Consider the following 71,537-nt stretch of genomic DNA (forward strand, 5'->3'; position numbering starts at 1 on the left):
GGAGGGCGTTGTTACTAGGAAGACTGACCTTTCAAATGAAGTGGTTGTCCTTGAGGAAGACAATCAGTGTGTCCCAATTTTTCCACAGAGCAAGACTTAGCAGTTAGTATGCATAAATCTTGCAATAATTCTTTTTTCAATTTCATTTTTGGATTTTCTGACCTGTAACTGAAGACATTTCACCATCATCTGCTAATTATTCACTTTTTGTCCAACTCCAAGCACCTCTTCCATTCTCATTTTACACTGCAGAGCAATACAATCCATCAACAACACACCTGAGTGATTTTAGTTTGCATGTTGACATTTTGGAGTGTACTTCATTTTGTCATTTTTCCAGTGTGCACATACGACATACCCAAAACATAGTTAAAATTAGTCTGATGGGACACAGTTAATAAATCCCTACCTGATGCAGTGCTTTGCTCCAGCTGACTTTACCTTTGACCTCCCCAGCCAAAAATATATATTCACTCTGCCTCTGATTTGTCTGCATGAAAGGAAATCAAACTAGAAGAAATCATAGAGCGTTTCATTTTGATTTGTTTAAACTGTGATGACATGTCATTTCAAAATTTGTATCTCTTGGTGTTTTCCTATGGATCATCTAAATGTATGAAACCAGAGACAGTGCAGCGTGTTGCATCTTCTACAGTCTATGAAGTCCACCAGCAGCCTAAAAAGAACATAAGGCCTGGCAGGCTATTAGAGTCTTAACCTGGGGAGGAAGCGAGAGTGACTCCCATTTCGCTTCAGATAAATGCGATTGAATTTCACACAAGCACTTATGTGGAGCGTGGATGGATGGGATTGCATTTGAGTGCAAAAACACATGTCCCATAAGTACCATGTAATCAACTTGAATCCACGACAGGCGCCGTTTTTCAATAATGGAATTCACGGTTGTGTCTCACTTAAGTGGAAATAAGAACTAAGTCAGTTTCTGCATCTTTTTTTTTTTCTAACTTTGCTGCATAGTGTACCACAATGTACAGAGTATGATTTCACTTAATGTGTTTAGGAATTATGCAATCCCTTGAACAAATTTGATTGGGAGTTCCTTAGAAATGCAGGAGTTGGCAGTTTTTACAGATTCCAGCACAATGGCAAAAGAAAAGAGTCTCATAATAAATAGATTATTACATCTATATGCTGCAAATTGATAGGCCTCACTCTTTTATTGCCAAAATACAACAATACCGATACAAGTAACATTGTCAAAACTAAATTGTCTTGACTTGCTCAGCAGTCTAAAAGTGTTCGCTTTAATAACCTGCAAAAACTAATTGAAAACCTATAGGAAGAGCGGAGTTAATTTTGCTCCTCGGAGATCAATAAAGTTGATCTTACCTTATCTTACCTCGAGTCAGCTTAATTAGGTGAACAGTGGGAGCTGAAGAGAAGTGATGTCAGATATCCACGGCTGGCTGAACTCTGCAGGTTGCTGTGATTGATGAGTATTCTACTGTGGGACCATTAAAAAGAAGCACACATTTTGTATGCACACACATCAAAGGTGATCTCTCTTTGGATTCTCTGAATCTCTGAGCCGAAATCTGCCATCATTATTATGGAAGTTAATTTAGCAGTCCGAAAACAGGTGACGTTTCTTGCTGGCCCACAGGTTGAAGAGGGTGACCTTTGGGAGGAAGGTCACACCAGCGTGAAGACCAATTTAAGACATTTTGGTTGGAGAAATAGGATGGGAAACACCTCACTCAGCATAAAATCGAGCGCTCCCTCGAGCATTTATGAGTGTGAAGCATTTCTGGAAAAAGATTTGTGTAAAATGAAAAAACATGCTTATCGAAATGTTGGACACTTTCCATCTTTGTTTGATTCCCTGTGTGTTTGACAATCTGTAAAGGGTTGATTCTATGGCCTCTGGAGGTGAATGGTGTCTCGTCTTTGCTGCTTGAAGCACTGACAATTTGTCGATGGTCACCAGTTTTCATAGAGACTGTTTCTTCAGTAGAAAGTAGTTCCAATGAAAACTCTTCTCTGTGAGGTCTTCCAAAAAAAAAGTGGGACATTGTTAGTGGAAAGACACATTGCTGGTCTTTCAAAAAAATGTAATTCACCTACATTGTATTAGGATGAAGGCAGAGATCTCAGAGATCTCAAAACCTTCATCCCTTATCCATATGTCAAGATGATGGGGATACATGACCTTCCAGACCTTCACAAATCTGAACGATTTATGTTTGGCAGTCTTACTGTTAAACATTGGAAGTCTCATAAATTTGATGAGCGGTTATTTATTGGCACCCAGATGATGAGTTGTGGAGAGCCACAGACACATTAGAGCAAAGTATAGATTTTGGCATCGATATGTACAATATCCCTTCCTCACATATGAAAAAGAACATTTGTGTGAGAATGTTGTCTCAAACATCATGACACCATTGCAGGGGCCCTAAGGTCTTGTTTGGGATTTGAAATCTCATACCTGGTGTATATAAATATATGCAATGCAGTGTTTTTCCCACAATTCATAGCACAATTGTGGGACCTACTTTAGTAGGTTTGCACCTTTTTATATTTGCCACTTGAATCATGCAAACAAAAACCTAATCTCAGTCAATATCCTCACCTTCATGCAGATTGAACTGTTGTTATGAAGTACCAGCAGTGAGCCTTCAGGTGTGAGGGAACAGGAGCAGATGGGCAGGGTTTATCAGTACGGAGAGGAGTTCAGGGACATTGTTGCTGATAGACAGGGATTTTGGATGTTTGAAAGGGACCGAGCTGTCCAGTGAGTAAAGACAGAGGAGGACACTAAGATATAATGTGCGAAGACAGTGAATATTTTCATAGGTTGATGATCTCATCTCTGTGTTTTGACTGCAGCTTGTCCTTCTCACCTTGTCCTTATTACGAGAAAAACAACCTTCAGTTAGTTTACCGTCTGTGCTACGTACGTTTAAAGAGGTTCATGTTTGTATGTGCTGTACATGCATTCATTGACATATACTATAGGAGAGGCAATGTATATGTATTGGTCTAGAATACAAGGTTAGTAAGTCACTCACAGTCAATGTTTTGCTTATGTTGCCAGCACTGTCAATCAAATCTTATCAAACCACACCTGCACAGTCCTGATGAAGCGGACTAGCTGATGTTTTGAGAGTTTATCTATTAATGCCTTAATAATTTCACTATTATTGTTGCCTCATTTAGTCATGACTATTTAACGATTTGTTGAAATGCTTAACATTTCAAACCAAGTTTGCAGAGGCTTTAATCTTGGATAATAACTGTGCTGTTGTAAGTCAGGTTTATGAGAAATTGTAAATGCGGCGTACTTGTGTAACTGTTCTCTTGTTTCTTTCTCTCTCCGTCTGTCTTCAGCCATGGGAGTGCTCATGTCAAAGAAGCAGGTGGAGAAGGTGCAGAAATGCAACGCTGTTGTGTCTGCCTTCCAGGCGGGCATTAAGGACCGTCCTGCCCCGGCCAAACAGGCAGAAGAAGACGTGGAGGAATGTGAAGGCCCCGCCAAACTGTCAGCCAGTCCTGACGAGAAGAACACAGAGGAGGCAGAGCGAGAGGAAACGGACAATGGCGCAGGTCCGTCGACCTCCCAGCAGGCCTCAGCACCAGCCAGGGATGAGTGCAAGATCAACCAAGAAGCTTGGTCGAGGTTACGGGATGGGAAAGGAGTGGAGCCTGAAGATCTTGACAAGAGCCATCAGCTCACGCCGCCAGCGTTTGTGCGACCCAAAAGGGAAGCCGATGATGACCAGCCTGTAGAGGTGGAGCTGGAAAAGAAAGAGCAGGTATTAAATAATGGCCTAAATAGAGCGGTGGCTTGTGATCTTAGTATGTGTCATTGAGAATTCATGACCAGGGCGTTATTTGAATCAGAAATATATAAATATATATGTATAAATATAAATCCCCAAGTCCTAGGATTAAAGAGATGTCTGAGAGATGTCAAAGAATTTCCATGGCAACAGCAGCATATTATCTCTATTCCTCCCTCAAGTTAGGCATTATGATAAAGCAGCTCAGCCCGGCTGTAAAGGGACTCTTAAGCTTTATCTAAACATCCTTGTTGAAGGTGAGAAAATATGAGTTTGAAGTAGTTTTTTTGCAAGGTTTTTTATTTCCACACTGGCTGTGAGATGTGTTGTTGTTGTGCGCAAGAGCTCTTCACAGCGTGCATCTTGTGGGCGGCCTGCTTTGGCTGGCTCAGAGAGGTGACCATATCCAGGGTGACGCTGACTAACAGGGGATGGAGTTCACAGGAGCACTGACACCATCAGGTTTTTCTAGTTTGCAAAGAGTAAACATTGCCTGGCAACTTGCTGTTCTGCCGATGCTGCACTTTAAAGGGTAATTCCGATATTTTTAAACCTGGGCACTATTTCTACATGTTACAGGTACAAAAAGGTTTGGAATTGGCCCAGTAGATCTCCTCAGACGGCAGCCGCAAAACAGTCCATCAAAAGTACGACCACTAAAAGTGCTTGTTTTTCAGGCTCAGATTGTTGTTATATGAAGTGTCTGACAACATTATGGAAAGGACCTCTGCAGAGATAGACCTTTTTGTTAAAAAAGTAAGATCCTTTTTGTTTAACCAGAAACAGGAGTCTCGCTCTGAAATCTCACAAGATGTGAGTTGTTGCAGGAAGACGACGGTTAAAACGTGAGTCATGAAGTCATCTTTTACAAAAAGGTCTTACGTCAGTGTGTTGATGTTAAAAATTGGATGTTCCCCATCTTGATATTAAAACAAACAAACCTGAAATCCTTACATTATCCTGTGTTGAGTTGAGTGGTCTATTTATTTAATGGATTTTATTACATTCTTATTTTTCTATAGCCCATCTTAATATCTTTTCCTCTTTTGACATGCAGTGAGCTTTACACTAGCACTACCCTCAGGCCAACATGTCAACTGTGCACGCAAGACACCTCACACATCAACAGGCAACACACTGCAAAGAAAATTGCTGAGCACAATCATGCTCCCAAGCGGATGAATCCTCTGGATCTTATTGACCAGTACAGTCTTTAGGACAAGAATTCATTCTTTCTATGTCAAACTGAGTTTAGGAGCAGCTTAAGTCAGCATGCTGTTTGTTACACCCAAAACACATTTAGTACTGTGTGGCGTAATGAAAATTGAAGCCTTTAATTGTTAGTCTTGATTTTTAGATAAATTGCTGCATCTTAGAAGCTGATGGCTTTCTCCACCCGTTATAGTCCCAGTTGAAAGCCTCAATCCCATTTTGACAGGGACAATGATGTGGAAAGCTTTGTTGATGTAAATGGAGTCATCAGGTCACAAGAGGTGGGTCATACTGTAACTATAAGATAAGCTGTGACGGAGGAAATTTGACAAGGTCTCATCTGTTATGTGTCTACAGCCCTGAAGCCGGTGCTGTGGCACTGAAATAGAGATAAAAGAAAAAACAGCAAGTATGGAAAACTGACAATGTCTTTGTGGGGTTAACCAGTCAAGCATTCTGCAGTCATTTTCCCTGGCTTGACAGCTGAGGGTATCCTGGCTGTAAATGGAGTCTACAGGGATGTTGGAGAAAGACAGACAATGAACACAATAGACAAAGGCACAGATATCAGTCCTCATGTCAAAGGTGATGCTGTCTTAATTATGTAACACAACACAAACTACTAAACATTACACAATACCCGCACCACCATCAAGCCACACTCCTACCACTGATGGACTGACGCCTAATCTTTCCTCCTGTTATTCAGAGCTTTGATAGACAGGAGATAAAGCAGTGATTGTTTGTGTGTGTGTGTGTGTGTGTGTGTGTGTGTGTGTGTGTGTAATCCTCAAGTCTGCCTAATTAAGATGACTGATCAAGTCTGCAACAGAAATCTTTTAACCTGACTGACCCGCTGTGTTTTCTTACGTCAGCCACCGAGTGATGAGATGTGCGATGTGTGTGAAGTGTGGACGGCCGACGACCTGTACCCCTGCAGGATCTGCACCCGGGTGTTCCACGATGGCTGCCTGAGGGAGCTGGGCTACCTGCGCGCCGAGGCCCTGCAGGAGATGAGAGATACAGCCCACACTGTTACTGGCTGGAGCTGCTACTATTGTGTAAGTCTCTGCACAGCTCACTGCCACCATCACTTGCTGGACCACAAAAGTGCAGTTTGCATAAATGCAGATGCATGGACATTATACCAGAAAATAAGCCATGTAGGTTTCAGCATTAACATTTGTTCCATTGGCCTGTGGGTTATTAAAGAATTATGGAGGATTATTTATTTTTTTTGTCACCATTTCATTCTGTTTCCCACTCAAGACAATGAGACGACTACCTTGCTGGGAGCATTTGCGGCCACATGTATCCAAGATCAGCAGCAGACCTTATTTTACTTTACCCTGTTAATTTGTATAAATACAGCATCTTCTTGTGTGAATCCATGAAAACATTTAGCATCATGATTCGGCTTCTTGGGGCATCTGAATGCCACAGAGAAAAAAGTGTATGCCGTCAACTCACTTTAAGAATGCTAAGATGGTCCTACAGATAGGACATTCCAAAGTGGCATTATATTTATTGATGAAGGCTAGCTAGCCAGTTATACTCATAATGACAAACTGCTGTTAAGTGATATCGACAGCTCTTTACTGCAGCTGCTTGAGCTAACGTTCACAGAGTGACTGTGCTGGGTCACAGCCCACAGTCCTGGAGGTCCAGATTCAGAGATTTTAAGCGTTAAAACTATGACATGATGTGTGTAAAAGTTTCACTGGGAGATTCCGACAATGTGTCGACATATTAGTAATGATACAGAGAGGTGTTTCTTCTTCAACAAATTCAAACCACCTTTGGCCAAGCATGAAAGTGCAGACGTGGACGTGTAGAGAGCATGTTGACCCTGCAGCCAACAGCCTGTTTTCATGCAGACATTTTGAAATGTCATGGCAGGGAAAGCACAGGTGGAGCTAGTATTGCCAATGATGGCTCCTTTCAGTGTCAGTGATAGTGAGTAAGCCACAGTAATTAGCTACGGCTGAGTGCATTTCACTTGCTGCAGCTTGTTAAGACACTGTTGATTATATGTTATATTTCAAAAATAAAATTAAAATGAAAAAAACATGGATCACCTTGTTGTGACAGGTGACTGGCTGGCATACGCTGTGTGCATGTTCCAGTGTTTGTGGAAAGTCATGTATCAAGGGTGGGCTAGAGGCAACAATATGATATAGCCCATTATGTAGGCTAACGAAAGTATTGTATGTTTCTCAGCACTGGTGAAATGAGGACAGTGAGCTCTTTGACGAGGCTTTCTAGGAGGCAATTGTTATTGTTGAGTTGCCGCACATGTTCCATGCGTGACAGCAGCTATTGTACTGCACAACTGTAATGCTGAAACAAATTCAACAGCGTTTCATAAAACAATAAAACAAACGCCCAGCTTCTCATCGGGAATTCAAGGCCACTGCCAAAGCTGATGCCTCTTTAGTGATCATCCCTGTTCGAGGCTGTTTTAATTCAAGCATAAACAGCTGAAGAGTGCTTTTGCTGGAGGACCCTTCAGAGTGGAGTGGGGGCTTCGCTGTCTTTCGCCAGCCCTGTGAAGTGAAATCACCTGCCAAAGTTGCGCTTAGAGCTGGATGTTTTCACACAATCTGAGAGGGCACACTGAAAGGTCCTCTGTCTTTGGCTGACTCCTTCAGTGTGTGAGGAATGTGAGTGGAAGGAGACTATTCAGTGAGACAGACAGAGAGAGAGAGAGAGAGAGAGAGAGAGGAATGTTTTATTTAAACTGTGAATTTCCAGTCCTCATAGCTAAAGAAACCAACATTTTTGTCAGCACATGTCAGTCAGCTGTTACAAATCCCCCCTTCTGTCGCATCTGACATTTAATTTCACACACAGGCACTGGAGACTGCGGCTGGCAGATGGACTGAGGTTCCTTGAAAGTGGATTTATAGTCAGCCTTCAAAGCAGACTGCTGCATGTATGGCTCAATGGCAGCCAATCAGACACAGGAAGGGTTCATGAACCCTGACTGCTTTTTTATGCTTGGTGCTAGTGCGTGAGGCTCCTAAGAGCTAATATCCTGTGGTCAGTCAAAGTTGAGGAGTCCCTGTTGAAGAGTGCATTCAATATAGCAGACATACTGGCTGTGTAAATGACATGGAGGAAGATAATCCACCATGATGAATGTACGCCCAATAATCTTTTTTTAGTTTTGGTTCGTCTCATCAACTTTCACAGTTTAGCTGCAAGATGATTTCTGGGAAGCTAGTATACATATTTATCGGAGCGTTTCCACTGAAAACATCTGCTTCTGCTGCAGATGGAAACAAGCTTAATGAGAATTTGAAAAAACAATGAGCTAAAAGTGACTGAGGAGTGGAACTGCAGGGTTGGGTGCTAATTCTCTAATTTTATGGCATACTCTAGTAGTTGTCACCTTTCACATGACACAGTCATCCGATTCATTGCTCACTTAGAGTATTGATTTTTGCAGCTTTAAAATCAATAAGGAGAATATATTGGAAAAGGAGGTTGCACTTCAACAATGTAAGTGTTTTTCTATCGTGATGTGAGCCAAATAAACAAGTGAAATGTGAGTATGTTGTGCTTCTTGACCTGGAAATTTGAGATGTGCTACATTTTCACATGTTTTTTAAGAAGAATATATATTACTTACTGCTCTGCAGTGAGTCTTAACTTGGGTTATTTAAAGCTGTTTTGAACACGCAATCAATGCTGTCATTTTTCTGAACAGTCTTTCAGTTTTTCTGAAATAACTATCTATGCAAGCTGCCAGAATAAGATTAGAATGTGTGGTTATTATTATATTTTCTCCCCCAGGGGCCTTTTCTGTTTCAGAGAACCAAATGCTGTCATTAGGTGTTGCATAAACCCTTAAATCACTTTTAAGCTTGCTAATTTTTGACATAACAATATAATTATAGCATCCATAGCAGATGACCAGTTTCATTGTTTTTGCAGACAGTTCATATTACTCGGGGTGACGCTTGATGAGCATAATAACGCTGCAGATAAGAGATGCACAAAAACAGAACAAACAAAGGGACGGCAGCATTATCATGTTTTTGGTCTTTGTTGATTCTCATCTCACTTTTAGAATGACATACACATACAGACAAATAGATAGTTTATGAATTCCTGTGGGAATTTTAGTTTAATCTGTGATTAATAAGCTGCAGCACACTGAGCAGTGTAATATAATGATAATAAAACACACATATTTATATCATTGGAGGTGAATTACTTACAAGTCATCTCAACTTACTACCTGAAGTGCTCAAAAGACAAACATGACGTTTAATTTCACTCTGGAAGCTGAACTGGAACTGAAGGCGCTACAATCAACCAGTGGCTGAAAGTGATCTGCTGCATTCCGAGCTTAATATCTGATGTAACACACTGTGCATGAGAGAAGAGATACACATAGATGTTTCAATCATATTATTGCCAACAATAATGGCAGCAGGATACATTTAACTTGGTGATACACAATAGATTTGAAGACATTGTCACCTATGGTGCCACAGCTCTGTTTCGCATACCATATTTTGTTCTGGACTGGCCGAAGAAAGCATGGAGGGTTTTTTCTGCGTGACACCAACGGCCCTGTGTGGCCATAGCTCTCACTCAGCTTGGACACTTCATACTAGTAGTTTCACTCTGTTAAAATGATATATATCAACGTTTTGGAGGACGCAGGGTCCCAGACACTTTCTTGGAGTATTGCAGTCTATTATCCTGGTTCAGAGTTTCATTTTTAGATTTCCTTGACCTTGGTATGGCTGCTTGCAGGGAATATATGAAGGTTAATCCTGAATGAGTGAGTGGACAGATGGAAGGGAAGGAAAATCATATGAGTGAGAATCCTGCATCTATTAGGGCGCTTCAAAACATTAAGTAAGTTTAGCACAACCACCTACTTGCAGCACCCAGACGTTAACAGTGAGGACTGGTTAGTATTCAAGGCAGTGCAAATAAATACATGAATACATACATACACATACACTTGATCTGTAAATGCTGCAGACAGTGGGGTAGCAAAGTGTTGGCAGTTACTGTGATCTTGATGACAGGTTGAAGAAATGCAGGAGGACATTACACAGCTTGTTGCCGCACATGTTCAGCTCCCAGTGGCTGATATAATGAGGCCACGTGGCCTTGTTTGTATGAGGGTGAATCAAACTTTTCTGCATCTTATTTATTCCATACTTGAATGGAAATTCCAGAATTTGGCGTTAGTGTCATATTTTGGTTCATTATTACCATTGGTCATGATTACATTGTACCCACCAATCTCTGTTGTAGATATTCGGGAAATGCAGGCAAGTATGATGTGTGAACAGTTGTCTTGGAATATTCTTTAAACATCTTCTTAGTGCTATAATAATAGATAATACTTCAGCATTTCTAAGAATTGTTGGTTGACATTGACACATCTGCTTATTATCCATCTCCCACATTCATATTACAAATCCCTATTTGATTTTGCTGTTATTTGCTGGGCTTGAGGGTGTTTTTTTAATTTATTATTCTAAGGGTGGGTGGTGGTGCATTTCCATTTAGATTTCATAATGTTATGAAGCCCTGACAGATTGCAACGGTGATGAAGGACTATGTAAACAAACTGGAATTGATTTACTTCAATAATCCCAAAGGGATTGTTAAAGTTTCATTAAGCCACTTATCTGTTAAATAATGTGCAAATATTATACAAATATAAATATTCAAATCAGTGTCTCCTGTGATTTCCCTTTGCCTGTGAATTTGCTGATGTTTACACCGGGCTGGGAAGAAATGTATATATTACACACATCTTTACATCAGACATGTCTTTCATTTTCCATAACTCTGATTAAATACCCAATTTGTTATTTTTAAGCCACATAACATTTTGATATACTTACATATATAATTGAAATCTGGATTTTGTGTATTTTAAGTAAGCAGATGCTCACACTTAATTAAACTGCTCCCTTTGCAATTAAAGTAGGATGAGTGTACTCTAGTCTTAGACACCTGCATTGAATTAAAAACACGCACTAGCATGTACTAGCAAAGCCCATGGCATATTCATGCAATTAAAAGTTTTTTTTAAGGCCTTATTGAAATGAACTGGAAATCTCCACTCTTCCTGGCTTTCTTTTACTAATGAATGAAGCAAGTGTGAGATAGAACAGCACATCATGTGAATCACCTGGGAAACACAATTGTAGCCGGAATGGACTCATAATCCAATATTTTGTATGCTTGTGGTTAATTGCAGGAGGCCCATCTGGGACAGACTCATGTAATTAGAGCACACTCACTTGTTAAACATCAAGTAATGTACCCCCTGACTTGACCCCTTGAAGAAATTGCGCATCACTTTTTTAGTGTTAGTATAATTCTCTGCCTCACTCTTTTCTGCAGGATAATTTGAATCTGCTCCTAACAGAGGAAGAGATGTACAGCCTTATGGAGACCTTCAAGCAGTGCAAGATCATCCCAGGTGAGGCACTGAATCCAGGTTAGGAAATACATTTTGTTAATGTGTGGCAGAAACAAGTGAATGTTAGCATGCTAACCTGCTAAACTATGATGATAAACATGATGAACATTATACCTCCTAAACATCAGCATGTTAGCATCATCATTTTGAGCATGTTAGCGTGCTGACATTAGCATTTAGCTCAAAGCACTACCATGCCATTATATTTCCATAGACCTAATTAGTTTGTATTTTCTTCACAAAACATAAAAGACATGTCAAATTCAAAACAAGAGGGAATTGTAATAATCACAATTTTAAAAGAAAAGAAAGGGTCCAACAACAACACCACTTGCTGCGTATATACCAGTATCGCCTCTTTTGCCTGACCAACATACATGATAATAAAATATTAGATGAATGCACGAAAAGAAAAGTGCACTCCTTGGTTTTGTATATTTTCCATCCCAACCATATGTCTTGAAAGAGAAGGTTTGTGAAAGAGACTTTTCGTGCCCCTTTTCGTGAGCACCTGCCTTCTTCTACCATCTGGTGCACTTTCAGTCCAAATTTAGCAGAGGTAAAAAATGAAGCTCATTGGTGAACATTAGTCTGAAAAGTTTGCATCTCACTAAGAGGTCTACTGCATACACTGTTTTGTTTCCTTGAACTTTTTATTGGATTGCTCAGTCCGATTTATCACCCTCACTCTTATCTACTTCCAGATGTGTGGTATTATTCCGTGGCTTGGATGGGTAGGGGGGGGGGGGGGGGCAGTCAGTGGGAGGTGGTCTTGCCTTTGTAAAGTATGAGTCACCATAAGTTAATTATATCTGTAAGACTGCTTGGTGACTAATTAGGTCTGATGTGATTAATTGTTCCTTGCCGCTGTAGAGTCATGCCTGGTGTCAGATGAGCTGCTGCAGTACCGCCACTTTGCATCCAAGCAGCAGTTTGATAAGGACCTGACTGATGAGCAAGAGGAGGAAGTCCTGGCCCAGTTTGCAGCTCTGGATCCTGAGAAGAAGGGTCACATCGAATGGTCGGACTTTCTCTACTTTGAGTCTCTGGTAGTTTTGAGGAAGTTTCGCACAGAGGTAAAGTATTAGAATGAAAATACTTACTCACAAACATAATGGTAAAACAGTTCATACACTCCCTGATCTTGCTACAGCATCCAAATTTCCTCTTCACTGGTGATGCCTTGAAACTGTGACCTGTATTGCAATATAGCAAGAGTAAACTAGGAAGAAATGTGTGTTTTAGGTGCTGTTGGGCACTGTAAAGGTACTATAGGAGGCTAAGAACCATTCGAGGCAAAGCCATATGTAATCAAATTTAAAATATTAATCTTGCTTTTCTGTTTTAATCACCATTAAATACAATTCCTGGTGTTGGTGTTGCTAGGCAACATCAAACTAAACAGGAAGAGGTTCACAAGGCTGAGCAAGGAGTTTTGAATTCAGGAGAAAAAGATGCTCTCAAATCATGAGAGAGACGTTTGTTTTGGTTGTTGTTGTTTGTGGCGGTTACACTAATGACCCCCAGGTCAGAGCCCTTTAGTTATAGCCTCACTGTTGCTGTCTTTACCTACTTACCTCTTTACGAATTGAGAAAAAATTATCTTCAAGCCTTGTTGGCTGTTGGTGTGCGAGTGTCTGGCAAAAATATACCTCTCTCTCGTCAGCCAAAATACTCTTTAATCAGCCTTGTAGAGAATGCAGGCACATGGATCAAAGAGTACATTATGTTGAGGTTAGTTTGATAGAAAGGCCACCTGCCTGAATTACTCATTTTTATTGTCACTTTATCAACACATAACTTTTAAATATTGTGCAGTGTTTTTGGCTGTGGAGATTAAAGTCGCAATTTGTGGACTGTGTGTGACTCTGGGGTAGCATGGGGTAAAGCAGTGCTTGCAGATTATGTCAGACAGTGCTAATGTGATTGAGAATGATTAAGGTCAAAGAAATCGGCCCTAAAAATACCTTTTCCAGGCCCCTCAATTACAACAATCAGAAAAAGCATAGGAATTGAATTACTATGAATGATTTAAAGGAGTAGATGCAAGCATAACCTAATGTCAAACACTGTTTGGATTTTATTTTTCATAGAACTCACTGGTGCGTCTGTTGACAGCCAAGGAGAGAGACAACGCACGGTCAGTGTTCCTGGGTCTGGGTCTGGATAAAGACGGCGTGATCTCAAGAGCAGAATGCCGCCAGGCCCAGCAGTCATGGTTCCACAAGCTCAACAAAGACTCGCAGTCTTGCAATGTGAGGTGAGCAAGCCAAAGAAGAGTCGGTAAATCCAGTCAATGCCCAGTTCTATGCCCAAGAGTACTCAGTAAAATTCTAACCTAGAAATAAAACAAAAGTATTCCATGTCTAATCCGAGATAAAAGGCGCATGTCTATGTACAAGTCTGGCAGGAGTTTGGGGACTCAGGATTTCATCTGTATGCAAACTGCAGCTGGCACAGGAAAAAAAAAGGTTTGGCTGCTTAGGGAATAGAGACAGTGGGAAAGAAGACTGGAAGCAAGATAACAAGTTCTCATTATATATGCTTCCTCTGGTCGACAAAATCCACAGCAAGATTTTCGTTGCTTTGCAGATGACACACCGCTTCACTTACCGAATATACCAAATGATAAAATTTGATATAAATATATCTACCGTCTACCTTTTTTTAACAGTAAAGCATCATGTGTTTAAAGCAGTTTTAAAGCTTATAATAACAATGTATCAAATGACCATGTGAAAACTATGTCACAGTGACAATGTGATGAACCTACAGAGAATCATCACCTGCACCTGCAGCTCCCCACGGCTTTACGGAGCATTAAAGTGAGTTTCAGCTCATTGTTTAGCTGTCCGGCACGCAGCTACTGTTTTGGTTCACTCTCACAGCTCTGATAGCGTCATAAGGCAGCTGTTTTCAGAGAAAAAGCTCTAAAAAGCCACTGAATGCTACCTGCTCAGCACCAAACAGCAGACAGACACTGTTAGCAACAAGCCAGTGAACATAGCAGCTAAAGAGCCACATAATTCCCTCAGGAGTTTGTACAGACCAAAAATAGAAATAACAGAGGGTGAATATTGGACTTATGTATGTATCAGGTGGACAACATGACTTAAAAGATGATGATATGAACTTATTAACCAATTGTATTTCACCAATCTGCTCTGACCTCTGATGAAGAGGGTAATGAACGTGTACTGTGTGTCAATGAGGCACCCGTACAGTAGCTTCTGTAATTTCACCACAATAAAGTAAATCTCATCTACATCTGCATGAATCATTTATAATAAGGGAACTCAAAACAAGGTTGCAGGGCTCAGTTGCTACAGCTGTTAAAGTTGTCAACAGAAGGACTTTGTATGCAAAACAGCAAAGCTTATGTTGGCTTTAGAGATGTAGGAGGAAAATAAAAGTTAATACAGGCATACTTGTACGACTGCACCATTTGTTGATTACATGACTTGCATAGCATCACTTTTATGCTAATGAAAGGGAAGATAATATTCATGGATCAAAAAAGTAAACAACAAAAAAATACCCCCAAAATCTCCCCAAATTATACTTTCAACACGATTTATACATGACATGATCTAACAGAAAGCTCAGAGTGGTCCCTCTGCAGTTTTTGCACTGGTGTTAGTATTTATTATTGAACATGACCTCTGGCTAGTGTGCCAAATCAAAAGCCACAGCTACGACCCTTCATGTATCTGCTTTGACTAAAACTTCCCCCAAGGTCACGCAGCACAAACCCACCACACTTTTGAACCTTTTGGGCCATCTCCACACTGAGTTGGACGTTTTGTTTTCCTCCCTGTCATTGCGATGACACTGAAAATGTATTGACCAGCCAATGTGCTCTGTAACAAGACCAGACAGGCATAACAATGTTGTTTCTCTGTCTTGCTGCAGAGGGGCTTTCAGCTGAAACAAATCGCTGAAGAATCCAAAGGCATTGTTTTTGACCAGAGCAGAATGCAATAAATGCTCACACCATTGCGACACACTGATAAAGAAATAGCAAAGGGACTTGTGATGAGCAATGAAATGGTTTTTTTCTGCTTCTCTCAAGTCAAGCATTTAAATCATGTCTAAACAAGTACAAATTGAAAAGTAAATTCAGCCAGTTCCTCCTCTCATATTAACGCCACTAAAGTTTTATTCGATAATGTATTCTCTGCTGCAGCTCATGTTGTTAGCAGGCGCTTAGTTCTCTCCCAGTTTGATGCTGAGTATGACTGAATTCCTGCTATTAATACATTGGCACGTATTAGATAGATGAAGCTGGTTGCTTTTGCTTGGAACTCACTTGAACTGTGTCTTTTGAAGACTCTCGAAGGCAGACTCAGTACAGAGCTGTTTTGCGCTTTGTTTGGCTGACATCAATTAAGGTTCGTCGCCTGAAACGGCTACAGGGTGTGGACACAAGAGCTTGAACATGTGTACAGTATAGGGCAATCCAATACAACAACCCTGCAACAAATACTAGTGAACTTGAGAAGCTTTTTTTTGTTGATACTGGATCAAAGGAGAGACAAAATATTAGAAACATTTCACAATATAACGCAATCCGGTGCAACTCCACCACAAAGTACAGCCTTGAAAAATGACCACGCAGTTGAATCAATACCTCTCTGACAAAGTCTTAACAAAAGTCGAACATCATAACCTTCAAAAAAATCGGTCTTTACTGGATGATTATTGTACTGGATTGCATTGTACAGCTGTTGTTTTATGGTGTCCATCTCTTGTTGTCTATCCTTGATGGTTCATATTATTTATGGCAGAAAATGCATTAAGGAATCACACTCAATATTGCACCAAACATGGGATATTTTTACAACAACAAAAAAAAATCACTGCTTCTTTGTCAGTTTTATACTCACAGACAGACCTCATCAGAGTAATAATGAAAGGACAATAAGCTCTGATTGACTCTGATGAGGTGACTTTTATTTGAACTCACTGTGTGTTTGTGTGACATTGTGTGTGTGTGTCAGTGGTTGAAAAAGTGTTCAGATCCTTTACTTGTGCTAAAGTAGCAATACCACAATGTAGAAGTGCTCCATTACAAGTAAAAGTCCTGCATTAAGGGTATATCAAAATTAAAAGTACTCATTATGCAGAATGCTCCACCTGTAAGCAGCACTTTAGCGTTACAGGTGGTCAATTATAACTACTTAAATACTGGTGGATAGTTAGATCTATATAAAGGTGTCATATTTTATAGACCCACCATATGTTTTGTATTTGCAACTACAAATAAATGTAGTGAAGTAAATTATATAATGTTTCCCTTACAAGTATGAAGTAGCATTAAATGGAAAGTACAAGTACTTTTCCCCACTGTGGTGTGTGTACTATGTGTTGTATGCGTGTGCATGTGTTACTGCTTATAACCTCTTGTGCTGTCAAATCTGCTGTGCTGTACCATTCCATCCCTCTCACCCATTCAACATGCGGCATTCCCCACAGACTCATGGGACTCTGCTCTCCTATGAATTGTGGGTGAGTGTGACTCAGCACTGCATGGCTTGTCTCCTTTTTCCTCACTTCAACACCCTCGAGCCCTCTGCAATCCTCAAGTATTTCTCAGACCACCCCACGATTTAGATTTGGTTCATAATTGAACCCTCGCTCTACAGAAAGATAGAACCCTCTTAACTCCGAACTGGAACTCTTTCCGAGCATACAGCAATCAAAGACCCATGCATCCTTAAATGAAGTTTAATGAGCAGAATGCGAGCCCTTCACGTGATTAGGCCTTGTTATGCTGCGGCGTGGATAAGATCCAGGCTGGCCTCTAATTATAGGGATCAAAAGAAAGCCTTTTGTTCTCTTTGGGGGAGCTTCCCTTTAAAAGCCTCACTTATCAATGTAAGAGGACACTGTGGATCAAAAGGGTGTGAGTACGCACTGTGCACATCAGGTCCACACACAAAACTAAAAGGCAACCTCATTCATGCTCATTGAAAAGCAAATATCAAATAAGCCAGAAAACTCTTCTCCCTTTGATTGCTGGATTATAGACATTACCAAGCTACAGTGTGAGAGTGAAAAGGAGTGTTTCAAGGAGCCGTCAGTCAGAAGGTTAATCAGAAGAGCTTCTGACTCTGACTCTGAAAGATCAAAAACTCATGACTCATGTAGGTGTGAAAGACAGTCATTTGGGCTTCTGGTCTTACTCCATATTTTTATGTAACCTATTTGATTTGGCATCAAAAAGAAAATCCAACCAGACAGTTATTTGTTGACTTCGGAAACAGTAGTTTCAACAAGAAACCTTTTAGTTTAACCCAATAGCTTTCTATTAGCTCAAACTGAGCAAACTCTGTGTGCTGAGTAAGACACTGTGGGATGTGGTAGAAAGCACCAGAAAAGCTAGTAAGTCGACCTTGAGTAAAGATTTTCTTTTGTCAGAATTGACATTGCGCTAACCCACAGATTTTGGACTGTAAAGTCAGCATCTTCAGCAATTATTTTCCCGAGGTGGAAAACAGAGCATCAAGAGTAGCTCTGAAATGAGTTGATTGATGATTTACCACCATAACATTTTGATAATCAATTAATCACGTAAACCAATCAATCAATCAATCAATCATCAATGCTTTTCTCTTATTTATGACATAGGGAGATGATTGTCTTTGAGTTTTAGACTGTTGGTGGACAACACAAGTAATCTGAACAGATCAATTCTACATAAAAAAATAATCAAAACGTCAACTGATGATTAAAATGATGTGAGATGAGTCTCAGTGCTTATTGAGACTTGAAACAATGATACCTTTTTGGCCTATAGACGAATCTGGTGGCTGATTTATGTGTTACGCTCTCAAGCGCCGCCGTCATTATTGCAGTGGCAGAGTGGAACTGAATACATTCACACTGACAGTGAAAGATGATGCAGAGATGTTTGGGTTAATCACAGCTGACAGTCAGACAGGAAGTTGTTCAGTTTTGAAACACTAGTGTGACTCTGTGACAGAAACAGGTTATGAAGAATAACATTAAGTTACCTCTCCATAATCTGGAAATGAAAGTGACTGTGTGGAGTAGATAATTGCATAAAACCCAGCAGGAATGACCTGCCATCTTGTGATTTAAATCACCAAACACTGTGATTTCTTGCATTGTAATCAGAAGAAATACACCATTAAATAAAAACAGGTAACTTTTGGACTGGAAACGTAAGAGACTATTTAAGTTCCTGGTCCATCCCTTCTTGGCATGCTGCTCAGAATGCGACCGAAATATAAGGATTTGAGAGAGAAGCTTGTGGCTTTTACTTTTGTTAGGGTTACTATTGTTGGCTGATAACAGCACAGTCCAGAACAGACACATCTACAACATTTTGTAGATTGTAACCTTTATTTATATACAACTTGCTGACTATATTTTCAACATATAACAGGTTCTACATGATCTCCTGGACATATTTCTTGGCAAAAGCACTTAGAAAGTGAAATCCCTCATACATTACAGTGTTTGGCTGGTTTACAATTGAGGTGCCACTGCAGTGATGGTGGCTTGTCTGCCTTGTCTATTCCATCCCAGTGAATTTTATTTGAATGTATTAATTACAGATGTAGGTTAGAAAATGTAATCATAACCCAGTAGGTAGGTGAATGGAATGGTGAAGTAATTTAAGGTGCATTTTCCTTTTTTATAGGAACTGGAAATGTCTTGTCTTTTCATTGACCGCTGTTGTAGCCTACTATCTAACACATTCTTTTTTTATTCTTTGTCCTTTGGTGGTGCAGCATAAGTCATGTTGGCCCCATATGTGAGAGCAGTCCAGCCAGCTCTGGCAGTGAGAGGAGCAAGACTGATGAAAGCAGGTTTGTCCACTTATATTTTAAGTGAGTGTGCGACTGTGTGTGTAAGAGTCAGGTGGACAAAATTATTTTTAGAAACACCTTACAATATAATAGCCTTTGTGCAGGCTTTACAGGCCTGCACACGCCCCTCAGCAGTGACATTTACGTTAACTTTGTTGGCCCTGTTAGAATAAGCCTAGACTTTTCCCACTGGACCAGCCTACATATGGATGTCGTGACCCCCGCAGTAGTCTAGTAATAGTAACTATTTCGTGGGCAGCAACAGTGGGATTCATTTTGAGTGAGACAGTGCAACCTAGAAGGCAGCATGGACGGTGTCAACCTTCCTGCTTCAGGCTTCGCTGCACCAGCAAATGATCTCAAACTCACTTTCTAACAGATAATGAAGACAAATCTTCTTTGACACATCATGCCTTTTGAGACATATCTTCATGCCACATTACAAAATTGTGCAATAATTTCAGCTAATGCACCAGCACTTCTGGCAGCGACTGCAGGGAACCACAATTACAAAGAGAGCTACACAAGAGAGTCTTATTGAGTTGAATACTAATTAGCAGAACATGCTTAGGCAGAGGTTTGACAAACACTGTTTTTATAACTGAATTTTCAAAGCAGCATGAGGCAAATCACAGCGGAACAGAGGCCAGATACTCACTATAATATTACCGAATCATTTGCACTGCATGGTTACTGTATTGTATTGTTAAGTGGTGTATGCTGTGTGGGATAATGCGCTGTATGTCTACATATTTAGTGACGAGACACTTATGACCCAAAAATAAAGATCAGAATTAATTTTTGAGTGTGGTCAGGCTCGTATTATTCTATATATTTTAAAAGAAATCCATGAAAAGATCAAAACAGTTTTGTGTGTGTTGTGTTAGTCGGTCTATCAGTACTTCCATACCATGTTGAATGGGCCATTTGTTCCAATGAAGACATTCATTTTCAAAAGTGGGTCACATATATGTACTTTCATTTTTTAAAAGGCCTTCATCATTTCTTAAAACAGCTGGGCACTGTTGTTTTTAGCAAATATTTCTAAACCATAAGTAAACAATGCATTTGTTGGGAACCATTTTCAGCGGTGGATAAATATACATTTGGCACACTACAATTCGTGGCTCCAGGATGTTTTGTGTAGAATTGCCTGAAAACAAACTGCAGTCCCCATGTTCATTGTAATGAAGGAACATGTCACCGAGTGCAACAGTGTGGCTCACTGATATGTTTTTAATGTTTTTGAACAACAATGAAACTTTACGGCATAGACAAACAAATATATCAGGCTTAGTAGATTCAATTCATTGTTGGTTTTGGTCTTTTCATGGTATTTGTTGACTATAAAAAAATATAGAAACTATTAAGTAGTTAAACAAACAATAGCCTCATCCTCATCCATACCCCCAATTTCAGACAGACATTCAGACAGAGAAATTATTGCAAACTTTAATTATTTTCTTCTTTCAACAGGCCAGTGACCTGGGCAGACTTTTTAAAGGAGAGTGCCATCTATATTTTGGCTGCGCGGCCCAATAGTTCTGCCATGCACATCCGTCTGCCTCTATAGTCCAGGACCCTCCACTGCACCCCAGGGGAGAGAGGGAGAGAAAAGTAGAGGGTGTACCCTATAGTCCACAGATGAGCGGAGGAAGATAGACGGGATGGCACGATGACATGACGAAGGAAACTGAGCGAACTGGATGAAGCGCTGAGAGACAGCGGATCAAGCCATCGACAGAATCTCTCCTCCTCTGCGTCACCTCAACCCCACAACACTTGACAACACACACGCCGACTGACACACTGACAACGCAAGTGACAGCCGCTGTCACAGGTCCCAACTCCCCAAACTTTACGCCGGAAGACAGCCACCCACTCACCACTAATCAGTTAGTGATATTTCTGAAACCTTTGAGTGTAGAGATCGTGCACGCAATCAGACAACAACTAGGATGCTCACACTCTTTATTAAAAGACAAATACCACACTCTACAGCCCTCCAGCTACATAACACACCCCTCCATGCGGGTACATTAGCGTGACATGCTGTTACTCTTTCAAGTATTCATTCCTTTGGGCCTCATCATGTCCTAATAATAGTTCCATGCTACTGTAATGGGATTGTGTTATTCGCCATCAAAATTGTTAATCACACTACACAGAGGCACATGCAAATTCATTACTGGTACTGTTTGACAAGTGGATAGGCTTCTGGGAGGAGATTAACCCTGCAGCTGCCACTATCAGAACATATACCAAACAGGAATGAAAGCTATCCGCGTACATGATATTATATGATAACTGCTATTCATACCAGTATAAATTATTATTATGCATTAAAAATGCTGTATTTATTCCTGTATCCTCTGATATATCCTCTGTTTTCCACATTCTCATCCAAGAGTCTATGTTCTTCTCAAGTGTTAACTGTGAAAAAGGATGTGAAGTGAGCCTTCACGAAAGCTAACCCAGTAAGTGACATGTATATACTGCCATATGCTGTAGTGCATTTTGTTCCTGTTGTGCTCAGAGCTGCACATTGACAAGGTGGAAACATCTGCCCTCCTGTTCTAGTGTCATTATTTGCACTTTGGGAATGACATGTAGAAGGACTACTGTGTGACATAATCACTGTAATGAAATACTGAAAGACAATGGGAGGTGTGGTGCAAACATTTGTCCTTTGTTAATATGCAGAAGCACTGTTTAAAAATTGCTTTGGGAAACGTGGTGGGAATTCTATAATGTTACAGGTTATACAACAATTTAAATGCACATGAAACTGCCCATAGAATCACTGGAAACATACTGTAACGAGTAGAACTTCATGTAGTGTTTATGCCATGTAAAGAAGGGTCAATGCGAGGTCCTCTTAGTGAATAAAGTATGGTTATGACATGAATCTTGATTGTCTGAGGGATATGTCACAGTGCTGAAATAAATGCATGGCATTTACTCTCCATCTTGTGAATCTTGGGTTTGTGTCTTTTCTAATTGTTTTTACGTCACAGAAAATACCTGTCAAGGACTGGAACAATCACCTTTGAGAGCCAAGACATGCAAGGACATCAGGGTGTAGAGTAACGATAGCAGCTCTGTCCCGCTCCTTATTTGGTTTCGGAAAGTTTACGCTCCTTCAAGTCCAGTCCAGTAAACAGTCAATTACAGCAGCAATAAAGTAGTATTGAATTTACACTTGTTAATATTCAGCCAGTTATCAGCCCTCTGCTCACTATTCCAAGTGGCTGGAGCAGAAAATATGGCATGGTAGAACTGCTGCTTCATCAAGTGTGATTGCACTGATTATACATTCCACAGAGGGCAAAGGGCTATCCCTGAAGACCTTACCCATACAATCTCAAACATACAGTATGAATGTCAAGAGGGTCGTAGCACAGGGACAGTCAGAAGTGGCAATTGTGTAGCAGATAGGAGCCAAGTGTCTTCTCAAGCTTACATCAAGAGGACAGAAACCTGGCTCTCACGGTATCATGGCCACTGGACCTTTCACCTGCCTACAATTAATGGAATACAATGCAAAGGGTCACCTTCTCACTGAGGAGTTTACAAGAGAGCGGGTTGGACATAAACAGTGGTTTGAACAGTGCTTTTCTTTGAAGGCTTGTCAAACTTTAAAAAGTAAAATTGGTCAGAATAGAGAAGGAAAAAAATACTTGTAGTAGTCAGACAGCCTCTGCTGCCCAGAAGCTTGTGTTACTTTTCTGTCAGTAAAACAAGGAAGAGAACAGAGTCCAGCAGTGGCATCTCCTCAAATGTTAAATTGAAGGGCACACAGTAAGACTGGGAGAGAGACAGACACATACAGTAGACAGAGAGAGAAAGACACACAGAGACAAAACAGGAAATAGAGATTAAAGGACACAAAGAATAAAAGAGCATGTGTGGGAGATGGATCGTTTAGATGAGGATGTTATGTAATTGTTTCATAACAGACTCAGTGATGATGTTCTTGACCAGGGTAATTGCTACATTAAATGCTGAGTCAAATGTGAAACTTGAGCTCTGAATTAGTCCAAGGGTGTCCCACCCAAATAGCCTCACAAATTACCAGGCTAATGAGAAAGATTGTTTTAAGCCCTATGACGCGACCTTCATGTCATGTGGGATATTCTGCCTACGATTAAGTCCTCATGTCTCCAAAATAAAGTACTAGTAGACTTTAATGGGTTGGAACAAAAGTTGAAAAGGCTTGAAAATGAAGCAGACTTGCCAGTCTGAGGCCACATAGCTATGAAAACAGCAGCACATAAAGCAGTAAAATGAATAAAAATGCATCTCTATTTCTTTTTTTTTCACTCTCAATTTTCCTTTCTGGGGTTCTCGTTATAACATCATCATAAGAATTGACAATTTGCAATGACAGGGAAAGGCTGAAGAAGTATATAAATAAATTAGAATGTGCATTGTATAATAAAGTATTATACAATATCTTACAAGCCCATGCTGCTCTCCTTTTGCACTATCCATGCACAATCCATTTTCCATCTTTTGCACACGTGTCAAGGTTTAAAGATGACTCTTTCTTTAACAAAGTGAAATGTAGCCTTGGACACCACACTCTAGCCTCAACCTGTATTTACTGAGGACGTTGGTTTCATCAGAGGAGGAGAAAGTTCTTGTATATGCTGTACGACAGAGTTTTACACAGACATGTAATTAAGCTGCAGTGTGTTTGATGGACGTTGTCAGTGGAACCATCCATTCAAAAAGTAGTGTTCCAGTTCATTTAAACTTCAAGACCAGACCATAGCAAATCCTGACAAGATGTAAGGCCAATTGACCAATCAAGCTTTCAAGCATGCAGAGTGAAACTTGCAGAAAAACTTAAGTTTTGAAATTCCTGCTGTAGAGTATGTGCCATGTTTTCAGGATTCCCTAAAGGCCTTGCTGTTGAATGACAGTCAACAGCTTATTCCTCTGTGCCATAGACCTTAAACACATCAATGAGCCACTACTTTGCACTACTATTACGAACATGGGCACTGTAGTTTTGAATCAACTCATTAGAGCACTGAACGTGTGTTAATCCACCAGTAAAAACAGTCCCCAACAAATGCACAATTGATAAACTGATAAAAACTACAGTACCCAGAAATTGTAAGAATTTACTGAGCCTTTTTAAACTAAATGGAACTATATATTTGTGACTTGCTTTTAAAGGTCTTTGTAGACAGAGTAGTCAGTAGAAGTCAGAAAGCACGGAGAGGTGGAGTAATGGTTTTTTTTTTTTTGGTTGTCATGGGATTTGTTGACAGATAATACAGGATAACACCAAATGTATCCTTTAAGATTATCCTAGTCCATAATGTCAATCAATCAAATTTCACGTTTCATTCAGTGTTCACAAAGGAACAAGTGCATTAACACAAGTGTGTCAAGTTTTTGCACGCACAGATGTCAACAAGTGTGAGTGTCTGAGTCATCGTCCCCACCTCCCCACCCCCATGTGTAATCCAGAGAAGCCCAGTATAAAGGTTATCTGGCTTGTCCCACAGAGAGTGTATCAGGGCCAGCAGCTGGCTGAGGTGCTGAGGTGCGGCTGGCTGCTGTTGTGTGATGGCTTCACTCAGCAGGGAGGAGTAATGGTAAACAACAGTGGCAGTGTGGTCATGGCTCTGGGGAAGCGGTGCTAGAACAGAGCCGCGGTAAAATGTCAGCGCATCAGTCACATCACAGAGTTCATCAGCAGGTCTGTTAGCCAATACAGGATTCATAATGAGACTGTGAGAGCTCTCCCAGTTTGGGCTTTAGCTTTAGTCTTTTAGGCTTTAGAGTGAAGCTCTATCAAAGCAGACATTCAAGATGGATTCTCCTCAAGTATTTAATAATAATAAAATATAAGTTTGATGTGAAGATATACCCACAAAGACAGACTGACAGACAGATAGGAAGAAAGAGGAGTATAGGAGCTCTAATCACATTGGATGAAACGCAAGAAAAGACGGCTTTTGAAGAAAATGATCCAGCATCAGGGTTTACCCACTCCCACCACAGTCCTTATTCAACCATTGCCAACTGATTTTCGACACATCAAAACTAACAACATGCCATGCCATCCAACTCCATCTCTCCAATCCATTTTTAAATCCACCTCCGCATGCAAGCAAAAAACATCACATCCCACCCCCACCAGCCAGGCCAACTTCTTCCTTGGAGCCCACTCAGTCTCCTTAAAGCTGATGCGAGCCAATTACAGCCGTCTGGTTCCAGGACAGACGTCTAACATGCCTGGCTCTTGGAGTTTGAAAGCGTTGTATGGCACGCATCTCTCTTCACAAAAACATGCACATACAAATTGTGTCTGTCCTTTCTCAACATTTCTCAATACTATTTTCTTCAAGATTAAGAAGACATCTGAGAAGAAACCAACAGTACATGCTGGTTATTACAAGGCATAAAGGCTGTGAAGGGAGAAATTAAATCTCTGTAATTGAACACCCGGTGTGGACCGACATCTGTGTACTGCAATCAGCTGTGACCGGGCCCATAATGTGGGGCTGTGTCTGCTGTGACATTCTAGATAATGGGGCCTTGTGAAATGTAGATTCTTCTGTTTTGAAATGGTCCAGTGAAGTCTAACCTCCCCTTCAGTTCACACATCCCTGCTGGACACTTTTTTTATTTAGCTCCTCGTTATGTGCCAGAGCCTCCAGCATTCTAGGCCCCCTGCGTCTGGAGGATGTTGGAGTGCTGTTTGGGGGTGAACGGCATTAGTTCTATTAAATCTGCGTCGAAGTTTAAGAAAATGTGGATTGGTGTAGTTAAGGGGAATGAGGTACTGGTACTGAGGTACTGAACTGTATTCCCCTATCATGATATCATCAGAGCAGCTAAGGTAGGCAATGCTGATGGCAAAAAAGAAAAAAAAAACGATGTTCAACTTGTATTGCATAAGTAACAGCCTTAAATAAATCCAAACAACGACTGGAAAACAATACAAATTGAGAACACTGACAAACAGGCGACATTTTAAACTGTGTCCCTTATAGAGTCCTTGTATGGCTTACTGGTACACCTAAACTGGCACATCTTTAATGCTATTGCACTTTTCCTGCGATGACAAGTCAAAATATCTGCTTCATCTAATGACAGGAGCACTGGCACTACAGCTCACTGCTCAGGGCAATTGCGACAATGACAGCTGTGTGATGGTTTGGCACTGTCCTAGGATCAGATTGGGCTGCCAGACATAACGAACAGCAGTTCCCTGCATCATCTCATCTCTGTGGCGTCTGATATTTGAGGCATTACAGAATTCACAGGAAACAAAGTGTGGCCTTAAGTTTTGAAGGTAACCTTATAGGGCATTGTTACAGCTGGACCTCTGTAGTCAAAAGGCCATTTAAAGACCTTTTTGTGCGAATGGCACGTTGCACTCACTCCCTGCACACGACACAGGCCTATTGCTGAACAAACCCACGGTAAATGTCAAGAATGGCACAAAACTGTTGCGTTTTTCTTTTTCTATCAGTGGCCTAAATTCGGCTGAAGATACTGTTGTCAGCAGAAAGAAATCATTAATCAGTGGCAACAGATCCAAATACAAAGGACTTTTTTCTCATAACCAGAAATACATGGTGCAATATGCTGCATGAAGGCCTACACAATATACAATATAGCCTACCATTTTCTTTGTAGTTCACATTTGTAGTTCACATTTTTGCAAAGAGATGGGCACTATCTGTAACAGTTGCATTTTATACATATCCCTTAAAGTGCATCATCAGAAAAATAAATGTAATATTCATTAGAAATGAAGGTCCACCCGTTTATCGGTACACTACATGCAAACAGAGCTGTATCTTCTTACTGTTCATTGTCACTGTACTTGACTCACGCTTCCATCTAGTGTTGAGTACGTAAAATTACATCTCCCATTGCAGAGGGCGGTAGACTTTTAAATTTAACAAGGCCGACACATATATAAACGGTTCATAAGATAATAGCTAAGTGCATGTGGGAAATTATAGGATATTGTGATTATTCAGTGGTTTTTAATCAAGTGCATATTTTTAATCTTGACCCACTGCGCGTGCGCAAACCAGAGGGGCGGGTTTGTTTAGCGTGACCCAATGTTTTGTTTTCGATGAAATGGGTCAGATGAGCTAACGGGGACAACTACGACGGTGAACGCTTCTCAGGTAAAAAGCTGTATTTATAGTCATTGCAGGCATTGTTTGAATTGGTATCATTGCTATGTAGCTAGCAGCCAGTAGCACTATTTAGGTTAGCAGGACCCCCAGCCGGCTACACGAGACACTGATGCTAGCTGCGAACTACCGTTAGCTTTAGTAAACCATGTAACGTTAGCTTACCTCTTATTACCACTCAGGTACCATTGGCTGAAAGTGAATTACCTGCCGTCCTGTCAATACTTGCAAATGAAGCTGTAATCCCCAAAGAGTTCGTAATGGATCTTATTTTCTTGCACACCAGGTTTAACTAACGTTAGCATTACCTTTGGTGGCTAACGTAATGTCAGCATCAGTAAGTTGATATGAAGTCGTCCGTGGCACAATAACACAACAAAACTCTGGAAAATGACGTATAATCGTACCCAAATTCGTATAAAATAGGATCGTGTAGTAACTGGTTGATTTATTTTTTTGTGATGACACTGATAGGAGTTTAACAGATTTTTTTCTTTCATCAGGAAAACATGCAGTATTTTGAACTATTGAACACCAGCCCTCACTTAAACCCTGACTCAGACACTTTTTCTGTCACTCTGTTGCATCACCCCAAACGGAGGTTATGGATTAATGACACAGAGTAACAATCACCTGGAAATCACCGAGAAATGTCTCAATAACGTGTAGGGCAAGAAATCGTGTTGCTTTTAAACAGTACGTTTTACAATGTCAAACAACATTGATATTTTCAATGTCATCTCTGGTAGTTTGTTCCATTTAAGAACGCTGTGACATTCAATTTTTACTTGAAACATCCTGGAAATAAAACTAGATCTACTGCTTTCATTTTGTTTGTTACCATTGCTTGTTTATGCAGCAATCTGCACTGTATTACTAATATCATGCAGCAGTAACACATGCTGCAAGAAAAACAAAACATGAAAGCCAATATACAGTATATGTTCATTGCAATGGATTTTATATCTCAACAAGGTTTCTAGTCTGCAAATATAGTTTTATACTGTAGTGAAATTATGGTTTGAAAAACCCAAACAGTGTTACACTTTGAAAATGGTTTGTAGTAATGTCACAAATATGTGATATGTAGTAAATATGGTGTCAAACAAAACACTGGTCCTGTAAAGAGAGATGGTGTCGCTATGTGCTTAAACTATAACAATGCAGGCACCCGGGTGATGCGTTGAAAAACACTTCCAATAGTTCCAAGCTGCAGGGAATTCACCTGTCAGATGTGGAGTATATGACTGTACAAAGACTTAAGTTCTTCTACATGGTTCTGACCCATTACTGCTTGTAATTTGCTAAGCAGCACATTTGAGTTAACTTTTTCAGCTGTTGCACTCATTGTAAAATAGTGAAATAGGAACTTGAGTAAAAAAAACAAATAATAAAAATATATATCTTTCTGTTCAGGTCTTAAAAAGCAACGGTTGTTGCCAGAATTCCAGTAGCAGCCATTAATGATTAATTGCCTTATTGAAAAACAAATCACATCTTGTGTTGTCTTTTCTGATACAGAGACTTTGGACCAGCCTACAAGAAGCCATGGGGAATACAAGCAGTGAGAGGGCTGCCATGGGCCAGGGGGAGAAGGCTCAGCGAAGGGACAGCCGAGGTACCAAGGAGGGAGAGAGGCCAAAAATCCTGATGGACAGCCCCGAGGACGCAGATATTTTTCATGGTGAAGATATGAAAGTAAGTTGTTGTGCTGTCTCAGAGACAGTTTATCTGTTGCCGACATTGTCATGCCCATAGACCTTTGTACATTAGGTAAATTAATGGTTGTTTGATGGGTGTTTTAGGCTCCTTTGGAGAAAGAGGAGTTCCTTGCATGGCAGCAAGACTTAGAAGCAGACGACAAAGGGCCAGCTTTAGACCGACCAACTGTCTTTCGCTGGACTGGAGATGGCAAGGAGGTCTTCCTCTCTGGGTCCTTCAACAACTGGGTCAACAAGATTCCCCTTATTAGAAGGTGAGGGTGCATCCTAATGGTGAAATTACACTATATCTCCTGGGAGTGCCTGGTAGTAAGAATGGTTTTCGAGCCCCTTTTTAAAGAATTGTTTAAATTCAGCTCACTAATTGGAGGGCATACATACTACAAATGAGGTTGAAGATTGAAAGAGAAGTACTGTGTTAATTCACCTGTGTGTCATCTGATTGTCGCCTGTCAAAGTCAGAACACCTTTGTAGCCATTGTTGATCTACCTGAAGGGGAGCATCAGTACAAGTTTTACGTGGATGGCCAGTGGACCCACGACCCAGCTGAGGTCAGCCATAACTCTCACACTCAAATGTGACCTTTTGTCAGAATGTGTCTGACTTTTGAGCTGTATTTGTGACTGTCTCATGTATCCTCACAGCCAGTTATAACCAGTCAGCTTGGGACAGTAAACAATATAATCCAGGTGAAGAAAACAGACTTTGAGGTGTTTGATGCTCTAATGGTGGACTCGCAGAAATGCTCTGACATGTCAGGTGAGTGATGACAACCCCAACCTATTTTTTATTCGTTTTTGCTTAATATTTGTTCACTCTGGTCACAATGTCTAGGCACTATTAGAAGACACCATATTGAATTATTTACCATAATAAACCACAAGCTAATTTAGAAATTAAGACTGTTACTATGTGAACAGAGGCCATGATTTCTGAACAAGTCTGTGGAAATGTTTGAAAATTATGTTCTGTCTCAGTCATACTATTCCACCCTTGCTCTGCCTCTCCTCCTCTTCCTCATTAGACCTCTCCAGCTCTCCTCCCGGGCCATATCATCAGGATGCCTATGTTCCTAAACAGGAAGAGAAGTTTAAGTCTCCACCCATACTCCCACCTCACCTGCTGCAGGTCATCCTCAACAAAGACACTGGAATTTCAGTAAGTGTCTGCGATGCAATTAAATGAAGCTTATTCCATTCACAGTTATTTCCATTGTGGATTTTCCTGAAATCATATAGTATAGTTTTTTGAAAAAGCAACGTTTCTATCATAGACCCTGTCAAGCATTAAACGACATCTCTGTACTCTATACTCAGACATAGAAGTGGTCAAATCACAAACCCAATTTCACCATCAGTAATCAACACAGTACATGCATGAAATGAGACAAGCAATGTATAGAAGAAATCTACAGAATACAGTAGAAATGTGGAAATAGAAAAAATGAATATTGCACATGGAACGATAAAGAAAAGCTGGTTCAACATTCTTCTATTTTAAATTTTTTCTGTTTCTTTTCATATCCAGTGTGACCCTGCATTACTCCCAGAACCCAACCATGTCATGCTCAACCACCTCTATGCTCTTTCCATTAAGGTAAGGTCTCAAGTTGACTGAATCACACCCAAAAATAAATATTCTTTTGCTATTTTCAGTACCATGTGGCTGCTGAAATGTGGGAAAACTTTCTGTGGTGACACTTGAGAAATGACCAGCTTTGTTAGCATTTTTAATAGAAACTGTGAGCTTCTGCAGCTGCTAGCAAGCTTGCACATAGCTTGCACAGCAGATTGTATCTACGGAGTGGCAACAATGATAAGAAGCTGATAAAAGGGGAGCTGAAGGACGGATAATTGCCCTTTTTTTCCCCCTGATTGTGACCGGAGAAACAAATTAAACGTGCATATCCACATATAAATACTAACAGCTGTGTCAGACTAAACTGGGGGAAAAAAGAGGAAAAAATAACACATAAGCGGAGTTCACACTTGTACCCTGCTCGTGGATTCCCATCTAAACCACACACAGCATTTTCCATATCAGTTGGCAGCTGGTCAGATAGTCAGGAATTGACTTTTTTTCCATCTGGCTTCATCTGTAATGGTAATTTTTGTGTCTTTATCTCGAAAGCGACTCGGGTATCAGGAGCTTTGCAACTGTGATCAAACAATTACACAGGGCAGATAAAATGCTGCAGTGTATATATGGAAAAGAACATTACCTAAACTTTGAAGTTAATAAATAAGACCGCTGTTTTGTTATTTACTGGACTTAACATAAAGGCACCTGTAATATGGAAACAGCAGATCTGGCCCCACTGGAGCTCTGTTAGTTGCACCATGTTTTTCTGAAAATACACAAATCAACACACTGACTGTCGGACTGCTTTCCATGGCTGACAAATGCTGCTAAATGGTAGGCTTACTGTATGATTTAAAAACTACTAGGCTTAAATAAGCCTAGTAGAAAGCCACACTTTTGTTTTTAAAAATAATAGAATAAACAGGGCACTACAAACAGAACAGTTGTGTGTGCTTTGCATTAACAGTGTGTGTACTTTGCAAACATAATCAGAGCCCATGATGATTTTTTTTTTTTCCATACAACAAGAACAGCCCGTTAAAAGGTGTAGCTTACATTAATGACATGTTGGAAAGTTTAAGGTTCACCTCGTCACCTGTAGCTCTTGTTATAATCATCTGTCAGCCGTTAAGAGATCCTTTCCTGAAATACTTGCAATAGAAGAGATGGGGGGGGGGGGGGTAAGAACTACAGTTCTCGTTTTGTACAGCAAAAGAGAGTATGTCGTTTCCATTAATAGTTCTTTAACAGCAGTAGACTATTGCAGCTTTGAGGGCACAACAGATGAAAATAAGAGGAATAAAGTCGTGGTAGACGTTATATTGCCTGATTGTTTATGGGGATTAGTGAGCGGAGCAGGTCGTCAAGATTAGTGGGCGGCACTCCCACTAATCTCTGGTTTACAGTATGGTGACACTGCACATGGTATGACTGATAACATTTTTCCCATTGGCCCACTTGTATCTAAGCTGTGAGCATGCATTTCATTGTTTAGAAAGTTTTTTTTAAGTCCATTTTTCTTTTTCTGTCACAGGATGGAGTGATGGTGCTCAGTGCGACACATCGCTACAAGAAGAAGTATGTCACCACCTTACTGTATAAGCCCATCTGATCGAAGGTTGACTTTGTAATCCTGTCCGAGTGTGTTAACTGTACACTGAGTGTACAACATATCAGCTCCACCTACCTGTTCCTTCCATAAGAGAGAGAGGACAGGTGAATCCAGGCCACATCGCTTTTCAGGAAGTACAAATCTGCTTTAAGAGGTTATTTACATGATGACATTACTTTATCCATCCTGAACATTTCACGCACAGGGCCCACGTCAGTGTGGGACCACCTGCATTCTTTACCCAAACTCGAGGAAGGCCTGCAGTCACCTGGATGAGAATCTAAGGCAGCTCAGAGATTATATCTTGTACACTCACTGTGTATCCAGTTATTGTGCACATCTGTTTAGGATGATAAGTAGTTACAATGACAGTCACTCCAATCCTACATAATCTGCCTTTATTTGTTCACTGATTGCCCTCTGTTTTCAACAACACTATCTTTGCTTAGTAGACATAGAGAGGCAGTAATAGTGAGGTAGGACACTAAGACACGTCTGTGATCAAAACAGAGGATTGGTAATGCTGGCAAAGACCGACTGAAAGTCCTCACATACGTGAGGTTGCTGTAGTGTTTCCCACGATTGAGGAGACAAGAGCGGTACAATCAAGAATGTGAATGTAAAGGTGAAAGAAGGAACGAATGCACTGCAGCAGGTCTCCACTGTTTTCATTTGCCTGTTTATCTTGAGAAAATGATAATCACACAGCGCACAGTAGATGTTTTCTATCATTTGTGAAGTATTCAGTAATGTGTTTTTTCTACTTTGGTTGATGATGTGGTTTGTTTTGTGGTCAAGAGCTCTTCTATAGTTAAATGCAGTGTTGTGGTCAAGAGCAGATTGTTAGTTGGGATTGAGACCAAAACCATAACCATTTATTATATTTTGAGAAATTAACTTGGTCTAAACCATATAATTACTTTATTAGATTTGCAGTACAATGATAAACATTTCTTTTTAAAGCACAACAATGTATCAGAAGAATAAAGCTCATTACCCTTTTGAACGTCTGAGCAGGTGTAGTGGTCATTACGCAGATTTAACCATCACACTAGTAACGTTGTTTTCCTTCTTCCATACAGTGAAAATGCATTCCACAAATTAAGAGTCACACCAGATAGTTGTTCCCCGCTGGCTCAGACAGTGTGGCATCATTGGTGTGTGTAGCAGCGCCAGTTTCCATGAATTCATGGTTGATGTGAAAAGATAACAGAAAATGAAATGTTGAAGATGTCTGACAATGAAAAAACAGTAGGTAAAAGAACCACAACACTGGTGAAGGGACCAGCGTAGGATCATGTGACGGAGTTGTACTGTTACTGAAGTTTTTTATTTTTATATAGATGACTTGCTGTTAATGGTCTGTATGTATTTCATGGTCAAGTCTGAAAGATTTAAATGTGTTTTAAGTTAAAGGTATGACTTGTAGCATCTATTTACATCAATGTGTCATTGTCAAATATGGTATCATGGTTTATCTGTCATTAACAAATGACGTTAATTATTCTTGTTCTGTGCTATTCTTGTTCTATTGGCCAGTAGAGGCTAACAATCTCCTCAGTAAAAGGTCTCATTTGTTTGTGTTATGCTGTTGTATCAGAACTGACATGGTAATGATTTATTAATGCAAAAATGCTGGACTGTCAAATATATTGCATTATCTTTAAAAATGCTGTTGACCCTTTGAACCATGCTGTACACGTTTCCCATTTGAGAGACATTTGTATTAAAGATTAAGTTACAAATTCCTATGCAGTTTGTTTTATTTTTAATCACACTGGGTCAAGTCAATGATAATTGACTGACTTGTGTGTTCATAACAGTCATAATATAAAATGTGTGTATAAATGTGTATTGTCAGCCTCATTCAGACACTCAGGAGTCCATGTGTAGAAGCCAATGGCTTGTTTTGAATCACAGTCACCTTAGGTCACCCTGCAGTCATTTTCTAAGCAATTTAGTCTGTACTGGTCATTTTTATGATTTTATCTCCCCAATGCTGTTAAACCAAGTACCTGAATGGGTGTAACAGACACAACAGCTACTTAACAGATTGTAGTGACAGTATTGAAACAGGAAGCCTTAAAACCTTAAAGCTATGACAATGATGTTCAAAGTATCTTTTTTCCAATGAATTGATGATCATCATTACAATGATATTTCATACACAGAGCAAACACCTTTTTTTTCTCATACAAATACGTTTTGTGTATTATTTTACGCATATTCACTAACCTGTAGTACATACAATCCCAACCTAAAAGTCACATGTTAGAGCCAAAATAAAAACAAAGACACATGGCTGTTGTGAATTCACAGATGTACAGAAGCTGAATCATTCTCTTCCACAGCAGTACATGTGCCTTTGAGCGCTTCGCTCCCAACCTCTGAGTGCTTATCATATCGCCACCATTCATATCACCATTGCTCTTGAAGTGTAAGACTTTACATGTCTCGGTACACATGGTGGACAATGTGCAGGTCAGGTTGTGTTTGGTCACATGTATCTCTATTGGACATGAGGGTGTTACATAATTATGCTGAAGTGTCTATGGAAAGTTTAACCTAACTAATTGAAATACTAGTGTGAATGCAAACTTACAGTTACAGTGACACATTGTCAGAGTGATTCTATCAGTGTGTCATAGTGTTGCAGCTTTTACAAAATAACGATTCAGTTTAGAAATTGCTTGATGATCATGTTCCCCTTTATACATGGCAATATGGCTACACTTATAGTAACTTGTTGGCAAGTAAGACTGTGCATGACACAACATGATGTTTATGACTATCACAAAGAGAACTTACAAATGTCTGGCCAGGGTTTATCAACCTTTTGACCCATGACACCCTTTTTAGGCCAGTTAGGCAGTGCAAACTCATTGTATAGAGAGCACATCCCTCTACCAAGGCTACTTGATCTGCTACGTTAGTCATTTTAATTACAGAAAACGTCTTATTGAGAAACATTTATTCTGCATTCTGATTCTGCATTAAAATGCAAAAAGTGCTACGAACGAACAAATTGGACTGAAAATGTAACTTTTTTTAATGAGTCTTCAACATAACTTGTAATCCTACTGGTAAATGTAATGCCCCCCACATGGATCAATAACCCCAAGGCTGAGCAACTCAAGTCTAGACAGAACATCAAACACATTTAACAACAAGGCCCAGGGTTCAGTTCAGAGTGTGAGAATCTATACCTGCTTTTACATATGGTGGTTTGAATCTCAGAGTCTGTACATTGTGAGGCATGAGACCCTATATAGTATGAACAGCTGACACGGAGGGTCCCAAGGTCCCATACTTCATATATAAAGAGGCCTTATGTTAGAGTGAGAGCTACCCAGTGACTGGCCCTCTGACTTACAGGATGAATACCCTCCAGGCTCTGTTTCTCTTGGCTGCAAGCCTCTGTGTTGGTGAGTACAACTTGACAAAAGCTGTTCATCTGTACGCCTGGTGGTGAATAGATGCATTTTCTAGAAGAGTATACGTAGAATCTTGATTATGTTTGCTTCAGCCCAGTCCTTGGACTACAAGGCCCTCAACCAGTTCAGAAGGATGATCCTGTGTGTGATGCCTGATAGCTGGCCTGTTTTCGACTACGCCGACTACGGCTGCTACTGTGGAAAAGGAGGCTCCGGCACACCAGTGGATGATCTGGATAGGTCATGATTCTGTCACTCCGCTTCATTCTCAGAAAAGATTTAAAAAAAAGCTTGTCCCGTCTGTTTCAAAATTTGTCTTGTCGGACGTTTTGACCTGTAGGTGCTGCCAAGTGCATGACCAGTGTTACAGTAATGCTATGCAACACCCTGAGTGCTGGCCCATCCTCGACAATCCTTACACCGAGCTCTATGACTACAGCTGTGACAAGAAAAACAAGAAGATCAGCTGTGACAGTAAGTACACTGGAACAAAGGGGTTTTCCTGCTCACTTGATCTTATAAACCTGTTAATTTCCTCATAAAACCTGCAGTAATATGCACCTTTTCCCTTCTCCATCACTATGCTTTCAGTTATTGTCTGTATATGTAGCACGGGTGAAATGTAACTTAAAACTGAATTGGCTGACTTTTCAATCAAGAAGATATAAACATTGATGAGGAAACTTGCCTTTATAATCAAATTGATACTATTCTCAGTTTCTTTCATTTATAGGAATGGTTGTTGGCCTTTTGGTAATCAGAGTTCTCTCTTCTTTATCGTCTCCAGACAAAAACAATGAATGTGAGATGTTCATCTGTGAGTGTGACAGGAAGGCCGCTGAGTGTTTTGCCAGAACACCTTGGATCCCTGAGCACGAGCACCTGCCCAGTGACCGCTGTCAGTAAAGACCAGTAAAGACCAAACAACTGTATCAAATTAAGAATGTATGCTTCCACATGATATATCCATTGTTTTAGTTTGCACAATCATTTTGTTGAGGATCCTTGGCTTATTAGAAACATTCACCTAGACCTTATACATTCACGTACAGAGTATCATGAGTACACTGTGATTTTGGAGACCTATAACCATCCATCATTCTCTCCATGTGCTGAATTACTCGTGTTGGGTTTGTAATAGTGAAGTCATCCTGCCAATAAACACAACTAGATTCTAACTCATATGCTGTTTACTGATGGCCAGTTATTCAAGAGAATAATCTTAGCCATAGAGGGCACTATGGTCTACCTTTTGTGCAGGATGAAATCAGTAGCACAGCATAATGTAGTCTCTACCATGTGACATTTTATCTGTGTCAGCTGTCCTAGGATGCTTTACCCCACATATGTAATACTTGCGCTTTAGTAAACAGTTGTGAAGGCACTTGGTGGATATTGCAAGTAGTTTACTATTTATTACTAAACTAATTAATTAATTAAACCAATAAACAAACTAATGGGGCTGATATTAATAGTAATTATTAACATGCACCTTTCAATGCAACTTCAACACATCATCAGTGGTGCTACCTGGGGTCATCGGGTGTTTCGGGTCTTTCAACATCAGATGCCCTCACCTAGGCGACTCAGCCAGGGGTGATCAGGCCACAGCTTGTGCCCAAGTAGCTTGTGTGGTAACACCGGGTCCTCGATCCCCTACTTCAACATTCGCCTACCAGCTCCTCATACTTGACCCTCTTCCTCTTGGAGGCCTGCTATGAGAGATCCCTGCGCTGATGACATCCACTATGACCCTCAGTACCTGGTTGTGGCGCTAGTGGTAGCACCCCTCTTCCAGGGCCTTCAGGCAACAGCTTAGGATATGCTCCAGGGATCCTTTTCTCTGGCACAGCAGGGGAAGGTGTCATAGACAGACTAAATCAGGAATTTGATCCAGAGTGGCTCAGCCTTCCAGAGCTCTAACCACAAAATCTTCCAGTCCATTGCCACGCCCCCTGCTGCTGCATCCCAATTGTCCTACTGGAACGGACTTCTTCCACCCCTGCTCGGATCTCCTCCTGAACAATCTGGTGTCTCTGTCTCCCCCAGGCCTTGTCATAGCAAGGTCTTTGAATTTACCTTGCAGCTCTGACTTGTCCACCGCTGTCAGCCATGTGCCCAACTCGCTGTTCATTGCCTGGAGTGCTGCAGTGTCCCTCAGGTGGCATTCAAACATCTTGCCCAGACTTTTGACTGGCTTCCACTTCCTAGAGAAAGGCATAACTTGTCTGTTACTTTCCCCATCCTCACAACCAGGGACCTGGACTTGGCTGGCTTATAATGTCAATGAAAATACCTGGCTGCTGGGCGCCTAACTTGGTTAGGGGGCCTCTGCACTCCACCTCCACTGACTTGACCAGCATGTTCAAGGTCAAAGCAAACAAGATAACTGAAATGGTTCATCTAGTGATAACGCCCTTCTCCAGCCGATGCCATGCCATGCCGCTGTCGATGTTCTAGATGTGACTGTCAGGAAGTCAGAAATAGAGTGAGATCAACTGAACTGCTCGATGGTACCTGATCTCGCCTCCTTTGTAATCCAGACACCCTCTACAAGTCTCCACTGCTGGGCCACCTTCCCCTCCTCCCGATGACCTCCTGAGATTTCCCAGGGGAGGCGGCCAGTGATATCCCAGGTCAAGTCCTCATATATTGTGATATTTTCTTTGTGTGTCCCTTTTTTTTAAAATCTTTACTAACATTTTCACTTATGCCCATTGTTAGGAAGCTGTCTGTTGGAGGTCAAGGCCAAATTCAAAGATGGGTGTGGTCCGAGCAAGAGCGCCGGAAGTAGGAGGGTAAGAAGCAGGGAAGGGGCCATTGGCCTCCCCACTTTACACCCCTGGCCCACATTCGTTCTCAGTTGTGGATCACTGTATCCCAGTATGTTAGCATGTGGGTGTGGTTCGACCCATGACAACTGAGTACTCATGGGTCAGATCTGTCAACATGTTGACGGGTGGTGCAGCTGGTGTGATCCCATTGCAAGATGGTCTCTGCTTTTGTTTTTTTTTCCATTCACAAAATCCTATGTCTAACAGGAGTTGAAGGACAGGACACCAGGCCACCCCAGCCAGGATGATTCAGTTGAAACAGAAAAAAAATAATATTAATAATAATAACATGGATCCATTACCCAAAGGGTGAGCAACTTGAGCCTAGACAGAACATCAAACACATTTAACTCAGGGTTCAGAAACGTGTGGGAATTTGTACCTGCATTTACATATGCTGTTTTGGGTTTGAATCTCAGAGTCCGGACATTGTGAGGCATGTGAGCCTGTCTAGTATGAACAGCTGACAGGGCAGGTCTCAAGGTCCCATACTTGATATATAAAGAGGCCTGATGTTATATTGAGAGCTACTCTGTTACTGGCCTTCTGACTTACAGGATGAATACCCTCCAGGCTCTGTTTCTCTTGGCTGCAAGCCTCTGTGTTGGTGAGTACAACTTGACAAAAGCCATTCATCTGTACGCATGGTGGTTGTGAATAGATGCATCTTCTAGTATAGTATAAATAGAATCCTGATTCTGTCTGCTTGGTGTGCTTCAGCCGAGTCCTTGGACTACAAGGCCCTCAACCAGTTCAGAAGGATGATCCTGTGTGTGATGCCTGATAGCTGGCCTACTTTTGACTACGCCGACTATGGCTGCTACTGTGGAAAAGGAGGCTCTGGCACACCCGTGGATGATCTGGATAGGTCATGATTCTGTCACTCCGCTTCATTCTCAGACAAGATTAAAAATTTTTTTTCCAGTCTGTTTCAAAATTTGTCTTGTCGGACGTTTTGACCTGTAGGTGCTGCCAAGTGCATGACCAGTGTTACAATGATGCTATGCAACACCCTGAGTGCTGGCCCATCCTCGACAATCCTTACACCGAATTCTATGACTACAGCTGTGACAAGGAAAACAAGAAGGTCACCTGTGGCAGTAAGTACACTGAAACAAAGGAGTTTTCCTGCTCACTTGATCTTATAAACCTGTTAATTTCCTCATAAAACCTGCAGTAATATGCACTTTTTCCCTTCTCCATCACTATGCTTTTAGTTATTGTCTCGGGTAAATGTAGCAGGGGTAAAATGTCACTTAAAATGGGATTGACTGATATAAATGTTGATGACAAAACTGTCAATTGATACTATTCTCAGTTTCTTTCATTTATAGGAATGGTTGTTGGCCTTTTGGTAATCAGAGTTCTCTCTTCTTTATTGTTTCCAGACAAAAACAACGAATGTGAGATGTTCATCTGTGAGTGTGACAGGAAGGCCGCTGAGTGTTTTGCTAGAACACCTTGGATCCCTGAGCACGAGCACCTGCCCAGTGACCGCTGTCAGTGAAAACCAAACAACTGTATCAAATTAGGAATTTATGCTTCCACATGATATATCCATTTTTGTGACAGTGACAGATCATGGGAGTACACTGACATTTCCTCCTTGTGCTGAATTGCAATTGAAAGTATCCTGATAATAAACACAATTAGATCTGCATCTCTGATTTTACATTTTACCAAGTTACCATAGAGGGCACTATGGTCTACCTTTTTCTTTCCTAGTGTGCAGGATGAAATCACTAGCACACTATAGTGTAGACTTAGCCATTTGATGTTTTGTCCCATACTTAATCAAATAATAAAAATGCATTTGCTTAGAAATGATTAGCAACATTTTTTGATTTTTTGTTTCACTTTTATAGTGTTATACAGTGTTTTGTTGTTGTTGTTTTCTTCAGTCCGTAAGTTGTTGTCAAGTTGTTGTTGTGGATGGTCCTCCCTTCACATAGAGTCACCTTTCCTGAATGTGGACCACAAATTAATAGTTTATAATATTACTTTTATCGTTTATTTGCACATACACTTACATACATAGCAAATTGATGCATAACAGCCTTTTAGTCATTGTTGTCTAAAAACATAATTTGAGGGTACAGTTTCTTAAAAATCGGACCCTCTGACACTTAGTAGTCTTCTTGACTGATAAACGTATAAATGTAGTGTTGCATGTAGGTTTACAGTATGCAAAACAACCAAGCAATGGCTACTTTTGTGAAGTTGGAAAGGGCCACTCGAAACCCTGTCATAACTCTGCCAACAGCGACCATTTGCAAACAACGATATTCACTAGCCACAGTACAAACACATTGTTGGGTAACAAACAATCCGTTTTCAACTGCTTTTGTAGAGTTACTTCTAAAATGTCTTCCTCTTTTCAGTTGTTACACTCAACTCTCAGGGCACCAGATGATGCAGGGTGAAATTTTGTTGCTTTTGAGATGATTTGGCACCAGAATAAAATCTGGTCACTGCAGCCTAGTGTCTTGGTTTCAGCTAGCCACCACTGTTGGCTCCCAGCAGCACGCTCTTTGTGATCACAGCTGTGGCTGCAGCCCACTGGATCAGTCTTCAGGCTATTGTTCAGACAACACTAAGCATCAGCACTGTAAGCACCAGCAGCTGCTAGCTGGCTGCTTGCCATAAGCCAGCTGTGGCTGCTGCTGCTGCTGCTGCTGGCTCAAAAGTAAAATGAGAGAAACGACAAATGCAAGGAACAAAAGTAGATATTGACCACTGAAAGTCCTTTATCTAACCTAATACATTGTGCAAATGTGTGCATATATTCGTAATCTTGTGTCATTTGTTGTTGTGGTTGCTAAAAGTGGCTAGTGCACCTGCTTGTGCCTCACATTGACCACGTCCAAATTGATGAACTTACACCTTGATCCCAAAACAGTGCTTGCACAGGAAGATGAGTCAACTAACATCGCTGTGTAGCACATTATAAGATGCACGGAGTCCTACAGTCTTCCAAATAAAAAGACAAAAGCTTGTTTGTTAGTGCCTCTGATCTGGCACCCCTGTTAGCAGGATGACATCATTTGTCAGTGCTGTTTCAAATGACAGTTACAAAAATGATTCATAATCTGCTCTGAATTGTTGGAGTAATACATGATGTCCTTCCAACATTAGAGTGACAGAACAGACCTCAACCACAACTTGTTTCTACGTTAAATAATTCAAATCATCGTGTGGGCATACTTTACTGCAGTGCCATTCATTTTATTACTGACGATAGAGGCACTCTTTCATCTGAGGGACTTTACCTGATAGTTCTTTGCCTTTATTAGATAGGACAGTATAGAGGTAGACAGCAAACAAGGGAAGAGAGAGGGAGGGATGTGACATCCAACACAGGTCCTTGGCTGGAATCGAACCATGTACAGTGTACCTTAACAGTTAGGCTATCAGGATGCCCCCATTACTGCTAGTTTTACTGATATCTGTGATTGTTTAAATTAGTGTGATGGCTGCTTTGTGTGACTGAACAGTCTTGTTATGTATACGGTATGTCATTTGTTCTCAGGTCAGTGAATGGTGAATTGTTAGACTTTAGATTATGGGCTGCCAAAAGGCTTTGTAATTGACCTCTGTTGGTAAGGCATTGGTTACCAGTGATGGAATATAACTAAGTACTTTTGACAGAAATATTTTTTACTCCACTACATTTATTTGACATTTATAGTTACTAAATTACTTTTGAATTAAAATATGATGTAGTGCTATACTACTAATCTACCCAGTAGTATACAAAATGTCTAAAATTGGCTCCACATTGACAACATTAAAATGCTCTTACATGTATTTGTTGCCAGACTAATATAATATTTTACTTTTAAAGGAGCCGTTCTGCATATTGAATATGAGTACTCACTTTGATGCTATACTTCTGCAATTTTACTTAAGTAACATTTTGAATTCAGGATTTTTACATGTAATGGAGACAGTGGCATTTCTACTTTAACTTAAGTAAAGGATCTGAGTGCTCCTTCAGCTCCTCCTGAATTACAGACTTTTTTTTGGACCAAACTGTTTCAGATATTGCATCATTGATTTCAAGTTGCAAACTGTTTGTTTTGTAACATTGGGTACTAGAAATAAATAATTTGGCTATAGTTGTGATATACTTTTTGTTTTGCTTGTCATTCATTGGATGTTAAGAGGGGAGAGATCTAACACGTGGCCCAGCCCAACACTGTCGAGTCTCATGAATAAATAAGTGCTTTTGGGTACAAGGTGTGTAAACCTGCTACAATTGTAAGCCGCTCACATGCGACATTCCAGATGATATCACTCAGCTGGCAGTTCATAAAGGCATCGGTCCTAGGAAGGACACTAGCCTGAGAGAAGAGAAAGTGAAGAACAAAGAAACAAGTCTAACAGAGAGGTGACTAAGAAGGAGTGTCACAAGAGAAGCAGAGGGAGAGACTTTCCCTCTGAGGCTGCAACAGTATCTAATGCTGACTCCACCCTTGCATGTAAACAGTAAGCCCACGCATTATCCAAAGTACATGCTGGCCCCAGTGCTGCCATGGTTACTTGCTGTTTGCCATAGCAATCACGTGTGGTACAAGAAGTAACAATTCCCAGCATGTTATTCTGCTTTTCACAGCAGGTAGGAGTGAGTGTCTGGAACAGGCCCTCTCATGCAAACCATGTGTGCCACGAGCCCAGAAGATCTTTCAGTTTGTTGACTCGCTCTGTCCGGTATGCATGACGTACCAGATGAAAGGACACACCAGAAATCTGAGCCCAAGTCAAGAGAAATAATGTCTGTGTGAAAGTACATCCTGAGCACAGGTCATTCATTTGTTCGTTCATTATGCTTGGAGAAAATGGGTTAGTGGCTGTGAGTTCAAAAGGTTCTCAGAGCGACACAATCTCTTTGTGTACTGATACATGTTTTTAGTCACAGACAGACTGTCTCATATTTTCACTTTCCAGCTAGTGCCCCTGTATCTTAATCAGGGCTTATGAGTCATGCTACAATGCACAAATACACAATATAGTGCAGTAACCTGTAAGCTTTTGTAAATGGGTGTGTGCTAAATTATTTAACTTCTACAGAGGGAAGAAAAGAGAAAGAGAAGCTTTTTTCTTTTTTTTTTTTAAAGATTTAATCAGAACATTAATGCAGTATGAATTATTCACATTTCAGCAGGGTAGTTGAGCTCAGGTGGGTGAGCTGTTTTTGAACAGCAGGCTTGAGAGCATCCAACACTGGAGATTTCAGAAAGTCCATACGTCCCCAAAAGCACTAACTCTCGCTTAAATATTTGTTAATTAAGATAGTCCCATTATTTACATATTCTCATAGCTCTGTTGAGAGGGGACTCATTTGTCTACTTAGTTGAACAAAGAGATTTCCACTCTGCTCTGACCCGGCTTGATAAACTCCTCTGAAGATACTGCAGATCAGCAGAGTTCTGCACACTGAAGGACACATGTGAAGGCCATGATGGTGGTCGATGTTTAGAGAGCGTGGGGTAAAAATGGTTTGCATCGTCTTGGATAGCATTTGATCCATCTTTTTCCATGCACACCCTGTAATTCTGGCCCCTGTTGTCGTCCCAGTGTGGCATTGCGCCAGGCCCAGGCCTGAGGGACACGCAAAACTCGACTCGCTCCTTTGGATCTATGTTCTTTGGTAAGCTTAAGTCAAAGGCAAAAACATCCATGTCAGAACCCCCACAGCGCTGCTGCTGCAGGAATGTGCAGGGAATGTCATGATGGCTCCGCCAAGAGTCAAAGGTCACCCTTATATGCACAGCGTTTTCAATGTTAACGTGGGAGACACGCACTTTGCCACTCAGGGAGTGCTCTGAAATGTTGCAGCTTTCCAACTGTACGTGCATCTCTCGCAGACGTGCAAGGAAGGCTTTAAAGTCAAGCATTGGCTGAGGGAAACCCAGGCGCAACTTGTAGCGCTGCAGTTTGTTTGAGGTCGACTGTTGGCCTTGCAGTATGGCTGGGGAGGGTTTCATCACCAGAGTAGAAGCAGGGGAAGAGGGCTCAGGGATAAATAGACGCACTGCGGTGAGAGCCAGTCCTTTGGCGTCTGCAAATACCACACGCTTCTTGTTCAGACCTCCGCTGTCCCTGCGGAAACAGCTCCGAGGCTCGGAGGGCACAAAGGAGGAGGGCAGCAATGAGGATGAGTAGGGGGCAGAGGAGGAGTGATGTGGAGAGCAAAGGCTGGCCCTCTGCAGACAGTCAGTCGGTGGACAACGACGCTGTGTGGGTTTCAGAGGAGACATGGACAGCAGTTGATAAAGAGGCTGGCGCTGGCTGAAGCTCAGACACATGGCAAGGTCAACTGGCATCACGGCTGGCTGGGGGTGACTACCAAAGGCATGGAGAACTCTGAGAATGAAGACATCATGGGGTTAAAATGAAATCCATCATTTCATATTCCTGTTTTAGCCTAATTCTACTTTTACATGCTCCGATACCTCGCAGGTAGTGTTAATGTGATTAGCAAAAGCCTGGTGTAATTGCAGTAAAATGAGTTCAAAGAAAGCACAGCACAGTTACCTTGCACAATTCATTTTTCAGACTGTAGATGTCACACTGTAAGTCTGTTGTCTCTGCCAGGAGGACTGCAGCTAATTCAGAATACCCTAGAAGCAGAAATCAGCTTTAATGAACAAAGAAAACTTGAATTAAACAACAATCAGTCAAATAATGAGCTGTCTACATGAATAAAATAAAATACAAATGTAAAGGTTGATGGTGTCTTTCAATGCAAAATATACTTACAGACTGCAAACCACCATGTGTTTCATCAAATCAATGACAGAGCAAAAGAAAGGAGAAAGGTCGTGCCTCTAGTCTGTCTCCGCTCTCTCTGGAGCTTATGTGTGGGGTTTAGAAATGAGGCTGAACCCTCTGTGACACCACATTTGCATGTGGCGCAGTTTAGCCAATGGAGCGAGGCTCCCTTGTTTACGTCCTACCCCTGAAGAACTGCTGCATGGAGGGTAGAGCCTCAAAGCCTTCCTTTCATGGAATTCTGCTGTCAGGATCCAGTTGCTCACATTTTGATCAACTTTTTATAGCTGTAAATAAAAACAATTCAAATATCACATGTTTTATTTGCTCCAGATCAGACTATATGCAGTTTAGTTTTGATCATGCTAACAGCTTAATACTGAAGCATACATTTTTGTTAGTTGGTAAATAGCGATACATTGGGGAGTAGTTTTTTCAAATTTTATATCTTTAACAATTAATAAGTACAAAACATTCAACCTTATCATTTAGTTAAAAAAAAAGGATATATACTGTATATATATATATGTATATCTATCACGGATACCACTATCGTGTCTGTATGCGAAACATGAAGCTACTGCCTAGCTTAGCTTAGCAAAACCACTGGAAGCAGGGTTAACAGTTAGCGTGGCCCTGTTCAGTGGTAACACTATCTGCCTAACAGCTAGCATTAGCTTCATATTTAGTGGAACAATATGAGAGCGGTATCAATCTTCTCATCTAACGCTTGGCAAGAAAGCGTATATATTGCCAAAATGTGAATTTATTCCTTTAACACACGACTTAAAGCAGATGAAAGCTACTAAACATAACATGGCAACATGACTGACTGACGACTGTGTTAGCAAGGGACAGTTAATGGGAAATTCCAAGATAAATGTGTTCTACTGGCCCGTTGTTATTTTTTACAGTAATAAAGTGAAAACATCTAAATAGCTGGAAACAGTTTCAAGTTAAGACCAGTCTGGGAGTTTTCACGACGCCGCCCCAGGCAGCCGTAACAAAACATTCCACTGTTTGATGTTTGAACACGAAGTTCTGCAGCTAACTGACGGAGACTTAAAATTATTTCTAGGAAGTGCCCAGGTCTGGTTACATTCCTGATTCAGTCATGACAGGCTTTTCTGAAGTGAAGGGATCATGTCCTTGGAAAGTGGTTTGGGATTCCAACCAGAAACCAGGGCCCTCACCCAGTTCTTGGCTCCAGCACGTATACAAACAGGAAATGTACCTTTTGATAAATTTTTTCAGGGCGTGGAGTTGAGCAACACATTTAACAACAACATCAACAATACTATATTGCATCACTCTGTGAACCTGTGGCCTTTCTGTATAATCTTTCTTTCTCTACCACATGCTGTTAGTGTTATTATTATCTGTACTACAGCCAATATGTTAAAATGACAAAGAATAAAATAAAATACACATACTGTATGTGTAAGGTGAATCAATCTCTTCTGCCTTCCCTAAATACAGCGCGTGTGCTTCACTTCTCAGAGACACAAGAGCCCAGAGGTGAGGTCACACAATAAAGCCATGAGTAAGGCTTTACACATACCTTCCACTGCAGTCAGTCTATCTGTCTTCAGTCTCAGTTTATTGGCCTGTGTGTCCTCCAGCATCTCTGGTGGTAGAACAGCTCCTGGTGATGTCTGGGATCTTTTTTTGGGCGTTGTTTAGTCCCACTTACTTGCTTTCAGGAGGTGTGTATTAATAGCTTATTTAGGACACATTCTGGGGGCTGTATGTCTGATGTACTCCACAAACTGTGTCCACAAATCTAATGGAGAAATTTCATTTCGTAAGTGTATAAAACTGTACTACTAGCAAAGGTGTATGCTAATTCATCCTTTAACACACCAACCAAAACATACCCAAAATGTAAAAGTAGAGCATTCATGTCAGTTTATTACATGTTTTGGGGTCATGAATTAAAATGTTATGAAGAAGAAGTTGCTGCTGCTTGGTTGTTTACTGTATTTGTTACTGTTTCAACATGGTTAACACAGGTGAGCTTTGTGCCCCAGGTATGAATTTAGAGCAGCGATGAAACTTGTTCAGCAACACCATTGAATTAATATGGCTCCATAAACAAAACAACTTTATTTTGTGCCCCGCTTACAAGATCAGATCAGACCACACCATGCCAGTGTTCAAAGTGCTTAAGAGTATTCATACCGTATGTTGGAGCTATACACGTTTCAAATGGAAACTTGGCAGTGACCAGTTTCTTTACTATTCCAACAAAGTAGAAGAAGCCTAATAGATGACATTCTTACATTTCCATTTTTTCTTTTATGATTATGGTTATGGTTATGGTTTTTATGGTTAAGATTATGGTTGGTCACAGACCAGTTTAATCAGGTCTTTTTCTCACACAGAAAGCACAAGTGAGAGGTAATTTCTAAAGACCCCCTATATGTAAGTAATAAATAGCCGCAGCTTGAGAACATTTATTAAATGCTTTTATGAATTCAATAAATGTACAAAGAAGCATTTGTAGATATCTCTGTGAGCCACGTCTCCTTTTCCTCTGCTTAAATAATATATTTCACATTGTGTCCTCGTATCATATTAACCTATAATTCCTCCAGAGTCATATTACTTATGCAGTATGTAAGAAGGGCTGATACTGGAGTGTCAGATGAACACACTTCTATCTTTTATTTCCACTTCCGTGCATGACAATCTTGCCACTTGGCTTGACTTGTCTTGTAAATTTCATTTTTGCCAATGAATGCTTCCATTATCGTCATATTTATAAAAAAAAAAAAGGTACAGCCGTCTATGCTACAATATATGGGTAATTCACATATCTGTTCTATATTCATCATTCAGGTCCAGTTTTTTCTTTTTCTTCAAATCCAACACCACATAAACAAGAATTCACAGCGTATGTACTCAGTATTCATTCAACAATACTATATATGGGCTACAAGGCACAGACTGTCAGATTCTCACGCTCTTATCTCACTGTCTGATTTTGGTTTACTCACCTCACATGCACATTATACTATGACATGCACTAGTCATGTTACAGCACGTGACAAAAGAAAGTGAACTATAATGACATCTCCCATTTGCAGCCTAACCCCCCACGCCCATTGCTGAGAAAGCGCTGCCAAAGGTCATGATGCATACCAATTGACTGGTGTCTGCTTCAGTGTTCAATGAGCTCATATAGAGTCATACGGCATGCATCATTAATCCCAGTTTTTATAGCGTCTATCTGTCTGTCTGTCTGCGTAGATTTCCGGTCCGTCTAGATCTCTTCTTGTGATGTGTTTTATCACTATGGGGATTTAAAGAGGAGATTACTATCTGTGCTGTTTTCTGACCATTAGTGGGATAAGCTATACTTACAGCAGCACAAGTACAATACACTCTCTCTGCCTTGTAAACGCACCTCCTGTCACTAATTGTCGCTAATGTCTCCATAACACATTAGGAGTGTGTGTTAGCTGAGCTGTTTGAACTAATACAACAGGGAGCTGTCTGTGGTTAGCTGTTAAAACAAATTAGGCCCTTATTAGCATGCTTTGAAAGATGTTTAAAGAATTACAGTATGCTTATGAAGGCAGCATTGATTTGAGCCATGTGTCTGCATGTTTGTTTATGAAGAAACTTACACGACTTATAAGACTTGAAAATGCAGTAATTTGGATTTGTGTGAATGTGGATTTTTAATGCATTAATACAGTACAATGCATAAAATGAATATTACATTAAGTTATAAAGAATGTATTACAACTCTTTATTAGTTAAGCACACACTCAACCTTTCATACACACACGTTGGAATAGCATTGATTTACCATTTATACCTTTCTACTTTAATTACTAATATTACAGTATCTTACAGTTTCTTACATTTCTATGTTTACATTGCTATTTATGTTTACAACAGAGTGGCACTATACAAATGTCATATAAAGCCTCCATACTTATTCTTTAGGTACTCAAAAAGAAACTGTACCTCCAAAAGAAAAAAATGCACATTCAAAAATACAGTCACAGTCCAACACAATTTAAATAAATAAGCCTTAAAAACTTCAAATCCACAATTCAACATCAAAATACAAACTAAGGTCCCTCCTCTAACCGGGCAGACAGCCAATCATAGTTTAGGATAATGGGGCCGACCTGGGGTGGCCCACTGTGCCCTTCAAGCCTTGACATGAATTAAAAGATGCTGACGCAAGAGCATAATTATATGGCTTACAGTTGTCAAAACATCCACATTGATATGGGTGTTCCTAAGAGAGCTTTACAAAGCAAACCAACCTGGAAGCAATGAAGGAAAAAAAAGTTCACAAATGGCCATAAATTTGTTATGTCTCTGTGGTTTGTGACTGAGAATCCTGTGATTCTTCATTCTTACTGGCATGCAACATCACATGCTGAGTTAAATATAAAGTAGGAGTAGTAGCTGTTTTTTTAGATTTCCTATTTTGCTTCACTTGTGTCTACCACTTGACTTAAATCACTGATGTAAAATATGTATGAGCATGATTACAGGAGACATAAAAACAGCCAAGAAAGTTTTGCAAAGAAAGACAAAGATATAGAAGGATTTAATTTATTGACCGTATTTTATGCTGAGATCTTATTGAGGGTCTCTTTTGCTTATGTTGTTTATACAGAGGGATTTTGATGGATGTTCCACATGTGGTAATGCGTTGCAAGAGATAATAAGATAATGAAAAGACCTGATTTGTTTATGCAGAATCTTCACAATTTTAAATGACTATGCATATATTAATTTATTCATACCATGTTTCCATACCTAATAGACTTTCTGAAAATATAAAGTACCTGAATACACTGTTGCAAACCAATTTGTCAGATATGCTATTTAAAACACTTTTGAAGTTTTGATTGTAAATTTGAAATGCCTCAGACACTTTTTAAGACTCAAGTTAATTCTGGGGAAAATAAATAGATAAATAAATACAGCCACAATAATAGTATCTTCAAAGGCAAAACTTTATTTCTTTTGGGGGGAAAAAATAACATCTTCAAAGCCAAAACTGTATTTCTGCTGGCAGAACGATTAGGATTCTGCTTTTAAGAAGAATGATGAGAGAGGCTGATGTAAGTTTGCAGGGGTAGAGCAGCAAATTGCACAGTGTAACCCCATTACCACCCTTGGTTGACTGAAGATAGCACCCTGCAGGACCTCCATCATCATTTGTGTTGACTCCCAATGCAGCCAGGAGGGATCCGGGAGGAGCACCCTCCTGTGGGAAGAGAAGGGAGGACTCTCATACATAAACACTACAGTGAGCCTGCCCCTCTCCACTGCGAGGCGCAGGCTCACTGTAGTGTTTATGTAATAGGACAAGGAATACGTCTCTAATTAATACTCCCTGAGGTGTTGGTGGGACAAAAGTAAAGCATACTCTTTATGTGGGGTCCAGACAAACATCAACAGGTGTAAATCCAGTTTAAACAAATATATGATGCACATTAAGGGGTTACATCTGTGATCATTAATAATGTTTTAATATAGCTAAGATAAGCGTAATGTCATCTGAGAGTAAACTTAATTTCTGTTAATATCTTTATCACGTCAATCTTGAGTCAATGTTTCAACCACTATTACAAACAAAAGGTGACAGGGTATGTACCCTTGCCTGGTTCCTTTTCTTATGTAAAATGGCTCCGATAACATTCGAAACAAAAAGTACGACCGGACTTTTATAGGATTCTTATTATGATAAATGAATAAATGCCCACACATTGCGATTAAAGGGAACATTCTTTTCAAATCACACTGAATAGCTTCTAGGCATGTTCTGATATTTGAATCACTGCCTTGAATAAGTTCAGCAATAGTGGATTATGTCTGGATGTACTACTGCAATTCTCCCTTTTATAAATCACATCACAAGGAAAGGTCTGTAACTTACTATACTATGGCCTTTTCTGCCTGGTTTGATATAACTGTATAGCGTATACATCTTATGTCTATGCACTAGCTGTTTTACGGCCTCGTCTTTGAAGGCTCTAAATGTCATAGCACCTGTCTACATATCAGAGTGTCTGGCCTCTTATATCTTGGATATTTACTGTGCCAAAAGAGCCTTAGTCCTATTAAACAGACGTAGCCCTATACTGGGTTTTGACTGGTGGGATTGGTTGTTTGGGTAGACTGCTACTAGACAGTAGTGAAAACATGATGCTGCAGAAGCAAAGATATTGTCTTTGTTTTATTCAACACATGTGGCTTTCTTGACGCCCACATTACCCATAATTCAACTCAACATGCGTCAAGTGTCATCACTAGATTTCGTTCAGATCACTCTTGAGCCACAAAAAGTTTAATACAACTTCTTTCTTTCACATTTGTAGTACTATTTCCTAAGACCTGCAAACAGACATGATGTGTTTGAAGTGTAAAATAGGTTTGTTTGTTTTGGATGATGAAATATATGATCATGGGTGGTCCTTAATGTACTGTCATTTCATAGTATAATATATAGTATAGTATGCTTATTGTCCTTTCTCTTTTTAAGGTTATGGAAGTGAAAGTCTGTTTTACTTTATTTTTATTATTCTTCTAAATGATGGCAGTGATGAAACTAATAGTAATGGTTGTTGTTATTATCATAATATTTATCATGTTGGATGTGTTGTTCTTGGGCTATGTTAGTTAAAATGTTGCGGGGTCAAATCTGGAAACCCCTGACTGTAATTGTTTAGGTTAGGAGGGTTTTTTCTGTTTCAAGGAAACATTAATGTAAAGTGTCTAATCCAAGGACAGTCTCTGTGATCATTTTTAAATTCCTAATTTAAAACGTAGTTTTACACATGCACCAGAATGCACCAACAAGTAAAAGTCTTAGATCATCATTACTATGTACGCAACAATGTTACATTCACAGACAGCTAATTATTTACTATGTCAGGCAAGTTTTACATTTCTTGGAAGCTGATTTTCACGTCATACAGATATGAAATGTAATCAATGTCTCCCAGGAGGTTAGGACATCTAAAATCTAAGATCTTTCGATATGATTCTGTCATGAAAATGTAAAGCTTAACAGTGATCATTAAAATCTGACAGATTTAATCTGCGCATGGCAGGTTACATTCAGCAGACTGAATGAAACAGTGAAAGCCAGCACACATCATTTTTAGCTGACTGAGTTCAGGGGAATCAAGATTAACTGGTGAGATTTGCACAACTGCCTCACCACAATGGCGGCGAAGTGGCTTTTTTCTCAACCATTAGTGAAATGAAGATCTGGACTATTAAATCTATTTTGCGGCCGGCTTTATGGGGGTGGTGGAGCAAGAGATCTGTGCTGGCTGCCATGCTTTCCCTTACAGGCTGGCATACTGAGGTGGAGAGGAGATAAGCGCAGTGGGTTTAGCTACTAGCTTTTAGCCAGGGGTCCTCAGCACGGGCCGAGGCAGCAGCTGGGGCACCAGAGTCCAACTCTGCAGTTGCTGAAGTCGCAGCAGGAGGTAATTGAAGGGCCAGGGAGTCAGGGTGCTCGTCCTCCTTAATCTGGTACAGTAGTTTCTCATCTAGCTCCTTCATCATCTTCATGTTGCATGCAGGGACCTTAGTCAGTAACCATGTGCTACAATGGCCTATCCATTAATGACAGTGTCATCCACCTATAGGGCATCAAGCATTGCGTTCAGTATTGTATGGCAAAGGGTAATTCATCAGCAACAGCAAGGTGAAACAAACAGGTTTGCAGAAAGTGTGGGTCTGGAAGGTAGACGCAATATGGAAATCTCACCCCACTGATGTCTGTGTTTGTCTAGAATCAATTTGTGTGAATCAAACATATCTGAAATGTGAAAAAAGATGTCTGCTGCTACTTTCGGGCCACCCTTTTTCACATCATCATCTTATATTGTCTCTGACCTTCCACCAGGAGCTCCTTATTTGCAGAGAAAAGAGCAAACAGCCCCGTGTTGAAACATCACCAAAATGGGTTTGAATGAGACGAAAAGTGGAATAGTTTGACACAAGTCAGAATGCTGCCCCTGTTGGAAGATTCATAACAGTTGAAATATTATGTGCATATAAAAATAAAAGCCAGTGGAGCACAAAGGAAAGACGGCAGATGGATTGTCTGACAGCTACGTCCTCTATAAAAATGCTATGATGTTTCTTTTTAAAATGATTTAAAATGATTAAAGGACAATTGGGAGGATGAAAATCTGGGGACATGGAAACTATTAGGTAATTGTATCAAAATGATTGTGATGTTAACATGTGAAATTAAGTATAACATACATGTGCTACCCATAGAGACACTCATTAAACACTAATGCACCCCAGAAACAAGCTCTATGGAATGTAATCTTTGCTGCACTGGTATAATATGCATTCTTTTGTACATTTGTAAAATCTATTCATATCCCATCCATGCTGCTACACATAAGTGGGACAGTGAAGATGTGTATAATGTGCTGCGTGAAATTGAAATTCCCATGGGGTATAACCGTTTGTAAGTTTATGAATGCATGATGTAGTATATGTACAATATAGATAATAATGTATCTTCACTCCTTTCAGTACTGAAAACAGCAGCATTCCTTACCCCAACATACAGTATATCACTCAGGGACATGCCTTAATGTCATGCAATCCCACTGACATTCATTTAGTAAAATAGAGTCATTGAATTCAAAGACTTTTCAGAGCAAACCTGAAAAGCCTTGCTGAAACCAACGTGGGATACATGAGACACACTTTTAGCATACAGTCCATTTTTCTTTAATCCTGCAGTATATTTTTGGCTAGTCCAAGAAAGGGAGGAGGTCAAGATAGCCCTTTTCATAAGTGATCAATTCTTTATTTTTTATATTTATCTAGCTATTGAATTTTATTATGATGCTAAACACACGCAACCCGGGACCGGATTTGCCTTCAGAGCAAGTGGTGCATGCTCGTATCACTCTGTTCCTTTTTCAACCTCATCACAAAGGTGTGTCACCTTTAGCTTTAAGTCTGAGACTGACACCTGAGAAAACTACCACTGTTATGCTCCGGATTTGGGGACGAGTGCTAAAGGCCCACATATATACAAAAAGACATGCCCTGGCCTGCACCATAACCTCTGCCTCCAGGCACAAGCCTGGACAGAACCATGGATTCATTTTGCTGATGCCACATTTTGACCTTGCTATCAGTGTGTCACAAAAGACATTGGAATTTGTCAGAGCAGGTGGCATATGTCCTCGAACAATTCTACTATTTTTGGTGATTACGTGCTCACTTTCTGTACCCGAATTGTTCTTATCTGGCAGAATTGAAATCCAGCATGTCGTGTTTAACTGCTGCTCATCTGGTTCAAGGTTTGATGAGGTGACCTTTTGCTTATCGCTGTCCTAGTACATTACTTGGACACCTGTGGATCTCCTGTTTCACTGGATGTGTTTTACAGTTCAGAAAAGCAGCTGATTTTTATTTATTTTTTTAACCCTAACCCAACCACCTCGCACATGCCACATTCATGGTCACTAAGAGAACGCCTATCCCGTTGTAACAGCAGTTACACAGTTGAACAGTAAGAGTGGTTCGTTTTGTGAACTTTGGTGCATTTTCAGAGGACGGTGATATTTTAAAACCAGATGTGTCCTAATTTACAGACTGCAGGACCATTTTGCTTAACAGCTGTGGGTAGCGAAACATTTTCTATTGGGTGTACTTTCACAGCTGGGGAGGAAATGGACCGGTCAGGTGAATCCAGGTGAAAGTTACAAACCTTTACAGCTTTCATCTATCAAATCCAAATGAATCTTGATCTTGGGAGATATTTGAAGAACACAGAAGGGCAGTTTTTACACAAATACAGCAGATTGTACTAAATTGATCTTAAAAGCAAGCGGTCCTGGTTTTGGTTGATTAAAGAATATTATTTCATGGGTGTATATATGTACATGTTGTATGCATTTTTCTTTTGTCTTCAAGTGTGATTGTGAAATCAGAGAAAAAATCTGATCTTGCAATTTGTTAGATCTAACAGTCTGCCAGCTCACAAATTTAAGTGAACAACATCTTCACTCCCTCTTTGCCTGATTACCCATGATTCCCTTGCTTCAGCTGGTCTCCATGTGCCCACTCGCATGCAGTCATTTGCAGCTCCACTTGATGGCAGTGGAGCATCAGTCAAAGCAAATTACAAAAGCCTCCTTCTCATTCTGTGATCATTAAGCTTGTACACAAAACATGGACACAATAAAGAAATGGCACTGTACCTTCTTCATTATGAACAGCACAGCTACACTGGCCCACAGGTGTGTTTGTGGCTTTGGCATCGGCTCAATCAGCCTGATACAACGAAAGCACTTCTGTAACCTTGGACAGAATATCAGCAGATGATGTATGTTGTTGAAAACTTTAACAACTGGAGTAGGTCCTCTGCCAGGCACTTACTGCACTTTGGGCAGTAGACCGGCACCTCGGCCGTCCACAAACACTGTTATAGTCTCAGAAATGATCTCGATTGAAAAGAATCAGTGGTCTGTTTTTCTTTCCTTGCCTTTCTTTCTTTTTTTTTTCTCCTCATCCCGATAGATGTTGTTGTGCTGGCAGTGTCATATGAGAAAATATTCATTTAGTAAACTGAAAACATACATACATTATGCAAACAGAAAATTGAGCGCCCCAGAGCACGTCTCATATATGCTAGCGAGGAGGTATGAGACATAGCCCCTGGTGCTGGAGTACAATACGCACTCTCAAGTGGATCTATATCATTCTCCACTGCTGCTGCTGCTGCACAGTGCATAGGTGCAGTGGTGACGATGCACATGCAGTATTTATTGCGCGAAATCAAGTTCCCATGTGGTGCAAACGATTGCAAGTAAATAATGTATTGTCACTGAGAGGACCACCAGGAGGAAACGCAAAAGTCTCCAGTGCCGTTGCTCATTTCGACCCATTTTGCAATTGCATGATACATCATGTTGACCTTGGAGAGGCCAAATTGGGGTAGCTTATTTCCTATAATGCATGTCATGATCCCGTAGGCATTGCGTGGCGGGGGCTTGTGGCAACCCAGTGGATTTCTGCATCATTGAGAGGGTCTTGCATCGCCGTTAATTAAACACTGCATTTATTCTCAGGAGCTTTATATAGTACAAGAGGTTAGCATGCACAAAGAGCTGTGGTGTCACTGTACATATGGATAAAAGATACACAATAGAATGAATTTGAATGCTAATCAAAGCTCAAAAAGACAAAAAAAGTAATTACCATAGGTTGGTAACCCAGTATTATATAAACTATATGTCTGCTCTAATTAGGTGTTTTCTCACAAAAAAAAAAGATAACCTAATTAAGAGTTTTGTGATTCTCCTGCAAGAAAAAAACACAACATTTCAGTAGTAGACTGTATTCTTTTGTAACATAACCCCGGGTGCGAGGGAAGGATGCTGCAGACAGATGTAAGCAGCTGGGCACAAGTATGTTCTGAGCAGTAATGCAATCTGTTGAACTAATCTGACGTTACCGTTCTCCATGTCAGTGCGAGTAAGTCATCCCTCGTCTTGAAAAGATACAGTCGGATTCGAGCTGCTTTCAGCTGAAAGAGACGGTGAGTGAATTAGCCACGCGGGTAGGCAGGACTGTATTAAAAATTCTCCCTCACTTTCTCATTCCCTGTGATGCCGTTTGATCTCGCCCTTTCATTCTTTGTCCCCTCGTTCATCACCCCAATCGCTTTCATTTTCTCTTTATATCAAAAAAAAAAAAAAACACCTCATAGAATTATTGTGCAATTCCAGGGTTCTTGAATGGACTTAAATCATCCAAGGATCACATCTCAGAGGTGAATTCCAGTCATATCTAGGCTCCTTTTGTTTGATAATAGACAGGTAATTCATTTATTGATCACTGGAGAAAAAATGTAATTGCATTCTTGTCTGTGGTAATGATGCTGACATTATTATTGTACTATATTTACAATTTAAAGAAGTTATATTATATCTAGTTAATTTAGAAGTCATTAATTGTAAGAAATAAGAAAATAAGTCAGTTTTTATAATAGAGTGAAACAGTGATATGTATATATACATCGTCTTACATTTATTTGTATACTAAATTCTGAAAGCTTTTATAAAAGAGAGGAAGCACTTATTTTGCAAACTTAACTGACTTTACTAAAAGTGTTATTAAATGATGAACTGCAGACAGTGTTTCTGACCTGGAGGTATAGTGTTTTTATAAGATAAGGCTGTTATTTTCTATACAAACCTTTGTTGTGTCCGCCCTCACATCCCCTCAATGCAAACAAATTAACTGTGAACATCTGCACTGCTCAAAAAGATGAGTCATATTGAATTCACCTCTGTGTCTGGCTTTGGACAATACACAAAGGCATTGATAAGAAAGTGAAATGTTGATATCAATGTTGATACTTCACTAACTGCGAAAAGAAGTGAATGTTGAACTTTTAGGTGCAGCTTTTTTGACTGTAACCTTGTTGCCAAACCCTCACCTAAACCCAGCCCAGGATTATCATAAATCCAAATATGAAATATTGTGAGAAAGACCTGAAATGTAGCTATTTTGTGAGTGAGAAAGTTCATTCTTAACCTTGGGAACATAAGTCACTTGATATGCGACATGCAGTAAATGTACAGGGATTTGCTTCGTGCCATTGTTGCAGAGATATTGACAGCTAATAAAATTTGACAACATTTAAAGGAATAATTACACATTTTGGGAAATAAGCATGTTCGCTCTCCTGCTGAGAGTTAGATGAGAAGATTGATACCACTCTCATATTTATACAGTAAATATGAAGCCATAGCCATAGCTAAGCTTAGCACAAAGGCTAGAAACAGGGGGAAACAGCTACCCTGTCCAAAGGTAACAAAACCCACCCACCAGCAGAGGTGACCTATGTATTGATCTTGTCATCTATCTCACTCAAGAAAGCATCCCAAACTATTCCTTTAATGTGCCACAGATAGTAACCAATATGGAATATAATATAATATCTGTTTACCCTAGAGCAGCTTTGGTATACAGTGTAACACTAAATAATTTTCTTAATAATTCACACACACACACACACACACACACACACACACACAATTTATGCTCTGCCAGTGTGTGTTGAACTTTCTATCTTGGAAGCATTATGAAGGAGCGGAGTTTTTAATGTTTTTAATTCAGGTTTATGAGTTCACCCTGAACTCCCTGAAACCTTTTAAATGCCATTGTAAACTACTGAAATACAAGCTAAAGGAGCCTTTTCTCATTCTCATCTTTATTAAATAAGCCTAGTATTGAATCCTAACCTATTATCAACAGACTGCATTGAATAATGTATAAGGCTCTGAGTTGGGGTTAGAAATGAGGTCAGGTTGGGGCTAACCTGAGGTCGAGGGACGCAGAAAAAAGTCAAGTAACAACTTGCTGAATATTTATTACTGTTAATCACTTAATACTTTACTATCAACACTGGAATATAATGCATGGGCTACTTGTAATTTTTCAGCATACTGATTCGAAACTATTTATTCCTCTTGTCCGTTTGATAACAGCCAAAGGACTCATTATAAATAAAATTAACTACAGGTTTGATGCACAAGCACTTAATCTTGTGTTTCTCCGTGCAGCAAATTGGCTTCATATAATAGCAAAGGGCAAGCCTTCTATGTGGGAGCTTTTCCTGGATCATAGAATCAAGTCTGAAAATCTTATCTCACTTTCAATTTTTCCGTGGCATATTGGCATAAGTTAATTCCATGCCTCCTTCTTTTCTCCATCTGAATTTCATTGTGTCTGCCTAATCAGCCAGAAGCAGAAATGATCTGCTAACATTTCATTTCTCCATGAATATTTGATTGTCAAAAATTGCCCTAAGGGAATGAACTGGGCCCAAGGTTCGGTTTTGATTTGCGATTAAACTATCAAGAAATCAATTTCATCTGCTTTGAATAATTCAGGGTTTAATGGAATGAGAAATGGCAAAAGGGGCATGGGTTATGAGATGGTCTGAAGGGTGTGTACGAGTGTGTGTGTGTGCGTATGTGAGTGCCGGGGGTTGGTGGGTGATGTGGGGGGTTACGCCACTCAAAATGAAAGCAATGCCCTGCAATGTGGTGCAAAGTGGCTGGGGAGCTACTGTCACTTCACCTGTACGGCTGGTGTGGCATGTCAATGTGGTGCCTGTGTCAGTAATTTGATTATTTACTTGGACAGAGCGTTACTGCACTCCTGATGTATTGCCTTATCTTCTAAGGATTAGAATAGATCATGTGCAAAAAACACAGAGGGAACATTTTATGTCAAATTCGTGCTATAATTGGTCTCAGAAAAGCTTTCATGTTCCGCAACCCACAAGTCCACTGATCATTTTTTACTCCCCTTGATGAATCTTAACTGGTGATATTAGCCCCAAGTTAAGACTCTAACAAGGAAAACAAGACTGAAAGAAATAAGGGAGCAAAAGAAAGAAAAAAGCTGAGAAACTTCAGGGACTGAAAGAGGTTCTTCATAGAGAAAGGGCAAATTCTGCTCATCTCCCAAATGAGCACCTAATGGCAAAGGTTCAGACAGAGTTTTTGATGTTATCTTTACTCCGAATCCCCAGAACCGTCCCACAGTGACGTGCACAAATATGTCATCGTCTGCTCTTGTCAGTTCAAAAAGAATGGCGGCGCTGGTGTTTCTTGACAAGACACAAATAAGTGGAGCTGCACTGACTGCATGCAGCCCGACCTGACAGTAGCTGAATTAAAGAGGTGGCTGTGTTGTCAAAAGGCTAAGACGGCTGATACCAAACTGGAGCCCACAACCTTTGCTCTGGTGGAGCTTGTCAAAAATGTTCTGTCTTTTATTTGAAAAAAAGTTAGCAAGCTAACTCTAGCAAGCTAACTTTAACTGCTGTTCGTCAAGTCATCTTTACATTCGACTGATCTCCTGCTCATCTTTATTTTAGGATCTTACCTCCAGGATCTTTATTTTCCAGAGGACCGGTGAATTATATGATGTTAGAGAGAAGGAAGATGCTTTGAAAGAGAGATTCCCAAAGCACCCTATTTCAGGGCTAATCACTTGCTAGCTAGATAGCATGTCAACAGAAGTTGCCTGCTGAAATATTTTGGAGACATCATCATTAGTGGGTTTCACTTGCGATATGGGAAGCACAAGAGTCCTCTTTAAGTTTGCAAGCTATATAGACTAGACAAAGTTGCTGAGAGAAAGCAGGGCACTCTTTTGCATTATGGAGAGGTGGTGGTCATCACCTCATTGAGGACTGGGCTTATAGAGGACCTGAGACAAACCAGATGACGTCAAACTGAGTTGCCATCAGAGGTGGCTGGAGCAGAGTAGAGAATAGACTCGCCACTCACAGGAAAAAATACTTGACTAAGGTCAAGAGGCCCAAAGGAAGGATAGGAAGACAGTGTAAGGAAAACATCCTCACTGAGTATACATTTTCATTAATATTTTACTATTTCAATTCAGTGTTTAAACTGCTGCATAATAAAAGATGCATATAAATATATTTACAGCCCAGGGAAGAAGAAACAGGACACGCTAGCGGCTCTGTGAAGCTGTGTGGAACAGCACTGCTTTGAGCCATATGTCAGCACGCTAACGTGATGCACACAATGACAATGCTAACACGCTGCCGTTTACTGTAGTATAATGTTTGCTAAGTTCATCATCTTAGTTTAGCTTGTTAGCATGCTAACATTTATGAATTGGCACTTAACACAAAAAATATAGCTGAGGCTGATGGGAATGTCATTTGTTAGGTCTTTATTTGGTCATAATCCAAGTATTGGAACACATCAAATGTCAACCTGCTGATTACGCTAGAGGATCGGAAAGTGATTAGGATTCGTTTTCTGGGATCGATGAATATTTATACCAAATTTTTATGCAAATGTCTCTATTAGATCTAGAGGTATTTCATTGGATAAGTGAGACCGTTGACCTGGAGATGACATTAGATGAAAAGTCAAGAGATCACGGGATCCCTTTAGAATAAGGGGGGTAACATTAGAATGCAGTGCATGCTCCAAATGATTTTTCTCATCTAACCCCTTTCCATGGCTCAATCCCCTTCTGATGCGTCCTTGAGCAAGACACTGAATCCTTATCTGCTGCTAGCTTGGCTACTCCGTAGCTGACCTCTGACCTCGATCCTGTAGAGAAAGGCAAAGAAAAAAATACTTTCTCACTCAATTAAGTGCCACAAAAAGCTCACAACCCACATATTGCTTTTCTTTGGTGACTGCACCGTTAAGGTGTAAACCTTTCAAGGGACATTTGAACATTTGAACGTCTAAACGCTATCTTGAAGACCATGAATTTTAGTTTGTGTGTAGTATATACAGTATGTTAATTTGTGGCTTTATAAACCAAAAAGTTCTGATGCTCTTCTTCACTGAAGGATGAATGGCTGCAGTTTATCAAAGCCGACGAAATTAAAGTTACAACGTTTTTGGCTGCCAGCAATAACATGCTCAACACATTTTTGTTTTTGTTGTGGAAAAATTTGGAAAATTCAGCCCTTACCTGTACCTATAAATAGGTATGATGTCATATTAAGTTGCTTAAAGAGTACATTTTCAATGATGAGGCAGTTAAAGAGAAAAAATAGGATCTAAACTAAGCCTAATAAACAAACAGTTGGTATACTGTGTCTGCTAAATCTGCACTCTCTTCTATTTCACTTTCTCTACCCACTTTCCACATCCTATTTTGAAAATTATTTTGCTGTTTGACAGGTGCATTACTGTACATCACCTGTAGTCTATTTCCTTCTTCTGAGGTCTTATACACGTCGATCTCTGTCTCTAAAAAATTCTACCCTACTTTTAAATTGCTCTGCCTCCTCACCCGTCGTGATAAGGCAGCAGTATGCATTTAAGTAGTCCATTTTAGGCATTTACTGTGGGAGGATAAGTAGCAGAGTGGCTCATTTAAATTCACACTTTTGTAATATTTCATAACTCGACTTCTGACCTCTTGTCAACAGTTTCCTCGCTCTTGATTGCCGAGACTACAATGATTAAAATTGAGGAGAGACTGCAAGCTTTTATGGATGCTGAGTATGAATACAAAATTAGTGATGCAGCTCAAGAACAGTTTGGGAAATAGGACTGACAAGGAGTGTTGACACATCATCAAACTGAGACTGATTGCTTGAATAATTGGTTTGTACCTAATTATATTAGAGTGCCCTCTTGGGTGTGTGTATGATTATGTGTGCAGAGCATTCTGTGTCCCTTCGCTGCCTGTGTATTGGGATAGGGGCTGGCCGGGGGGGAGCTTTGCTCCAAGGAAACCGGCGGATTTGCTTTCTAGCGGGGGCTTCGATCAAATTCACAGAGCAATTCTCCAGAACCACAATTAAATTCTAAAAGTTTACAATCACGTTAGGGAGCTGTAGAAGAAAGAAAGAAGCGCTGGAAGGGCAACCCGGTGTTTTTGTTCTGAGTCTGTGATAAGAAGGCAGCCTCTATCTAAGTGAGTTAAATGAGAAATAGCGTCGGCACAGCTGTTGTTCCATTAAACGCCCCCCGAGGAGGCTTTAGAGGGGGTCTGAGAGGATCCGATACAGGCAGTGTGCCAGCAGGCGTCGCTGCATCTGTTACTGATTCTTTGTTTTCTGGCAGGATCTCTCATTTGGTGTGTGACCAGGACCATGACCTATTCACTTAAAGCACTTAAAAGCATCTCAGTCCATATTCAAAGGTCAGTCACCTTTGTATATGGACTTTTACTGGTGTGATCATAGCTGATTTCTGATTCAGCGCATTCATTCACTTGGTTGACCACCCTGTTTTCTTATCCTTCTAAGCATTTTTGTGACAACCATAACACTGCACTTGGTATTTCAACAGACGTAATACCTGAATAAGTAAGCAAGTAACGTAATGGAAGTTTTAAAAAAAGTTAGAGATTTCTTTCTGGCATTTGTTGAACAGGTGGCTCTTGTTTCCTAGCCTGTATGGAACTGTTGATCCTGTATAAGTGCAAGCTCCTGCAGGGAAATGGGGAGCTTTGCATTGCTCAGATGAGTGATACACTGCAGAATGTGACCTGAATGAGAATGTTTTACGTCCATTTTCCCCACATAGTACTTCTAGTGTTGATTACTTAAAAATGGCTATAATCATTATTATCAATACTGGATTAAATGACTGTGTGTAGTATGAAAGGGGTCACTCAAATAGATACAATTAGTGAGTTATCACCCAACTCTGCAGTTCTCCCTTTGTTCTACAGGGCGGTTAGCGTATTTCGGTCATTGTTTTGGTTTTACGGCCCACATCTTTACTGCTTTGGTTCACTCTCATGGCTCTCACTGTTTCGGCTGCAGCTGCGGTTTTCAGCAAAACAACTGTGTTCAGACAGAAAAGGAAGCAAATTTTCACCTTGCGTTATTCATACAAATTCTACCGCTGGATCGTTTGTGTTTACTCACCCGAAACAGCCAATGTACTGACTAAGATAGCGAGCAACGGACTCACCGACCATTTGTGTGGGAGTATGCCTGTGTGTTTGTGTTCAGCTCAGCCTCTGACTGAACTCAGAACTCTCTCCAGTCTCTCTGCTATTTCATCTCCTCTCTGTACGTTTATGAAGCAGATTCATAAAGCCCTATGATATGCTCAACTTGCGTAGACGAGTCATTGTGTCAATTTGTGACATACATCTAATTGTGTCTTTCCAGTGACTTTTTTTTAGCAGCTAAAGAGCCAGATATTTCCCTCAGCCGTGAGTAGGAACCAAAAACAAAGCTAAAAAAGGAGAATGAATATTGGACTTACTTTCATCAAGTGGCTCCAAATAAATGCTAATGTTGCTCTGTGTCTGCTGGTTGTGTAAATAACCAACTGTTTGCTAAGTTCACCATATAAACTTAAAAGATGATAGTCAGTGTTGAGTTTCCTGCTTGTTTCTGCTGCCCCCAAATCAGTCATTGCTGGTTTAATATAATTGCTTTCAGTTTTTATGAATTCTAACCGAAAAATAGACGAATATTCTTTAAAAAAGGAGCAAATTGGTTAAAACAAATTTATGTTATGTTATTAAAACCATTCAGAGAAAAAAAGTATCTCAATGCAACCAAATGTTCTCGCAAGTCCACTGATGATGCTAGACTGTAAGAGGAAAAAGTGAAATTCTGAAAAGAAAAATGTTTAGAACATGGAAGTGATCTGCGGTTTCGTCATCCGAGTCCCTCAGAAACCTTAAATGGTTAAACTAGTGTAGTTTGAAGTGTTCTAGTGTTTAAAATAAAGAATAAATATAGATTTTTTTAATATAGACAATTTTTTTAAAAGAATACAAAAATAATCAGCTCTATGAGCCCAGTCTCTCTGTGCTAAAAAGGAAAGTGAATGTTTTGAAAAGTTAGTACTTCCACTTTAGTTCTGTGTTCATGCACAGCATTCTCCCCTGGGGTCAGCTGCGCAGAGAAAGCCTTAAATCCAGCTCTTAGTCAGACTGCTAAAGATATCCATGTCAGGAGACGCATTCATTTTTCCACATAGACATTCATATCTTGAGCCCCTGTGACCATAAAACGGTTCCGGCATGTAACAGGAATCTCTCCTTATGAGTCATTTCTTTGTGGGCTACTTATCTTGATTTCCTCTCATGTCTGCATACAACAGTGTGCCTAGTATAGAACATATCCTAATTGTAGAAATTATATCTGACTTTGCTGCCAGAACTCAACTCCCCCTCTTATCCTTAAGCCTATTTCTGAAAGTGATAAACATTTTTTCAGCTTTCCCCCTCTATTTCTGGTTGACTTTCATTACTTCAATTGCTTTATTAAATCCAAAAGCATTGCCCTGTTGTGCCATGTAAAAGAGTACACAGCCTGAAACACCGTCTTGTCTGCAATGATAATTTGTTTTCCAGCTTTGGCATTGTTTCTGACAACGCGGTAGCATTTTGGGGCAAATTCTGCATGCCTGCTTTCATCTGTAGACTTGTTTTCAGCCTCAACAAGTCCACATTTCTTGTTGACGGTCACTTCTTTGTCATGCATATTGTATTTTCTCTATTCCCCTCAGACATTTTTACACCAAGGCAAGATCCATTTAGATACATCTGGCAGAAATGAGTTGGACCGGCCCCAAGGGTTCTTTCTACCATCATTCGCTCTTTTCCCCCTATTCTCATCCTCTTTGTAGAAAACAAAATAACTTTCACCACCTCAAGAATATCATGTTCTCATTATAATGTTTGTTCTCCGTACTTTGCTACAACCGTTACACTTGCTCACAGCAACTGGCGCCACAATAGCAACCCACTGTTCCATAAAGCCAATCAAATCAGCAAAATGAGCTTGTCTGTGACGAGGCCTGTAATTTACAGGCATGTGTATAAGATCAAGACTGAATGTATGCTTAGAAATATTTGACACAAGGAATATTTGCATAGGTTCAGTGGAAACAAAAGTGCTCAGTCTAACCATAAAGCCTCCCTGAGCGAGGAGGGTAGAGTGTGCACGGCTGGGGATTAGCGTCTGTAATGGGGTTTTGAGTATAGTCAGGATTTCAGATCTGGAGCGATATGGTGCCAGGGGTAAACACCAGGCAGCAGACTAGAGGATTTAGCCAGCAAAGGCTTCCCCCTCCACGTGGACCTAGTATCACTGTGTTTCTAAAGTACACCCATTTCCCACGGTCATTTACTCAAGCATCTCCAGTGGGGATTTTGGTTATCCTCTCTGAAAGGGCGCTGTAGTCTTTTAATACTGTCCCCGCACGAGCTGGGGTGAGAGGGAGGGAGATAGATAATGATTCATTGGGAGTGAGAGACGAACAGAGAGTCACAGAGTGAGCCAGATAGAAAAAAAAAAAAGAAGAAAGAGATTGAGTCCTCACGTGGCCTCGTCGTGTTGAGGTTTTAAAAACCAGAGTGTGTAAAGTGCATTTACTCAACCGCACTAATTAAAATGTTGATGTAGTTACTCTTTACTTGGGAGTTCTAATTTAATGCTACTTTACACTCCTACCTCATTACAATTCATAGGGCAGAAGGAAACACTCTATTTGCATGAATGGTTCAAATCAAAAGGAGCAGAGGCCGAGATATCCTGACTTTTAATATGTGTCAAGCTCCAAAAATGCTGGATCCTACATTACCCATGATGCAACTCCATAGCATCTTTCATTACACAACCGTCCCTACATCCTAAATTTCTGTAATTTTAGTCTGAAGTCTAAAGCCCATGCCAAGATAACCGTTATTTTCAGACTCTGGAAATCTCCCTCCAGAGCCACAGAGGACGTTACACAACTGTTTTCACAGACAAAATTCAAAATCAATGAATTACTTTTGCATGCAAACCCTATGATCGGTTAGGTTGTAGTGTACTTTAGAACCCAGAAGCAGAACTTGAACACAGAACTGGCAAACGGGAATTAAGTTTATTTTTCTAAGTTGCAGCTGTGGGCTGGCATGCTGACTGGTGAGGGGGTTGGCGAGGAAGACCAATAAATGCTGGAGGGAATGGACCTGAGGCACAGGCAGACACAAAATTAGTCGGATTGTCAGGAAAAATACGAAGAAATACTAGTCACAAATTTTGACCATAGCATAAGCAAACAGAAAGACTGAGTTGAGCCGGGCTAATATACTGCAGGGGCTTGATGAGTGGATGGGTTGCAGGTGTGCAGGCAAATCAGCAGGTGAGCGCCACACACACACACACACACACACACACACACACACACACACAATCTGAGAGAGAGGACAAACAAGGGACTCACGAGAAACACAAGAATGAGGGAGAGGCACAGCCGGGACCATGACATGATGAGCTTATAAGATATGATGCATTGTTATAGATTCAACTTCCCAATAGTAATTATCTCCAGTACAGTATTTTATTGATTAATCTTATAATGTAATAGCATTCTCCAAGGTAAATCCCTTTCCTGACATTGACATTAAATATATTTCATTGATAATCCATCTATACTTCTTTACTTAACAAAGACTTTGAATACTTGTAACAGAGTATTATTTTTACATTGGGGTATCACTGCTTTAGATGCTTGTTGCTATTTTATCATTTTTAGTACATGCTATCACACTTCATGAGCTATAATTACCCCTCTGCTAGTTCTTGGTATATTTTGTGTTTTCGGCAGTATGTGTACATGCACATATTGGGATGCATAGGTGTGGGTGTGCGTATACATACGTATAACGTCCAAATATTCATTAACATACCCTTGTAGGCCTTCTTGACCACGCTCAACTAATTGAGTTCATTGGAAACACCTCCTGCGTCACCCTTCTCCTGGTTGGCTACTTCTGTTTGTTTGATGGCCTATTTACATGTTACGAGTACAACTGGACAGTTACATGGTCCTAGACACAGGATGTTCACCTCTACATCATCTTTGTGACTTTTTGTACTTGAAATAAATTGTGTTCAGGCCTCCTTCTATACGATGGTGCTGTTCAGATTAACTGCACACGTCGGACACCACTTCTTTGTAAGCCTGGAATCGAGGGTCCACATTGTTTACTTTTACTTAAAGGACTACTTCCACCGCTGTTTTAAATTGTATAATTTGACTCTTACAACAGTGATCAGTTTAGTTTTCTCAGCAGGGGGCACACTCCTACCCTTCCGTCCTGGAGGTGCTGATGCTGTGTTTTATCCTCTGATTGGCTCAAGCTCACTAAAACCACAGCTCGCGCTTGCAGTGCTGCAGCGGCTCACCAAGCAGACATGTTTGGAGACAGATGGAGTCAGAGAGCGTGTCGGGACTGTCTGAGATGAGCTTCACATCTGCCGCTCACAAGGAATCGGGCCACAGAAGGTGGGAGGATTACAGGGTGGAAAAGAGGGAGTCAGTAAGAATCTGAGTTCAACTTTGACCTCTCTGACCCAGAGGTAAAAGAGAGCCGGGCAACGGGGCAGAAAAGCCAGAGAGACAGGTCAGGTTGTGAAGTCAATGAATGCAACCATGCAGGAAAGGTGAGATGAAATGTGTGCAGTCCGACTTAGGTGCAGATTGTTTCTTGCAAGTGTGTATTTAGTTAATCAAGTTAATAAAACACAAACTCAAGTGACACATTTTTCAAACACATCAAATTTAATTAACAAACTGCACTTGATTAGTTGGAAAGTGGGGTTTTTGGAAAGCAGGCGAGCGAACACGTTGGTGAAAACAGAAGAAACAGAAGAAATAAGTGCTTTAAAAAAAGAATACCTTGGACTATGATGTCACCCACACGTGTGCATGACACGTGAGATGAGTTCAGTAAGCAGCAGCTATTCTAACCAGGCATATTGATGGGATGTTGGTAAATGAAACAGCCACAACAGCTATAGCTTCAAGTCAGACAGCACCTATAATAACAACTTATTCCTGAAGTTTTTAGGGACTAAAGTACAGGAGCACTTGCCTCTTGAATGTGGCAACCCATGGGAGAAATCTGATGCTTGTTGACGTGTCAGAGCATAACAGAACAAGAGAAAGAGTGCAAGAAAAGAAGTGTCAAATATCCTTTAGGTGATATTGTTATGATCATTGCTGCCTGAATTGTTTTTCCCAGCTACAGTGACAAATATTCACTTCTAAATGTCGCTTCTTGTTGTGTGCAGTATTCTGGTTGCACAATGAGTTTTACTACTGAAGACCAGGAAAATAATCCAGCTTTTATGGGATAATCTGTCTAAAACCAATTTCATGATGTTCATCTAGACTTTCAATAACTAAATATATACATATATATATTCATACCAAGATAGTATATACTAAGAGATGTATATGAAAATAATAGAAACATGATAAAGGGTGTTTATGAATGATTGCGCAATTGGTGTGCTGGTGATACGGCTCCACTGTGCAACATGGAAATGTTTGACACCAGAACGTAAAGCCTGCCTGAGTTATGGAGTTTATATTTGGGGCACCTGTGATCAAAAATGAAAGGGAATGAATTTTGTGTAGAGGACACTTTCCTGGTGTTCAGCACGAATGCAACTCATTTCACTTTGAATTCAGCATCGCCCCACATGCGGAGCTTTCCCTCAAAGCTATTTATGGTAAGCAACTGAAGCAGACAACTTTGCGGCAGGAGCAGTTGTTTGAAGACTGAACCGTAAACCATCGGGCAGATTTGCACACCTAAACACATCTGGCCAATCGCTGCTGAAAGTAGGTAAAGACTGAGTTGAAATTCTGAAAAGATCACAGGGACGCATCACTTCCCAAAGCGACCATCAGGAAATTTGTGCCACGACTCAACATGCGGCATGCCTTTACACACCGCAAAGTTGTATATCACTCTCATCTGATGAGATTCGAGCACACATGGTCAGGCTTGTAGCGTGATCTGCTCACAGTGTGCGTTCAAGCAATAGATAGCTGACAGTGTGTGGCAGGAGAAAGTAATGGCGACACAAAAACACAATCCCACGGGATACGACAGAGCAGTTTCAGGTCAAGTGTGGGCACCCAGAAAAGAGGGCTCATGACATCAGGACTGTATGATCAAATCTCAAAAAATGACAAGTTATTCCACAGTCAACTGTGACATATAATGCTTGAATGAAACCTTTACATTACACATGGTGTGCAATTGGATTGTCAGCCATCAGTAACACTTCGCTTATCTCTCATGCCGTCCCACATTAAGATAAAATCAAAGACATTGCATTTTGTTCCAGCTTTCCTTAGGTACCACCAACTTTTAATGTAGCTAAACCCCTTCTTGATATTTTACTTCAGTCTGTATGCGTTGAGTTAAAGAAAAAGATGACTCAGATTGTGTATCTGTTAAGACTCAGCTCCATTAAGCTTTTGAACAGATCTTGGTCTCAAGGGAGTTCTCTCTCAGGACTGATACGCAGCGAGTGGAGTGAAGGTCACCTCTGTATATCACACCAGTGGCAGAAATAATAAGAAATAAGCAGAATTAGCAGCCAGTGTAGCCAGCCATAAGCACCTCTGATCTCCCTATCCGTATATCTTAACCCTTAGACAAACACCCTCATTACTGGATTTGAAAGATCCTTATGGTTCATTAACAACAGCATTAATAAGTAGTTTGTAGATCAAGCGTTTGATGCACTTCATCTTCTTAAAACGGACCTTTGATTTGCGGAGTCAGGGCCGCAAAGCTTTTACGCTCCGTGCAGCTCATATGGATTGGTGCGTTGCCAGAAGAGCAAGCTCAGGACAACGAGCTACACTGTGACCCCTCACCCCAGAGCTCCATGACCAGAGCCCCCTAATTGGCTGCTTTTCCCCCTCAGACCACGTTACCCATCCCAATTACAGCCCAGTGTTTGCATGCTGCTGAGCACAGCGGAGGGCTGCAGACAGAAATGGGGGGATCAGACACTGGAACAAAGACAGAGAGAGACAAGGAGACAGAGTGCATTTATTCAAGTACTTTATTTCAGTATCATACGCTTTTTATGCTACTTTAAACATTCACTACATTGCATTTTACCCTTAAATGCATCCAACATATCTTGGGGTAAACTTTTCAGAACGTATTATTAACAATAACAAACACTTTTTATTTTACACACTATTTATCTGATTTTCGAAATTCAAGTGTATATTTCAGTGTAGCCTGATATTTATAGTTTATACTATTTTACACGTAAACTAGTATAACTTGTCATAGACTGACACCGTAATCATAAATCACAGTCACTTTCTTGTGGTCGTAACATGGTTGTGCTGTCTCTCCGCTGTTTTACAGTTGGCCGTGGCTGGACAGACGTGGCCTCTTCAGCGTGTTCGTGGGAGTTCCTCAGCTATATATAAGGTTCCCTCATCAGTCCTATCTTCTCTTGGGACCGCTACTTGTATCTTGTCCATTGTCCCATTCGGAGCTCATGTCGTTTGAGCTAGATTTGTCATTCTCATGCTCCAGTAACTGCTTTTAAATGATCTGATTCATAAATTGCACACATTTCTCATCATTAGTGGCCTCAGGTAAATCTTAATTTCCAGAGCTACCAAAAAAAACACCAAAACCAAAAACGTTTTCATTGTGTCTGTTTTTATTCTTAGTTACAGTGAGATGACAGTGCCAAATGAGGCCAAAAAGAAAAACACAACATAACCTTGCATTCAGCA

At 40.4% G+C, this 71,537-nt stretch overlaps 5 protein-coding genes across 8 annotated transcripts; 4 read left to right on the plus strand and 1 right to left on the minus strand.

Annotated features, from left to right (window-relative positions):
• The first annotated feature begins 3,353 nt into the window (after nt 1-3,353).
• Nucleotides 3,354-20,892, plus strand: phf24 (PHD finger protein 24). 3 transcript variants are annotated; one of them, XM_070925169.1, is made up of 8 exons: nt 3,354-3,776; nt 5,891-6,076; nt 11,403-11,481; nt 12,355-12,557; nt 13,575-13,741; nt 16,957-16,989; nt 19,242-19,319; nt 20,796-20,892. In XM_070925169.1, exons 1-8 carry the CDS (start codon nt 3,354-3,356, stop codon nt 20,890-20,892), a joined length of 1,266 nt encoding a protein of 421 aa, XP_070781270.1. The 3 variants fall into 3 exon arrangements, with proteins under 3 accessions (XP_070781270.1, XP_070781269.1, XP_070781271.1); XM_070925168.1 differs by having other exon boundaries at nt 13,575-13,740; nt 16,944-16,989; XM_070925170.1 differs by lacking the exon at nt 16,957-16,989.
• Nucleotides 20,893-27,452: 6,560 nt separating this feature from the next.
• prkab1a (protein kinase, AMP-activated, beta 1 non-catalytic subunit, a) lies at nt 27,453-34,124 on the plus strand. Its single transcript, XM_070924295.1, has 8 exons — nt 27,453-27,487; nt 29,018-29,194; nt 29,302-29,471; nt 29,676-29,769; nt 29,863-29,977; nt 30,243-30,376; nt 30,746-30,814; nt 32,334-34,124. The coding sequence occupies exons 2-8, from the start codon at nt 29,045-29,047 to the stop codon at nt 32,409-32,411; spliced, it is 810 nt and encodes a 269-aa protein (XP_070780396.1). The 5' UTR covers nt 27,453-27,487; nt 29,018-29,044; the 3' UTR covers nt 32,412-34,124.
• Nucleotides 34,125-35,787: 1,663 nt separating this feature from the next.
• LOC139301292 (phospholipase A2-like) lies at nt 35,788-36,751 on the plus strand. The gene is made up of 4 exons (XM_070924648.1): nt 35,788-35,836; nt 35,938-36,085; nt 36,186-36,319; nt 36,633-36,751. Exons 1-4 carry the CDS (start codon nt 35,788-35,790, stop codon nt 36,749-36,751), a joined length of 450 nt encoding a protein of 149 aa, XP_070780749.1.
• A 2,486-nt stretch (nt 36,752-39,237) lies between these two features.
• Nucleotides 39,238-40,186, plus strand: LOC139301302 (phospholipase A2-like). Its single transcript, XM_070924661.1, has 4 exons — nt 39,238-39,286; nt 39,400-39,547; nt 39,646-39,779; nt 40,068-40,186. Exons 1-4 carry the CDS (start codon nt 39,238-39,240, stop codon nt 40,184-40,186), a joined length of 450 nt encoding a protein of 149 aa, XP_070780762.1.
• Nucleotides 40,187-43,808: 3,622 nt separating this feature from the next.
• Nucleotides 43,809-45,521, minus strand: ppp1r3c2a (protein phosphatase 1 regulatory subunit 3C2, duplicate a). 2 transcript variants are annotated; one of them, XM_070924949.1, is made up of 3 exons: nt 45,442-45,521; nt 45,217-45,302; nt 43,809-45,045 (listed from the first exon to the last, which is right to left on the minus strand). In XM_070924949.1, the coding sequence occupies exons 2-3, from the start codon at nt 45,228-45,230 to the stop codon at nt 44,025-44,027; spliced, it is 1,035 nt and encodes a 344-aa protein (XP_070781050.1). In that variant the 5' UTR covers nt 45,231-45,302; nt 45,442-45,521; the 3' UTR covers nt 43,809-44,024. The 2 variants fall into 2 exon arrangements, with proteins under 2 accessions (XP_070781050.1, XP_070781051.1); XM_070924950.1 differs by having other exon boundaries at nt 45,217-45,319; nt 45,442-45,471.
• Between the last annotated feature and the right edge of the window lie 26,016 nt (nt 45,522-71,537).

This window comes from Enoplosus armatus, chromosome 18 (assembly GCF_043641665.1).
Source record: "Enoplosus armatus isolate fEnoArm2 chromosome 18, fEnoArm2.hap1, whole genome shotgun sequence".
In the NCBI taxonomy this organism is placed as follows: domain Eukaryota; kingdom Metazoa; phylum Chordata; class Actinopteri; order Centrarchiformes; family Enoplosidae; genus Enoplosus; species Enoplosus armatus.

What these genes read in the sequence shown, in the direction of transcription:
- phf24 (XM_070925168.1), top strand. Translation starts at nt 3,354, where the DNA reads ATGGGAGTGCTCATGTCAAAGAAGCAGGTGGAGAAGGTGCAGAAATGC. An exon ending in AGCTGGAAAAGAAAGAGCAG is followed by an intron (nt 3,777 to 5,890) that starts GTATTAAATAAT and finishes TTCTTACGTCAG; the next exon opens with CCACCGAGTGATGAGATGTG. An exon ending in TGCTCTCCTATGAATTGTGG is followed by an intron (nt 16,990 to 19,241) that starts GTGAGTGTGACT and finishes TTGGTGGTGCAG; the next exon opens with CATAAGTCATGTTGGCCCCA.
- prkab1a (XM_070924295.1), top strand. Translation starts at nt 29,045, where the DNA reads ATGGGGAATACAAGCAGTGAGAGGGCTGCCATGGGCCAGGGGGAGAAG. An exon ending in TTCATGGTGAAGATATGAAA is followed by an intron (nt 29,195 to 29,301) that starts GTAAGTTGTTGT and finishes TGGGTGTTTTAG; the next exon opens with GCTCCTTTGGAGAAAGAGGA. An exon ending in ACAAAGACACTGGAATTTCA is followed by an intron (nt 30,377 to 30,745) that starts GTAAGTGTCTGC and finishes TTTCATATCCAG; the next exon opens with TGTGACCCTGCATTACTCCC.
- LOC139301292 (XM_070924648.1), top strand. Translation starts at nt 35,788, where the DNA reads ATGAATACCCTCCAGGCTCTGTTTCTCTTGGCTGCAAGCCTCTGTGTT. An exon ending in GGCTGCAAGCCTCTGTGTTG is followed by an intron (nt 35,837 to 35,937) that starts GTGAGTACAACT and finishes TGTTTGCTTCAG; the next exon opens with CCCAGTCCTTGGACTACAAG. An exon ending in CCAGTGGATGATCTGGATAG is followed by an intron (nt 36,086 to 36,185) that starts GTCATGATTCTG and finishes TTTGACCTGTAG; the next exon opens with GTGCTGCCAAGTGCATGACC.
- LOC139301302 (XM_070924661.1), top strand. Translation starts at nt 39,238, where the DNA reads ATGAATACCCTCCAGGCTCTGTTTCTCTTGGCTGCAAGCCTCTGTGTT. An exon ending in CCCGTGGATGATCTGGATAG is followed by an intron (nt 39,548 to 39,645) that starts GTCATGATTCTG and finishes TTTGACCTGTAG; the next exon opens with GTGCTGCCAAGTGCATGACC. An exon ending in CAAGAAGGTCACCTGTGGCA is followed by an intron (nt 39,780 to 40,067) that starts GTAAGTACACTG and finishes TATTGTTTCCAG; the next exon opens with ACAAAAACAACGAATGTGAG.